The sequence below is a fragment of the Ischnura elegans genome, chromosome 6, assembly GCF_921293095.1.
Source record: "Ischnura elegans chromosome 6, ioIscEleg1.1, whole genome shotgun sequence".
In the NCBI taxonomy this organism is placed as follows: domain Eukaryota; kingdom Metazoa; phylum Arthropoda; class Insecta; order Odonata; family Coenagrionidae; genus Ischnura; species Ischnura elegans.
This window is the reverse complement of record NC_060251.1, coordinates 64855863-64927951: the sequence shown is the minus strand read 5'-3', so window position 1 is coordinate 64927951 and position 72089 is coordinate 64855863. Positions and strand designations below refer to the sequence as shown.

The following is a 72089-nucleotide window of genomic DNA, read 5'->3' as shown; positions in this document are numbered from 1 at the left end:
TCGTGGCAGGGGGGTGCCTCCTGTACAGGCTTGCCGAAGGGTTGAAACTAGATTCAGTTTTTTTGCAGTAATGTTAAAAGCGGTACTGAAGGAGGTGCAGTACTTCAAATATGAGGTAAGGAACCTGAAGGGGCAACTCCTGGCACAGTCATGGAGGAATAGTAGTAATGACAACGAAGAGCATTTAATCTGCCTGTTTCAAATGACTTCATAAAGAGCATTACGTTGTCAGTAACAGTTAAAGTGCGGGAATTTTTTTCTACGTCTTGCACGCTGGCTGCGGCATCGAGCCAAAACATTTATTGCCACCGGGATATCTTGTACTTGGGAAGGCTTGCCCAAGAGGTAAAACTTGATTCAATTTTTTTGCAGTAATGTTCAAAGAAATTGCTTCATAAAGAGCATTACGTTGTCAGTAACAGTTAAAGTGCGGGAATTTTTTTCTACGTCTTGCACGCTGGCTGCGGCATTTAGCCAAAACATTTATTGCCACCGGGATATCTTGTACTTGGGAAGGCTTGTCCAAGAGGTAAAACTTGATTCAATCTTTTTTTGCAGTGATGTTCAAAGAGGTATTGAAGGAAGTGCAAGCCCTCAAATATGAAGTAAAAAGCCTGAAGGGGCAACTCCTGGCGCAGCCACGAGGGAATGGCAGTAATGGAAATGATGAGGATTTAAAGTGCCTATCTACAATCCTGCCGGTGTTTAATGATGCGCAGATGATAGCATTGTGCAAGGGCTTGGAGAATGAAAACTTGAGGAAAAATTTGGTAATCCTACCATTAGATTTAGCTCCGGCAAATAACATGCATTCATTAGCTATTCATTGTTTCCTAAAATTAATTATGAAACCCTGATTCTTTTGAATTCATTTTAAAACTGTGTTGTTTCACAAGGGAAATTATAAAGTTTAATTATTAAGATATTTAATTTATTATGCTTTAAATCGGTAATCTGCAGCTTGAAAGAATTGTATCATTCATTCCTTCATAGTAGTTTCCGTGGTCCCAGAAATTTGTCCCCCTTTCCTGCATTACTTTAAGTCTCATCTGATTTTCTTGTCACCTATTTCACTTGTACTTATATTCTGATCTTAGCTTGCATGTATTGTTAATAAACGGTTGTCGTTAGTTCTAAATTATGAAAAGAAATTGTAGATTTCTAATAGGAATGCTTGGTTTGAATATTATGAAATGCTATTATGATTCTGATCTTGGTAAATAGTGTGCAATTCTGATCCAGCACCATTTTGGGGGGATTGTTTATAAAAGTTAAACGCAGGTAAGTTCAGTTAAAAAGTTATTACGGAAGGGGATTACATCCGCAATCCATATACTCATTCTCATTTCGTACCTAAACTCTCGCGAGAGTTTATTCATATTTATGTAACTAAACTGCGAGAGAGTTAATTCATAATAATATTTTCAATTACTGCATCCTCATCACAATTATTTACATTGAATGAGATATTCATCCAAATTAACCATTGAAGATTGCCATTGCATCCCTTGATATTTACGGTTGAACTTTCTTTAAAACATTCTATTAGTCTCCTGACCTAGATGTCTAAATTAGGAGGACCAATCAAGGTCACTTCTGACGGCGGACGGGGGAGGTGTAGTCGATTGTTGTGTCCTGCGGCGTAGGGGGATGTTTTAAACATGTGGAGTGGGGGAAGTGTAAGTGTGGGCCAAGTAAGCTCGAAACGTCGTTTACATATCAGTAATCGAGTGTAACGCATTCACTGTCACTCTCCTATGATTCCCTTGATAAAAGTGAGCTTACTTATGACGAGACATATCCAGTTCACTGATCAAGGGAAATGCAGCAGCATTGTCCGTGTGAGAAGGGGCAATTCTCGGGTGTACAATTCACCACACTGAACCTCAGGTGAACTGGTGGTGATATCTCATAATGGTCATTGTTATCAATGCCACCATATCCACCGTGCTCAAATATCATCTCATACAATATCTCGGGCAATTCCGTCATAGTTGCCTTCTGAGGTCTCCGTCACCTACTCATTCATATATGATTTACATGTATCTACGTTATTACAATTGTAATTACTTGAGTCATGCACATTTTTCTAAGTCTGCGTCGATATATTATTACGAAAGAAGGTCAACCTTACCGCCTAATTCATTTCACATTTGCATATACGAATGGGCGCTTACTTCGTGTGAACTTTACAGCATTTACGAGCAACATCCATTAACATATTTCATTTTCTCCACAGAATCAGACGGCGATTCCACGAAATACATGTTTACGACGAAGCATTCATGCTAAGTATAAAAATATTCACCTCACCATTTCCCCTCCTCTATCCTTTTTTGTCTTCCGCGAAGCATACCCGTTCTAGGCGGTTCTCCTGCGTTGCTGTGGCGTCTTTTCATCAGGGCAACTACGAACATTTCGGTTGGAGTGCAGGTGGACAATGCGTTGTGAACTCTTCCTACGCGGCAGGGTGGGGCTTAATCGGTGGAAATTTCAACACGGATGTAATAAATTCACTCCTTTTCTGCAGAAACAGGATCTATAGAAATTTGCGAGGCGATTCCTTCGGAGGCGTAGAACGTTACCTTTATCCGGAAGAATTACCCGGGATATTAAAAGTAATGGGAAACGTAGTCAATATCGACGTATCGGACGTGCACTACGGCATATATCCGCTTACTGTCTCTGATGTCGAGGGATATGTCAGGTCACTATCGGTTGTCCTTGAGAAACTACTATCACATTTTGAAAATGACATTCTTTTCATTTTCAACGGTCGTTGCCGTTCAGTTACCTTTCGGCGCCGATGTGAAATTTACTTATTCGACTCTCACGCGGTGGACCACGACTACCGAACCTGAGTCGAGGGTAGGGCCAGTTTGTATGTCACACGTAGGCATCACTGGCCTCTATGCTTCTTACATTTAACAATTGCAGCGTGTAGCCAAAGGACGATCAGCGTTACAGAAATTACAGGTATTCACGGACCACCATCACTCACGATCACAATCTGCTACACATGAAACCGGTTGACATATTAGGTAACTCCGTAATATAAACCACACGCTGCTCCTCCTGTGACTGGAAAATAAAAGGGTCGTCCCAAGGAGGCCAAACATGGAAGACCGAAGGTACTCGATACGACGAGAGGTGATCAGTAAGCAGCTGCCAAAAAGAAATATGCAACGAAGAAACCAGACGTGAACCTGGGGGCAGTTCGTCGCTACAGCCAAGAGCATCCAGGAATGCATTGAGAAGCTTTAAAGGGGTACGCGACAGAGCACCCGGAGGTGAGTAGGGAATCCGTTAAGAGGTACGCCACTGAGCACCCGGAGGTTAATAGGGAAGCCGTGTAAAAGTACGCCACTGAGCACCCAGAGGTTAACAAGAGTGCTGTTCGTCGTCAGCACGTGAGCAATCCGGAGGCATTGCGGCAGACGCCGCTGAGGTATAGGTTGCGTAATCCGGACCAGACCGTTACAGACCATGAGGCACATTCCCGCTGTTCTAGGAAAGAAGAGTTAGCTATGGCCCTATTGGGAAGGAACGGCACTGGACGACGTCGCGCCCTTCAAGCTGAAGAGGATATCACTTTGGGAAGAAGGCGTGCACCGATGTACCGACTGTGGCGCGAGGCTTTTCGACGAGATGGAACGTAGAAAGTGGTGCTGCGGGGAGGGACCGTTCAATGTGCAGCGGCTGCCTTCTCTAGACGCACCGTTTTATTCGAATAGAGCATTCTTGGATAGATAGCGAGCGCACAACGATCTGTTCGCCATCTATGCGCTAGAGGTCAGTGGTGGGTACAGGCACCCAAGGCCATAGATAGAAAGGTTCAGACATCATCGTTTCATCTATTCATCAAAAAGTTCTTTTAAGGACTTCCATCGATCACTCATCACAGCTCTTTTCAGAGCTCTCATTTTTCATTTTAACTCTTCTTAGAGTCCGATGTCTACGTGTTGAGGCTCTACGCCAACAGGCCACGCTATTTTGCTTTCTCTTTTGGAAGACGTAAGGCAATCATGCCTTGTTGTTGTGCGGTAGGTTGCAATAATCGAGCCGATAAAGGCTTCAGGCTCTTCCGATTCCCTGCTGATGCCTCAAGAAGGAAAATTTGGCCGGCTAAGCTTCGGCGAGACCATTGGGAACCGACAACGTCCAGCAGGCTATGTGAGGTGAGTATCAGTAAATTTAGTAGGCTAAAGCTCTAGTTTTTATGAAGATGGTTATAATTTACAGTTGTTGTTCATTCTATATTTCATATACGTCATTAATGCGAGAGTTAGATATGCACATAACATGATTCAAGTTCACTTCGTAAACACAAATTAGTAGGAATTACATTTGTAACTCGGCATCAATACCGCAGATAGATTCTGTGAACTTAAAAGTGAGGCTTATACTTCCACAAAATAATGAGTGTTCTTATTTCAGGTCCATTTTGATTCGTCACAATTCGAGAATAACAGAATGGACGGCCGAAGATTTCTGAAACCTTTTGCAGTTCCTGAGATATTTCCACATCGTCCAATGAAGACACCGAGAAAACCACCCACCAAGCGTGAAACTTTAAGTCAAAGGACAGAATTAAACACGAACGAGGGTAAGTAAACATATCACAAAATTTAAAAAAAAATCCGGGTATTAGATTATCACTTAATGGAAGACATAACTAAATTTGTTGTATTGCCAGTGTATTTTTTTAGGTAGAATTTTCATGTCTTTTGTAAGGTATGATTTAGGAGTTTGTAGAGAGGAAAATTTACAGGGTATTATGTTTAAAAACATTTACAAACAAAAGCAATTGCTTTGAACTAATATGAAGTTTGAATTGCATTATTGGTAGGTGGTGTTCTTACATCAAAAATAATATTCATGTTAGTTGTAGGTTTATGTTCAATGACTATAAGAAAAATTCAAAGGGCATTGTGTTTAGCTTTGAACTAATATGAACTTTGAATAGCATGTCTGGTAGTATCAAAAATAATTTTCATGTTAGTTGTAAGTGTATGTTCAATGACTATAAGGAAAATTCAAAGGGCATTGTGTTTAGCTTTGAACTAATATGAAGTTTGCATAGCATGTATGGTAGGTAGGGTTTTTGCATCAAAAATAATATTCTTGTTAGTGGTTAGTGTATGTTCCATGTTCCTAAGAAAAATTCAAAGGGTATTGTGTTTAGCTTTTAACTAACATGAAGTTTGCGTAGCATGTCTCGTAGCATCAAAAATAATTTTAATTTTAATAATGGGTGGGTGGGTGGGAAAATATTTTTTGTTTTACTTCATCATAATGATCATATTTTATAGCCATTATTATACTTCTTACTTGTCCTAGGAAAAATGAGTGAAATATGAAGTTTACTATTAGTTGTGGTATTTTAATTATTCTTTTCAGCAGTATTTGTTGCATTGATTAGGCAAATTTGGTGTTCTATGGAAACAATAAAGGGCAATTAGTGTGATAGGTACTCATTTTCCTTTTATTTATACAAACTAATGTTTCTCTGTCTGATATTATATATTTTTTTTTCGTTATGGTTCTAGCAGTTCTTAGCTGTCATGAAGATATCACCATGGTGCTTGAGGGAGAGGAGAATGTTCCCGAGGATCTGTTGGGAGATGTTAGCAATGAGAATGATGAGGCTGATAAAGATGAGATCATTAGAAGACTGAAATTGAAGATATCTCTATTGCAGAGGAAGGTGAAGAAATTGGAGTCTTCCTTGGAGGAAACCACACGAAACCTAAATGTCTTCCTCAATCATGACTAAATCCAGGCATTGGGGAAAAAGTCAACCAGGGGCCAGAAGTGGTGTAATTCCACTTGTAAAACAGCTCTTCAAATTCGATTTGCATGTGGTGTTAAAGGTTACAACAACCTTTTAAAATTGCAGTACCCGCTTCCAAGTGATCGAACCCTTACAAGGCGCTTGGAAAATGTTAAGTTTCATCCTAGAAAACAAAAGGAGGTATTAGAATTCCTCAAGTTGAAGGTGGCTCTTTTGAGCGATACAGAGAAGTTATGCGTTATTTTATTTGATGAGATGGCCATTGAGCCAAAGATAGAATTAGACATGAGTTCAAAGACAATGTATGGGTACTGCACATTACTGCCAATGGATTTATTGCTTCTCATGCTCTTGTTTTCATGTTGGCAGGGGTTTCCACCAGGTGGAAACAGACTGTTGCATATCATTTTACAGGTAATTCCTTCCCTAGTGTGGAAGCCAAAGAAGTGATTTTAAAATTGATTAAAATGTCATTTGAAATAGGGCTTACTGTTGTGTGTGTGACCTCGGATATGGGGAGCAGCAATATGGCCGTTTGGAGGGAATTCGGAATTACATGCGGGAAATACTCTCAAACTATTAATTCCATCCCCCATCCATGCAACCCCAGTGACAACATTTATTTCATGGCTGATATTTGCCATCTCCTAAAAAACATTCGAAACCATCTTCCGGATGGTGGGTGCATAGTTTTGTCAGATGATGTTGTGCAAGAAAATGGCTTAAGTGACGGGAGGGTGTTTTTGGAACCAGTGAAGAAACTTGCCCAGTTGCAAGGGGACAAGGATCTTAAATTAGTTCCCAAGCTGACTGAGAAGCACATTTTTGTGAAACACTTCCAGAAGATTAGGGTAAGAACTGTGTGTGAGCTAATGAGCAGGGATGTAGCAGCTGGAATTAGGTTTTGTGTCAAAAACTATAATTGGAATGACAGCTATTTGACTACTGATTGGTTTTTTGAGTGCATCGACAAGTGGTTCTCACTAATGTGCTCCAGGAATCCTGTTATGGCTCTGAGCAAGAATAGAATTGATGTCTATGAGAGTTTGATTCAAACTCTCAAAGACTTTGATACTTTTTTTGAAAAAGTTAAAATAGGAGATGGGAAGTGGAAGCCTGTTCAAACAGGTGTTAAATTGACGACAGCTTCAATTTTGAACCTTCAAAATGATCTTCTGAGCAAAAAGTGTTTCGGTTACGTTCTCACTTCCAGATTCTGCCAGGATTCTCTGGAAAATCTTTTCTCCACTGTGAGAGTGAAGAACCCCATCCCATCCACTGTTGCATTCAAGGTGGCAATGAAAAACATAAGCATAGGGCAGTCCACGATCATTCCCCCAAGGAGTAATTGCGAAGCAGATGAGGGCAATATGCTCGCTGATTTTTTTGATGTGGTGGGTCATGGGGTGGGAGGTGAAGATGACCACACACAAGTTGAAATCCCTGAATTGGAGCTGAGTGACGTGGAGATCAATTCCCTTTATTACCTTTGTGGGTTTATTGTGAGGCAGATATTGAAAAAAATAAGCTGCGATATTCGCAAGGGAGTTCTGTGTGGGGATGGGAGTGATATTCCCGAGTCAGTAAAAGACTTACTCATTGCAAAAGAACAGCACGAGGGGTCTTTGGTGCTGAGTAGTAAGTGGTGTTGGGACTTGGCAAATGAGGCTGAAAAGGTCTTCCAAGGGAAGAAGAGTATTCTTTTGCAACAGGGGGTAAATGTGGTGGAAGACATGTGTAATTCTGTGGTAAGTGACGTGCACAGAGTTACATATTGTCATGACTTGAAGTTGCTATTTCTTAGGAAATTTTTTATCCTAAGAATTCTTTTTCATTCTAAGTCAGTAACGGAGAAATTGACCAAATCTGACCGGTCAATGGGCCATGGCAGTAGGAGTGTACATATGAGGAAAATCGTTTAAATAAAATTATTTCATTTGACATTGTTATTTCATTTTTTATGGGTATTGTTTGACATTCCTTTCCAGATGGCTCTTCTTGATGACATTTTCATAATCAGTGCATCCACAAGGTTAGTGGGTAATTTTTTACTTTCAAATGGAAATTATCGTAAGAATGTTATCTTTAATATATTCTTTAGGACCAGGCTGCTGTCTCTCAACGTTTTGATGAAGTTGCTAGCTACTTATTGCTAGATTAACATTGCTATGAGTTCCCATAACAATCTGAAAATCATCATCTATATAAGCTTACTATATTCTAAATTGAACTTTGGTGGATTACGTTATTGGTCGGGTCATTAGGTAATATTTATTACAGTATATACAGTTATATGAAATACGATCAATTTATAGAGCTTCCCATTTATTTTTTAGAAAAAAATGTAATAATTTTCGTTATTGTTCATGAGGGTATGGAAATTTTCATCACATTGTGTAGTATATATCAGTCAGTCTGAAGTCAATCACTTCAATTCACCAGTGATACAACTTGTGAGAGCTTTATTTTTGAGTACATGGGATCAATTTTTCATGATTTGACTCCCGTGACATCGGTAATTACCTTTTTTATGATCATATTATTCGCTGGATATCAGAACTTCGTTCCTCACAGTTTTATTTGCAGCCAGCTAGTTATGTCTTCATTCTTATATATTTATTTTCCTAAATGTTTAAACGTACGTTTTCTAAAGCTAACGTCGCATTTTTTTAGGGAATCCTTTGTATAAGGACGTAACGTAGGTGTTTCTCATGTAGCAGGTGTAGCTTTATTACAGTAGAAGCTGTCTGCTCTAGGCCACAAAATGGCCGCCATCGCGAGTTGTCTGAACCTTTCTATCTATGGCCTTGCAGGCACCCAAGTGGACTGTCATGTTTTAAGTTAGAAGGTAGAATGTTTCACCATGTGCACGCCGTAGCTCGTGGACAAATGTTCACCACGAGAGGAGGTATTACTCAGTTGTGAACCGTTGCCTCCTTTACATCGACGACGGCGAAGAAAGAAGAAACAGCGCTTGGAAGAACGCTTAACATGTACGCCATTGAATAAATTGATAAGTATATCAGAAATGTGAATCCGTTAATAGAGGAATTACGTCGCCTAAGTGCGGAGCCTTCAATCGACGCTCACCTGACTATCAAAGTGAACAGTAGATCTACTCACGGTCCGACACTTGGGAATAAGCAAAGTGGTATCGAGGAGCACGCCGCCATGAGGAAGGAGAATATAGCACACGATGCCAGAAAATTGAGTTTGGAAGAGGGGTGACCAAAGACCGTCGTCCATAGACCTCCCGAGTACACTAATGGAGCATTTCCAATATCCCTTGCTCTACCACCACGGGAATTTGGGATGGCACGCGGGATTGAAGGACAATCGAGGAAGAAAATTCACCCAGTTCAACTACGCAAGATGCCTGCTGCTGCCCGATACCGGATTTTCCCACTTGGGACGTTTGTCGCAGGCGTGGCAAGTGGAAATGTTCGCCCGGTACGAAGAAGAGCGGCTCCGTTTCATCTGCTATTCCCAGATGCACTCTTCTTCCGCAACTACCATGCGGATCGCACCTATGGACGACCTCATTGACGTAGGAAGGCTGCAACAAGGACACGTTCGACGGCAGTTCAAGGAGGAGGCGGCGTGCGTCCGGGAAAGATTCACTTTCCGAGCACGTTCTCCGGATGTCCGCGATGCATTAAGGCCCACTACGAGAACGCCATGTCTCTAGTTTCGCGGTGTGGATCACCAACGTACTTCCTCAGGGTTACGTAAAACGCTCACTGGAAGGAAAATAGAAAGAAACCCACAGAAGCAAGCGCGAAGACCCTTCCACCACCTGCACGATATTCAGCATAAAGCTCGGGGAATTGATCAGGGATTTGCGTAGCGAAGCATTTTTCGGGCGCCCCTCGTACTTCGTTTACGTCATCGAATTGCAAATGCGGGGTTTGCCTCACGCGCACTTAGTTTTCAAGATGGAGGACTGGTACAAGCGGAATAAATCGACTAGGGGATTCGCGCAGACATACCCTCTGAAGACGAGGCGGGTGGACAACTTAGGAAGCTAGTGTTGCAACACATGATCCACGGCCCGTGTAGTAGAGACTACCGCACCGACTTTCCATTTTGGGATGAGGCGATAGGTTGTTACGGTAAATTCTATCCGAAGCTGTCTTGCGAAACAACTCACGTGGACGGAAGAGGTTTCGTTCAGTATAGGCGGAATTATTTGAATCGGGGGATTATCACCATGAGACGCATAGAAATCACAGTGCACGAAGATATTCGTCTGTTTCGGTGACTTCAGGCAAATCGCGCCCGTCATGGAAAAAGCGCGTATCTCCATAGATGTATCGTGTTTCCCTGCTGTCGTCATCGATGTGGCATTCAAGGTATTTTCCTCGACAACGCCGCAGCGAACGAGTACTTGCAAGGAATACTTGGACTTCCTCCTCCAGGTAGGCAACGGCACCATTGACTCCATTTCCTACGGCGAGGGACGGTTATAGGAGATGCTGATACCCCTTCGAGGACTTAGGGCTGAGACATCTCCGCGGCAACTTATCGACGACGTCTTTCCATCGAGCCAACACGAGCTCTGCGCAAAGGGAGCGATTCTCTCCACTTTAAATGTTAACATCAAGCAAATAAACAGTGCTCTACTCGTGCAAAGGATGCCTGCACGAGCTGATGAGCGCCGACAACGTCTACAAAGAAGTAGTCGACGACGGACATCCCACTGTTACACAAGGAGTAGTAGTAGTAGAGATGCGTTTTTAGGGGTGCGTCGACAGCAAAGTCATTTGCACCGCTCATAGTTCCTTTACCTTAAGGAAGCTAATTGAGTTCTATCAAGCTCTTTCAATAAAACGGGGTATCACATTGTATGAAGTCACAAGAGTTTAATTATGCCTGTGTTGATGATATATTGCATTACGTTATTAATATTATCCAGATTATTACCCAGAACGGTTCGTATATCTTGGTTTCCAACTAGTTCCCTACGTTCATGAGAGTATTTTGTACATTCCTCCAAAACGTGTCTCACAGTAAGGAGGCAATCACAGCTGGGAGGTTATTTCTCTTCGGTGAAGAGGTATGCATGTGTGAGCGCGGGATGACCAATTCTAAGCCTAGTGAGGGCGACCTCTTCCCTACGACTATTCCTGGCTGAGGTGGACCAAGCGGTCGTCTCCACTTTGATGTTTCTTAGTTTATTGCCAGCGATATTATTCCACACCTCTTGCCATTGCTCCATGCACATTCTCTTCAGTGCGGCTCTTAGATCGTCGGCTTCGTTACACAAGGCTTCCGGAAAACGCATCCCGGACGACGTTCTGCGTCTCGAGGTCGGATCGGTATGCCTTATAATTAGGAACTTGAACATTGCAGACGGCCGGGTTAATGGAACCAAAGTCATCGTGACCGCTATAACACGCAGCACCGCCTGGTAATAGTAAGAATTCCCGGGAACACGCACCCCGGCATTCTCCGGATCAGCAGTAGTAGTAGAATTGAGTGTTTGGGTGCGTCAACGGCTAGGTCATTCTGCATCACTGCTCAGTCATTTGATTCATATCGTTCATTCAAAGGGTCGTATATTCGTAATTTATTTACATGAAATAAGTAGGAACTATTATATTTTGCAAAACAGACCGATTTCCCGGATCAGTTTCCGATTCCCATTCATCGAAGGATGGCCGCTAGTTTCCCTTGGCGTTAAGCCGGTTTCACACGGTCAAATTTTGTTTAAAATTCTATTCAGTATTCATTGATCAACGTTTCTCAAATGGACATGACGTCATTGAAACGCCATGATAGCGGCCATGCTATCTTGAAACCTCTTTGATGGCTTCTTCGCCATCAAATACCTCTCGTCTTGAACGGTTCTAAAAATTATCGAATATTGAATCAGTTTGAAGCCTCTCGGCTAATAGCGAGCGACCTTTGGCCCTTCCAGAATGCCACTTGCTTCTCCTGCTTCCGCAAGGAATACAACCAGATAGAACGAGCAACATGGCCTCCTGGAGTAGACAAGCAGTGGAACTCTTAATTAATGCATATGAAGAAAATAGGTGCCTCTACGAAATCTTATCCCCAGAATACCAAAATAAGGAGAAGAGGAATGCTGCCCTGAAGGAAATGGCTGCTTCTTTAGCAGATGTAAGTAGTAGTAGTAGTAGTGTTTATTTTATAGGGTGCGTCGGCGGCTAAGGCCATTTTGCACCACTCACTGACTGGTATTGATAAAGGGGATTAGGCCCGTTCTGAAATTAACGTGTCAATAATTTACAAGAGGTATCATTTATATTTTATTGAAAAGTCGAGTTGAGTGTAGGAATGCTATCAGTCGGGAAATGTTTTCGGGAGTGTCTCCTAGTACCTCAGCTAGGTTGACTCCGAGGTTGTGATTCACCCGTGCAGTACGATATCTTGCACAGTCCGTCAGGATATGTCGCACTGTTAGTGGACAATCGCAATTTAAGCATTGGGGCTGTATTCTCTCTTCGGTGAAGAGGTATGAATGGGTTAATAAGCAGTGACCAATTCTTAAGCGTGTTAAAACCACTTCCTCCCTGCGGACATTTCTTATAGAGGTCTGCCACGCAGTTATTACGGGCTTAATTTCCCGAAGTTTGTTATTTTGGATTTCGAGCCATTGCGTCTTCCAAATTTGTCTAATCATACCCCTCATGGCATTCCCTAAATCTTCCGCTGGCATTAACTGAAAATCTGTATCCGGAGACCTGAGCGCATCTTTGGCTGCAGAATCTGCTTTCTCATTCCCTGGTATGCCCACATGTCCAGGGACCCAAGCGAAGCTTATAGTGGTCCCTTTTTTACTCAGGGATAACAGAGCGCTTTGTATGTCCTGAACAATGGGGTGATAAGGAGAATAAAGAGATATGGATTGGAGAGCACTGTATGAATCTGTGCAGATCATAAATGACGCAACACTGTTTTTAATGGATCGGAGAGCAATCCTAATGGCAGTGAGCTCAGCCGTAAAAATGGAACAGTACGGATGCAATTTTGCCTTGAGGACTCCATGATATGGGGATACCACAGCGCACCCACAGGCGGTATCCGATTTCGAACCGTCAGTGTATACGAACGTAGATTCGGAGTTTTCGGCGCGGAATTTCTTGAAAAGTTGTTGGTATTCTCCCGGCATAGTAGTAGATTTAGAGCAGCGAGTAAGATCAAGTCTCAAAGCTGGCCGGGGAATTAACCACGGCGGCACGTTGCTGTACCCAGTGGGGTACGTGGCGGGCAAGGTAAAATTGCGTTCTGCGATTAGGTTTCTGAAGCGAACACTTAGAGGTTTAGTGGATCTTGTCTTTCGGTTAAAAAGGTCTAAAAGCAGTGGGTGAGAAATAATGTTAAAACAGGGGTGGTTCGGCGCGGATAAAATTTTTGTGGCATAATTGCACATCAACGTCTCTCTGCGATTGACTAGGGGAGGCTCTCCTGTATCGGCGTAAATGCTCAAGACAGGGGAGGTCCTGAAGGCACCGGTTGCTAAACGCAGTCCCGTATTATGAACCGTCGAGAGCGGTTTCATGTAGGTCTCACGGGCGGATGAGTACACAATCGATCCGTAGTCTAGCCTTGAACGTACTAATGCTCGATACAGCATAAGCATTGAGGTACGATCCGCGCCCCATGTCGAATGTGACAGAAACCGTAATATGTTCAGAACTTTGAAGCATTTGTCTCTTAGAGCTCGGAAATGTTCGCGCCAATTCAGGCGCCGGTCCAATGTCATACCCAGAAATCGGGCGTTTTCAACGAAAGGAAGCTCATTACCATTGAGATATAGGGACGGTGGGGCTTGTGCACCCCGTCCTCGGTAAAAGTAAATGCATTTCGTTTTCTCAGTAGAGAAACGGAATCCATTCCTCTGAGACCAAACGGAGAGCTTATTCAGAGTCAGCTGGATCAGCCTAGAGGCATTCGTTAATTTTGATGACCTGCAGAAAATTGCGAGGTCATCAACAAACAAGGAGCCCATAACTGGGGAGCGGATACACTCGGTCACATCGTTTATCGCAATGACAAATAGGGTCACGCTCAGTACGGACCCCTGGGGTACTCCATTTTCTTGTGGATATAAGGTAGATAGATATTCACCTATTCTAACTTTAAAAACTCGGGCATACAGAAAATTTTTAATGAAAATAGGTAGATTTCCTTTAAACCCCCATTTATCAAGTGTCTTCAGAATTTTGTACCGCCAAACACGGTCATACGCTTTCTCTAAGTCGAAGAACACGCCAATTACATTTTGCCGCAAGAGAAATGCTTCCTGAATGAAACTGTCAGTCCTGACGAGATGGTCGGAGGTTGACCTATCCCGTCGAAAGCCGCACTGGATATCCGAAAGAAGGTTCCGCCGCTCCAACCACCAAACGAGACGACGGTTGACCATTCTTTCCATCACCTTGCATACGCAGCTGGTGAGAGATATCGGTCTATAGTTGTTTGGGTCCGATCCATCTTTTCCTTGTTTAAGGATGGGTACGACTATGGACTCCCTCCAAGGGTCTGGAAAACTACCCTCTGACCAAATTTGGTTAAGGGATCGCAGCATATGGGGGAGTGCTTCTTTGGGAAGATTTCTTAGAAAAGCGTTATGCACCTTATCTATTCCTGGTGAGCCGTCACGGGATTCGAGGATGGCGGAGGTCAACTCCCACAGAGAAAAGGGGTCGTTGTAAACCTCGCCAGAGTCTCTCGGGTTAAAGGTAAGAGGTATCGTCTCATTCTGCTCTTTCAGTGTTCTAAATGGTTCGTCGTAGCTGCCGTTACGACTCGTCTCCGCAAGTCGACGTCCAAAGCACTCGCTTATTTCGGGAGGTGTCGTCAGAACTCGGTCAGTCTCCTTCAGGGATGAAATTGCAGGGTTGTGGTTAGAGCCAGAGATGCTTTTAATCTTCCTCCAGATGTTGGATATGGGAGTCCTGTGGTTTATAGAACACACAAACTCCTCCCACGAAGCTTTCTTGGCCTCCTTAACCACTTGCCGAGCTTTCGCTCTGAGGCGCCGGAAGGCGGTGAGATTTGTCGCCGTAGGATATTTGCTAAAGATTCGGAGTGCCCTCTTTCGCACCTGTATAGCTTTTGCGCACTCCTCGTTCCACCAAGGAACTGTGGGCCTGTGAGATTTGCATTTAGAACGGGGTACGGTGGAATTTGCGGCTTCTAGAATGTTATCTGTGAGTACTTTTATGTTCCCCACACCATTCACATTGTCGTCGTGGTTAAAATAAAAATTTCTTTTAAAAAGAGACCAATTGGCCTTGCGGACAACCCAATTGCTTGGTTGAGTCGGACGGTGGATAAAACCGCCACCTTTAGTTATTAAAATAGGGTAGTGGTCGCTACCGCATAAATCTTTATGTACGGACCACTCAAGCCTAGGCATTAGGCCACCTGTCGAAATACTTAAGTCGATACACGAGAAGGTACCGTTGAAGCTGTTGAATCGAGTTTTTTCACCGGTGTTTAGTAAAAACAAGTTAAGGTCATTGATAAAATTTGTGACTATGTGTCCCCTTTGATTGCACTGAGTTCTTGAGCTACCCCATAGGGTGTCGTGTGCGTTGAAGTCACCCATTAAAACATAGGGCCGAGGTAACTGACGAACGAGGGATTCTAAATTAACTCGACTCACAGGTGCACCTTCCGGCAGATATACGTTGCAGAGAGTAATTGCCTCGGGTGCGTGTACTGTCACTGCAATTGCCTGCAGCGGAGTGTCCAATTGCACTCGTGAGGTGTATAGGGCCTCCCGAATAGCAATTGCCACTCCACCCTGGGCTCTCTGACCACTGGTGTCGTCAAGTCTAAAAAATTTAAAACCTTTTAAAACGGTCTTGTCTGTCAGCTTAAAATGCGTCTCTTGCAGGCATATGCAGACGGGGTTATAGTCTCTAATTAAAACAACCAGCTCCTCCTTGTGCCTATAAAAACCATTCATATTCCATTGTAGAATAAAATTCATGGTTTAAATTGTTAAAATAAATAAATAAATAGGTTAAAATCTGGAAATGTACGTATGTACACAGTGAGCGGAGGATCAACGTTTTAACCGCTGTTTCCTCTGCTTTATCCTGGCCTGGAACACTTCTGTGTCCGAGACACAGAGGTCTTCTTCCATGGCATCATATTGTGCATCTTTAGAGGATGTGGGTGTTTTATCCCGCTTATTCCCAGCATCCTCAGAAGTAGATTTTGGGTTTTTCTTAGGGGAAACCGCCTTAGAATGACTTTTCCTGTCTGTGACTTTATTAATTTGCTTTTCTGTTTTTTTTTTGTTCTCGTGTGGGCATCTTCGTGCTCTCAATGCGAAAATCATTATAAGTCTGAGTAGAGATGGTACATGTAGTTTTTTTAGTGGTGGTTGCGACTATTTGCGAATACGATTTTGAAAATGTTGGGGCCATCTGTGACCGGTATTTCATTCGTGCCTCGGAGTAGGGGATTCTTTCCAGGGTCTTTATTTCCATTATCCTCCTTTCATCTTTCATGACGGGACAATCTCGGGAGTACGATGGATGCGTGCCCTCGCAGTTGACGCAGTAAGGCTCCGATGAACATTTCTCACCGTCATGCTTGTCCTTGCCACAGCGCGGGCAGGTGTTCTTGCCCTCACATCGCGGTGCGATGTGGCCGAATTTTTGGCATTGAAAGCAACGCATCGGGTTGGGAAAGAAAGGTCTCACAGGTACCGATTCATAGCCTAGGTAGACTTTGCTCGGGATTTTATCCAAACCGAACGTGAGGATTACCTAGGTAGTATTAATCACTTCACCGTTACGCTTCGTTGTAAGTCGTCGACAATCAATGACACCCTGGGAAGCCATCTCCTTCTTAATTTCGTCTGGTTCGACATATAGTAGGTCGTAGTGGCTTATCACACCCCTAGATGTATTTAGAGTACGGTGGATCTCGACATTGATTGGTATATCGTGCAACTTTTCTACTTTTAACAATTTTTCGGCTTGTACGTTATTGGCTGTTTCGATTAATAGGGAACCATCTCTAAGTTTCTTTACTGAGTTTGGCTCTCCTGGAATGATGGCTTGAAGTGCTTTTTTAATGAAGAAGGGAGAAACCTTTTTCAAATTTTCGCCGTCCTTGGAGCATTTCAATGACAGAAACCGTTTTGCTCTTTCGAATAACTGTTCTCCTCCGCCCGTGTCCGGGCGGGATCTCTTTGGTGGAGGAAGAATTTCAGACTCCATGCTACGTTATATTTCATCCCCTGGGCTCCCCACCCACCACGGAGCCACACATTCGGGACGCCACACCGAGATTCGGTGTGGTCGCCAGGGCTACCCAAGGGACATAGGAACCTTCGAAAGGGGGTCTCTTTCGGGTTAGAACCTCCAGCGCGGGGGCCCTCCGAACCCACACGCCTTCAGCCGCCCTACGGAGACCCCCATATCTCCAGCACTAACCCGTCCTGGCGTACGCTCGGAAGGAGCCGCCAAGCTCCCCAGCCGCCAGGAGCCGATTGACCGAGCTGGGCTCTTCTCGGCCGCCCGTTTTGCGGGGAATCCAGGGCCGAAGTGGGGTGTTGAACTCCGGCCCATACCGGGTATCTGACGCCCAGCTGGGTGCCGGAGAGCTCACCCACCAGGATCCCCTTCTCCCCCACGTACGGGTCTCCACGCACGGCAAACACGTGGGTGATTCTGGACGCCAGATCTTACGGCTACTCAGAGCAGCAGAGTCACATGCTGTCTGGACACTATCCAAGCGAGCGACGGGGTTTTTTAACGAGCTTTTCTCCTCGGTGGGCTCGGGTCCGTGGGGGCGCGGCTCCCCAAAGGAAGAGATTAACTCTCCTCCCCCCGTGCGGGGAGATGTAAGTAAATTATTTCAGTGTTATATCATTCAATTCATTGAAGTTGGCGATTTTACGCCACGTGTAAACTATAAAAATTTTAATTTAGTCGTCCTCTCTGACAAAATTCGTAAATTGTGCAGTGGTGATGTGTTTAGCGTTATGGAGGGATAACGATTACTTAATTTTTTGGGGTCGATGGTGATGATTTTCCATACGGACCACGTGTATTTTTAAGCCTTGTTATGTTAATGGAATCAATATTCCTTGAGATTGAGGTTCATTTCGCAATTTCAGACGAATTTAGCATCATAGCTGATGCTCGGATGGATGTTAGTACATTAATTAAATATTTGGATTTAAAATTGTTGTAGTTCATCTGCAATGCTAAAATCAAAATGCTAACTGCAGTTATAAAACAGTGTCCTGGGTTTCCTTTAAATAGAAAACTCGGTTCTTGAAACATGCAAACACAGCTGTGGTGATAAGTTAGGTATTTCCGTGAATGTGCATAACACTTATAGCGAGATCCTGGGAACTATAACAGAATTCGGTTTTCTTTGTCTTTTTGTTTTTGGCGTTGACGGTTACATTTTCTTGGCACAGCAGGAGTTTAGCACTCGATTCAGGTGAAAAAATCAGATATTAATTTAAGAATCCTTCTCCGAAGCGTTCCCCCGTCGGGTGTTAATTGAGCGTTAAAGCTCAATTAAGTTTGAATTAAAAAGACATTAACTCCATGCCTAAGAGAACAAGTTTGAAGTAAGAATGTGATATTTAAAATTGTTATATAAATATATATTCACTTTTCATTAGCACTAAGGATACTACACTCTTGTCTTCATGTTTTTTCCCACAAACAGAAATCTTTTTCTTATACAAATTTTTCACATGTACTTAATCTATCTTTTGTGACATTTCACAAATAGTGTATATTGTACATGTTTTGTATTGTAAACGCTTATCTACCGTTTCTAAATACGTATGCATTCACGCTATCGAGGGGTTAGGTGGAAGAGGGGACTTAGTCTCAACCTCGCACAAATAAAGATACCTTATTATTTTTATTATCAGGTGTGGGTGACCATCGCCAATCGTCCCTGTCCGTGACTATTAGCTATTAGTATGTAGTAACTCTTGAGTCTCTTTATATTTAAATGGTTTAAATTTATTCATGAAACAATTTATTTTTCAATATCGCCTGAGTTTTGTTCAAATTATTAAGGGTGCCTGTTTTTACTCTCAGGTGCGACCCGGGACATCCCAAGAAGACATTAGGGCCAAAATTAATGCTCTCCGGGCCCAGTTTATGGCTGAAAGGAATAGGATGAGAAGGGGAGAGAAAGGTGGAGCCGGCCTGGATGACATCCCCAACTATTCTAGAGAATGTCCGACTTCCTGTGAATCTAGTGAATCAAAATCCGACGCAGAGGGAACAATCCTCCTTATCCTTCGAACACGCAGCACAAAGGTTAGGAATGGAAGAGATCAAAATATCCAGGGTTGAGCAGTCGGTCATCGCGGCAACCTGTTTCTCCCCGTATCCGCTACATGTTGAAGGATAGGGAAAGTTTCTATTTCCAAGCGTGTTCACATGAGCCACCAATTATAACGGAAGACATCGCTGTTTTTAAGCTGCAGGAAGGACGACAAAACCTTTCTTTCGATATTCGTTCCGTGATTATGATTTTAATACGTGATATGAGGCAATTAGTAACCAATAGTTGCTTTAACAAGGAAGATAACAAAATAGCCGCATAAGGCCAATGGTAATTTTTTTTCCTGTCTCGACATTGCCGGTATAAATTCCCAAGTAATTTCTATTGCGAATGACCTGGAACCACTAAAAAGAATCTTTCTCAAAACTGTACCTCATCAACTTGTTATTGGACAACTAGCCAGGCGAAGTCTGAATACAAGTGGGATGCCGACTCAGCTGCAGTGCCGCGTGTAAAGGTTTTTTTTACCCCAAAATGAACTTTAGAAGTGTCCCTTCCCACCTCCATTAAGAAAGTGTGGGACGTGCATGGCTGAAACAAGATTTAAGAGAATGATAAATTACGAATCACAATATTGCCATGAGCCAAAATGCATAAGCCACGTAACACTGCTTTGTTAGATCTGTTATTCAGCTGCTTCTTTGAAAGACTAAATGCCAGACTGCGACTAACGGCGTACAGGAAAGCTTCCACACCTAGATAACATGAATGTTACTTTTTCCCAGTTTTCTCACTTCTACTATACTTTGTTTGTTCAACTTTAAATTTCATGTTGTGTCAAATTAGCATTTTTGGATATTTCAGTTTAACCTTCATTTTTGTCAATTAACTCGTTTTTTTCGAAAAATTTGGTACATTTTCTCTTAGGCCCTAACCCAGGTGGTCTTACCAGTGTTTTCAAATTAAATTGAATAGGGGCGGGGGAAAGGTGAAGTATGTGAGCGGCCTCCCAGGCCGAGTGCACCTGATCTTATGTCATTGGGTTGCGCCTGACAGAGGATTAACTTACTATCAAAAAACTGCATAGTGTCCGTAGCTGTGCTCTTGGTGGCTCATGAGTGCGGACACACGAAGAGGCAAACACCACTCCCTGGTCTCCTTTCTCTAGATCATCCTTCGCCTACAGTGCACTACATATTTCCCTCTACCTTGGCCCATTGAAAAATTTTTTAGCTTGAATCCTCCCATTAACAGAATCCTAGATCAGTGATCAGGTTCCTACCCTTTCAGTCGCCTTTTACGACAAGCAGGGATACTGCGGGAATATTCTTAATCCCCTTACCCGCAGGGGTAATAATTGAGATTAGAAATAAGACATGTATCAGTGATGACAACTGAACCATTTAAAGTAAACAAAATATCAAGTCACAAAATACTTTTTCAATACTTTATATAAATTAGAGTTGGCTTTCAATGCAAAAATAAAAGACCAAAATTACACCAAAAAATAGGGTAACCAAGTAAAAAAAATTATGATCTCTATCGATAAATTACAGTTTAATATACTGCAGATGCTTCACATGATACAGCTACAATACCGGGCAAGGAAGTTGGGGATAAATAAATGCAAAATTTGTGTGCGTACAAATTTTATTGCGATAAAAAAATCATTCAAATAAAGGAAATTCAGAGGATGGAAGCTCGCAGGCTTAAATCCATCTTAAAAAAAGAAAAAATGTCATAAAAGCACACACCAGTAGACAAAAAATGTTTAACAAGATATGTGTTATGTAAGCATTTCCAAGGAGCACCACAGGATTAATAGGTTATACTGCTTCCATGATCATGGATACTGAATGTCTACTTACCAATTCATATAGTGAATGTCACCAAATAAGAGTGAAAGGGTAACTTCAGAGACAAAATCAAAAGAATTAATAAATATTATTTAATAAATATATCCTTCAGGAGCCGAATAGCATTTATGTGTGTTGTACTGCTCCTAGGGTTGCCAATGGAAATAGGATTACTGCAAAAACCATTGAAGTTCCCACTACACAAGCAAAACAGGCCCATATTCCATGCATTTCCTTAGATTTGGATTTCCTAACTGATCAGCCAGAAACTCAAGCAACTAAGGTTTGATTTGAACTTTGTAATATCATTTATATCAATACCTCACAAGTTGCAGTACTAAATACAGAATGTCCAACCAATCAAGGCAGAAAAATTCATTCATAGTTCCTGGTTTTCCAGGAAAATTTAACACAATTCCAGGATACTCTCACGTGATTACTGTGATAGATAAGAATTTTAAAACACCCTAAATTACTTCAATACTTTTAAATAATATTATATTTACCTACTTAAAAAGGACAAAGAATGGGTTAGTAAGCACACATTCTATTTCAAATTAAAACTTCTTCAATGTAAGCCAAGATGCTGCTTCAACTTCATAAGTAGATGTTGACTTCACCGGGCATTCTACGCTTCATGTTTTTTATTTGATCTTACTAGAGTAAAGAGTGCCAGACATTTCGATTTCGTTGATTTGAACATTATGTTTCAATGCAGCTGAAATAATTATATTAAGCTACTGCACTTAAAATTACAAGAAACAAATTTATGGGCCAGAAAATGGGTGTAGAATTGACCAAATTTAAAGTGAAATGAAATTGATATAAAAGATTTTGAAATTCCTGGTAAGAGCAAAAATTCATGAATAACTCATGCATAATTATAGGGACAAAAAATTCACACACAACCCCCAATTTTCCCAGTTGCTGGACACCCTTTCAATAACGAATTTTTTAAATAGAAATTAAAAATGAAATTGGAGAAACACATTATTCAAACTTGTAAATGCTTCTTGATGAAAACCGTTGTCCACTGCAATTTATTACCATCATAAAATAAAAGGTGCATCACAAGTCAAAGTAAGATGAGCTTGGCCTGCAAATTTGCCCATAGAAAATTGCTCCTTATAACCTTGGAGGAGGTATGGTATGAGATAATTGAACACCCAAAATTTTGGGAGATTGAAACTAGACAACTACACTGAAGAAGTTAAACACATTCCAAATATCACTTTAAGTTCCCATTTAACTCCAACTAAACTATGAAGACCCCATTAAAATAGTGTTTTTCAGCATAATCTGGACTAATTAAGACAATTAAATCAATCACAGCCTGACCAAACCTGGTCTGCATAAGCATGTGGGAAAAAATATCATTCAACTAATGAATGGGTAAGATTATGCCACCAATGGAGACGACAGTTTGTGATTAGCCTGTGTTGACAATACTGTAAGCTATAGCATATACATACACTCTCCCTCGGAAATAAAATACAATCGATTTAAAGATGTAAAAAAATTTATTCAACATGCTTAATCAGAAAAAGCTATAATATTTTTCAAACCTCAGAAGTAAGACAACTGTATCTTTATTATTCACTCTGAATACAATTTTTATCCACACAATAATCGAGTGCCAAATAATAACCTTATGAAGAATGCAATTTATTGATTCAAGTACGGGTGAAAGCTAGAACTGAATTAAATATTAACTGGGAGATAAAAAAAACATGCAAAATGATTTCTGTTAACAAAGGACATACACAGAAGGATCTTAAAAGTTAAGGGTACAGACATTAAAAATAAGGATAATATCATAAATAATGAAAATAAAATAAAATTATAGAACGGGCAAAAGTACTCACCATTCTTCACCCACAGAAAAGAAAGCGGGCAGAGTCAGAGGAATAAGAAAAACAGGATTGGAAAATAACAAACCCCACTTTCAAGGGTTAATGAACGTATTTCCCTCCAGTCTAACAGTAAAACTCCAAGTCATTTGGGGGAGAAATTAATATAATGTTGAACAGCAAAACCATAGTGGTAGCTCTAGTGGACTATGAGTAGAGAGGTGATGGGTTATTTGCAAGGTAGGATTACTCCACAATACATAAATATGATAAGGATATAATACCTGTACATGAAAAAGTAAAGTGTGAAAACATAAGAGCATAATGAAAAAATAATATATTTAATGGTATAAAAAATAAACAGAGCATCCGAAGAATTATGATAATGTTGGAGGAGATAAAACATGTAAATGACTTCATATATGTTGTAAGAAAATCACATTTCCTGCAATACAATCCACCAAGGATGGTGCACAGCGTAAAGCATGGTTATCAAAACAATGCACGTGCATGGAATCATGATTTCCTAAAATTATGATACTGTAACTGTACAACTCCCAAAACATATTTTCCTATATACATAACCTTTCATTTGCAAGGCCAGTGGCAACTTGCAGATGCAAGATTTGAGGTTTAGCTGCTCACCATGCATACACGGCCACGGCCAGAAAATTTTGGAGAGGATTTGCAATTTCAGGTTTGTAAGGAGGAAATACACTTAAGAATGTATCTCACTAAACTTTAGGGAGGTTAATCCCTTGATCCTCCCTGCAGATAGGTAAAAATGGCCTTGACTGCATCATAAAAAAACGACTACTTTGGTTCACCCTTCCTTTACTGATTACCCTGAGAAAGCTGTTTGCTCATGGATACCGTCTAAGATAAGGCAATGCATTTCCCATGAGTAGGACCATGGGCATACCCAGCGAGGGGCAGGAAGGGGGAGCTGCTCCCCCAGAAGAAAAAATAGCAATGTCTTTAAGGAAAATAATATTTTTTCAAGCAAATAATTTTTAAAACTAATAAAGAGCTGTGACAGTTTCCTTAAAATGTTGGTTTCATTCATCTTCTCCAAGCTTAAATTCACCTATAACTTGAACAACCAAGGCTTGCCCCCCACCCCCTCCTTAGTTTTGATCCTGGGTACGCCCATGAGTAGAGCAGGGCTCACCTACAATGAGTTGTGGACAACTTAATACCAATGAGTCATGGTTTTCCCCCTTTAAAATTAGGTGAACTGCTTTCATGAAGATGAATAATATTGTTATTTTATTTGTTGTATGATCTCTGGCTATTCTACAAGAATACAACCCATTGTTGCAATTTTGATGGTTAAAATGGTGAACACCACTGAATTTTTCCCACTACCACGCAACTCAAGCAATAAAAAATCCACTGTAGTAGCAAAAACCTGTATTAATTTCTCTGCATGAAGTCTACTCATTTAACATATAAAACGAGATAATACATTTATTGCACAAGAAATATTTATAAAAGGATAATTATTTAAATAACTGCATGGTAATCAATGCAGTTGTTTGAATCACATCACAGAACAATGGCAAGAAACACCAGGGATGGTACGGAACTTAATACTGAAGACTATTTTTTGAGTATTCCCAAGATAAATAAATTCAAGAAAGGAAAAGAAGATTCAATGACCATGGGTTATTTGCATTGCATACATGTAACCTGAATAGGGTCCTTAACCTAACCACCTGTGTAGCTAAAAGACTAGAGCATTGGATTCATTACAATATATTAAGTAGCACCTACAACATTTAGCTGAAAAATTGGCATTTCATTGCAGCAAACATCCAAAAAAGCCAATGAATTCATCATTAATATTACACGCCAACACTAACCAGACCTCCCTGAATTAAGTGATATACAGAGACAGAGAGCAACTCCCTTTGGTACTAGAATCATTTAACATTATCATCAAACAGATTCCATAAACAGAAATACCATAACCAACACACTTTAAAATATCCTGGAGAGAATACTATGGTTAAGCTCTTTCATTACCAATCAAAAATAACATACCTCGAAAAGTAACTTAGCATTCCATGCAAGCAATATACAAAATACCATCATGCAAATATAATGGTAAAGTATTTCATCAATAATAAAACAGAACCCTGAAGCACATGGTTTAGAGTTGAAGCAAAATGTTTGGTAAAATTATTCAAACTACAAACATTAACTTGTACATAGTATAACAACCACTGCAAAAACAGTTCCACTCAATATTTTCAACATGATATAAATATGCAAAAGAAGAGCTATAATTTTAATTATTCACATTAATCTTTTAAAAATCCAACAAAAATAAATAGCATGGCCATCAGCTTTAAGCCTTGGTTGGTTGATGAAATTAACTATCACGACGTAAGTAGTTGGGTAAATTTTAGATTAGCACCCATTAAAAAAGTGAGTTTAAAACCCAATTCTCACACCATGTATGCTTTTGAAGCCATACTGATTCAAGAACTCTTTCATCAAATAAATTAAAAGGCACTTCAACACACATTTGCTTAGTAGCATGACATTAATGTTAAGTACATGACTCCAGGAGTCAAAAACTAAATACTTCAGCCCACTCTAAGGGAGACATACAATAAAGTGTATGGACAGATGATTTACAAATTTACTTATCTTATGAGGTTGTATGGAATGAGGATTGGAAGCACCACAGCCAAAGGATAAATAGGAAAGGAAGAGGGGATTAACCGAGACATGCTTCCAAAGCAGGAGTATGATCATGAGTTGATTTTCGTTCAATCCTTCTTCAATCCCATGACATGTTGAAATCGTCTCCTGCCATCCAGGTACATCATGCACTCTACAAGAAAAGAATAAAATGTTTACAATAAGGATCATGAAAATATAGGCAGAAGACATAGACAACTAATTCACATCATTTCAGCACAATGCTGTTTTCAGATAGGAATAGAATTCAAAATTTGTTTCTCAAATTCAATTTTCCAACAGAAATATACCAACACCTCCACTGCATAAATGCTCAATAATCGTCTACCAATTCAAATCCGCTAATCTAGATAGCCCTTATAGTACTAGATGAGCGGATTTGATTCAGTGGGCGATTGTTGAGCATTTATGCATTGGTGGTATCGATAAAAGTCAATAAAGTTTTTTAAGGCTGATATCACAGATTACCCTTTACTCTACTCTTCAATTAGCAGCTAAGACATCAAGTACCCATAATATCACCACACTCATCCACGGCTAATATGATTAAGAGATTATCGTCATGCTAACTAAGCTGCTTGCAAGTACCTACCTTGATAAGACTTGGGAATTATTGCTGGCAACTCTTCAGGGATGGAGAATGTGTAGTGAAAATCATTGGTAGTGACATTTGTTCCTGAACGTGGATCAAACACTTCAGCATACACTGATATTTGCATGTAGTTTTGCTCAGTGTAACAAACATAAGCACTGAGTCCAAGGAGAGAGCCCACATCTACTGGTGCGTGGAAGCCTATGTTGCTTATGTGGCAGAGCTTCGGGCGGTACTTGCTGCAGAATAAAATACATGGCATAAGAGAGAATAGAAAAAGAAAAATTGATTTCATACAAAAATTTCATCACTATACCATACGATTTAAATAATTACTACTCGTTCAAATTGAGTATTTGGGAAATATTAACCAAAATGACAACCTAACACTTGATTCATTTTAGTCTTCTAACTAGCCCTATTAAAATAAAACGTTACCACTTTTCAGCAGTCATGTAGGGTCAAAATAAATTTTGTAGACCTAAACTGAATTAATATTCTGAATTTATCATTTGACCACCAGAGACAAAACTGAACAGGACTGATGGACTTTTATAAACACCCGTACAAAAGTGGACACTCGTTAATATGAACAACGTTATTATGAAGTTCTCGTTTTTACCAAGTAAATTATTGGTCCCGACAAAAATCAAATCTAAAGTAAATGAAACTTCACAACAAAAGTTCTGTTATTACGAAACTACGAACCTCAGTCCCAGACCAGCCAGTTATAAAATGAACTTTATTATTATGTTCCACGTGTTAGCAATGGCATTTAAGGGGATATATACTGCACTACATCATAATCATTGCGCTACGTTTAAGTTCTCCTCGTGCACTGTGCTCAAGAGCCTCAATTTTGGTTCTTTCTTCAGTAGGAGATACTTCAGTATCCACGGGACATCATACAATAAGCTTCATTCCTGTGGGATCATGGCGACCCACTCATTTCTGATTGTAATATGGCCATATGACAAGTCCTCTTCTGACGAACATTTGAATTTCTGAGATACCAACATTTGAAAAATTCAAGCGTGCCCAAAATTTCTAATTTGGCACTTATGGAGTTGGCAGATGCGATGTGCAGTGTGGCGTACAGTGTTGCACATTGGACACAGAGTGAACAAAGTATCAATTAATCCGTTGTGAAGTCAGGAACTTTCCAGCGTTTTGCCTGTTCTTTCTTACCGCAGACAGCAACATTTTTCCAGCTACAGCTGCGTTACACGTACAGCTAAATCAGTTCATCACAATCGTGAGTTAATGCAAAATTGTAATGCAGTTTTTGTATTCTGCAGGATAACCACACTTATCGATGCCTTGCATAGGTTTATCAACTTTGGAACAAGGTGTAGGAATGCATCTTGTTCGCATACTGAGGTATTATATACAGTGTAACCCCGATTTATCGTTCCCGCATTCATCGTTTTCCCGCATTCATCGTTCGCCGCTCCTGGTCCCAAATTAAGTTCCATAAAGACAATGTAATTTTTTCCCGCATATATCGTTCCCCGAAGTATCGTTTTCCCGCATTTATCGTTTGAAGATCGCGGTCCCGTCGTATAATTTTCCCGCATTTATCGTTTGACGAAAATGAGACGAAGTGTTTACAACGTGTTATTTATGGCTAATAACGACAGACACATAGTTTGAATCTTCCCCTGGAGATTGAAATACGATAGGGAGAAGCTGAGTGCCGTGGGGAAGCTGAGTCACATTATCGCATTTCCCAAGATCCGGTATCCCCCTCCATTCAGCACTCGCCTCTCCCAGGCTGAAGCTTTCCTCTTCTCCGAAATAAAAAAAAAGGTCCCAGCTCGAGCAGGGATCGTATTACGAAGACCTTAGCTTCGAAAGAAAGTATCAAGTTACTCGAGAACAAAAGAAACCTTTTTCACGCTTCCCCCTTTCTCGACGGCTGACTTTTTTTTAGCTGACTCGCTTCAAGGATCCCCACCTCTGGATGTCAACTGCTGCATGAATCACCTATTAGGCGAAAAGGTGTGTAAAAATGAATTTCGGCAATTGGTATTTTACTTCTATTATATTGAGATATTAGTGATGTGCACGTAATTAAAAAAAGAATGATACCAAACACGACGTATTTCTAACGTTATTTAACCATTTTAAGCAAGGAAATAGTTGGTATAATAAGATGGTGATTTCTGTCGAATATCGATATCCTCGCAGCTGATAGTGAGCTTCATGGCAGTTGATGCGGATTTTTTTCGAAAACAGGGCGTCTGGTTACAATAAACGAGTTATGCTACAAGTCTCACTTGTCTGAGGTGCTAACGAAGCGATGTCTTCTCAGGATATTTTGTTTCTCCCTACTAGCAATCTGAATTCATTTGCTCATCCAGAGCTACGCTACTTATTGTTAGAAATGAGTGGGTAAGTTGCCTTCTCCATAGAATAAAAAAATTTGCGCAGCCTTACGGTCATGCTTCACCATCTGCAGTAAGCTCTGCTTACGCCGTACGCGATAGCATTAGTGCCGAACTTCACCTCGAACGAGTGGTTCCGTACTTTCCAGGATGGGTTGGCTTAAAACCGGCGAGTATTTTCCGTGTGGGTTCAATAGAGTCCGGTTTCATTTTTATTAGTTTTATTCTTATTCGTCTGCGGACCATGGCCCTTCCGAAGACACAAGTGAGAACTTTAAAAGATGGACTCAAAATAATTGATGATGAAGAAAAGAATCCGGGCTAGAATGCGTGAATATTGCAGAACGCCTCGGTATGTCCGGTAGCACATCACGGCAGGGGTGGGGGTAGAGCGAGATCCCTGGTGAAAACAAGAAGTGGGATGAAGCCGAGGATCAGGTGGGCGTGCCGCTGACGATTAACGCCACATTGCCTCAATCATATTAAACATTTAATTGCAAGAAAGGAACATTTCAAATAATAAACTATTTTTGGCCTTCTTGATACATCCTATAGCCAATCACTGCGACGGCAAAATCAGTTGTTTGAGGCATAACACGCACATTTCTCTCGTAAATACGTGTACTTGAAATGGCATTTGATGGATAAGAATTTTTACGTCGAACAGAAATGCATAATAGCAGTGAAACGAGTGGAGTGAAACATTTTTTTAGCAAGGCGGCGTGTTCCTTCAGGATTTTTGAAAGAGATATAATCCGAATCAACAATATGACCTAAGCGTTTCGATAAAGGAATAATATTCCGATAATCAGCTAAAATCTTTTTTGAATCCATTAATGAATGTCATAATTCGCAAAAATCCAGCGTTTCCTGGGGCATAGGCAACCCGGACAACCATTCCCGCATTGATCGTTTTCCCGCATTCATCGTTTTTTTCATCCATCCCCCTGAAAAACGATAAATCGAGGTTCCACTGTACTATATTTGTTCATAATTTGATCTTGTATACCATGCACATGAATCTGAAGCTATTCCGCAGCTTGACTATAAGTACGGGAGGTAGAAGAAACAAATATTTTTGGCAAAGTATGTTTTTTCCTTTCCTTTTTGATTCCTAAAAGAAACTCTTAATGAAGATCGTCGTGACGAACTTCCTGTTTTTCGGACCCGTGAACTTCGTAATAACGAGAGTTTACTGTTTCACTCTCCAGCAGTCATGTGGAGTCAAATACAGTTTGTTGAACTAAATTGAATTAGTTTTCTGAATTCATCATTATTCATAAGACTTTTATAAATACCAGAAGATAATAGCCATAATATCATTACAAGTCCACTGTGTGCATACTTACCTATACATATAACCTGCAGTCCATCCCAGTTCAAGAGCTTGCCTCATTAGAAAGCCACCAAAGACCTTGTTGTGCATGTTACGATCCTAAAAAGTCAGAGATGACAATCAACTAAATTAACTTGAATAAACAAGAACATGAGTTCATTAAAACGAACTATCAGTGTTTCAGTCAAATAAATATTTCCTATAATTCCAAGATGAAATTGAGGCTTCAAGAAATAGCAAATAAAAAATAATCCACTCCTTCTTGTTAATCACCCGAATATATTTAATTTCAAGCCTCTGAAAACTCATTGAGAGATGAAAAGTACAAAATCTCAAAAAAAGCCAATCTATTTACTTACTACTCCACCTGACTCCATTATCTCTTGGCACAGCTCTGGCCAATTAATTTTACTTTATGTTTCCCTTGCATCATATGCTCTCATCAACATCATATAATAAAATTATGAAAATTAATGCCCGCCAATACCAATGATGACCAAAATGTCAATAAACTTGATTCCAAAAACTTCATGGCAAAATGTGAACTTTTCAAAAAAGGGAACACATGACTCTCTATTGTATTCTAAAACATATTTAGAAAATATTGCACAAGGCACAATTGTTAACCCATTTTCTAGGTAGTTACAAAAAAGAAGCCAACCCATGATAGGTCCAGGGATGAAATGAATTATTACCTCTGGGTGACAAAAAACAATGCTTGACATTGTAGCACTGCTCATTGTCACAGAGTTGGGGATTTCAGAAGAGCTTTTGAACGTAGGTATGCCAGACCTGCCTCCTCCCGGTGTTTCAAGAGTTTTCAGGAAAATATCATGAATGGCACGCTGCTCCGACACACTGGGCAAAGTACGGTACAAAGAAGTACTTTGAAGCTTCAGACGGCGTTGTTTCTTTTCTGCATGAAAAAATAATGAACATTCAGAAATTTGTAGGAATCTCAATTGGTAATAAAAAAATTCATTTCACTTCATGGCAGTGATGTACCTAGGTTTTTGCACAGTTGTGATTAATGCCCAAAGGCCACCCACTCACAAAGCATATTTCTCTGAATATATGTACCCCCAAATTTTTTTGCCAAAATCTCCAGGAAAAAAGTCAGTGGGTGACTATAGCTGAGTGTAAGTGACTAATTAGGCAACCTGAACATCAGCATTTAGGTTTAATTAATAGCATGGCAGACATAATTATTTGATATTAGATGGTTCAAAAAGGTACTCATTGTTAATTGCTTAGATGTAATTTTGTTGAAACTTGGAAACCGGAGTCAAGTACAGTGGAACCTCGTTAAAGCGAGTACGGGCTATAGCGACACCCCCGCTATTACGAGAGATAGACGATGCGCCGTCGATTGACCCTATAATAAGCGTGTTAAAAAAATTCGTTTTTACGAGACCCTTTCGGTGTTGGCTCTCGCCATAGCGAGGGTTTCACCGCCGGAAGACTTTCATGAAGACTCCTTAACCTCTGTAATTGCTAGCGATCTGTTAGAAATGAAGTTAATGGAGTGCTCAGTCTCAAATTTATGTGGTAAACTGTCGTTTGATAAATATAATGATGACAAAACAATGCTTTGTATGATTTTTATTCAGTGCGGCGCTTATAAATTGTTTGAATAGTTGGTCGTTATTTGAGTAAGGAAATTTAGTGATGCAAAAAAACATCGCCTTTCTTCTGGATTTATGCTTACGTTTATCGGATAGATGTTTATCTGTCGCCGCACCACTCCTGTTCCTGTATATCTGTTCGCAACAGGTATATTGGCTATTATTTGCTCCACCTCCGGTAAAGCGACAATTCGCTATAGCGAGTGTGTATTAGTGCACCGTGGGGTGTCGTTATGTCGAGGTTTCACTGTATATCTGTAACTTTCAGTTAGCAATCCACCAATTTTGAAGGAATTATTGCAAGAACTCAGTAAGTATGTTCAAGTATGCTCAAAGCTATCATAATGATTATTCTGTTTCTGTAATTCTTCAGAAATCCTTTTGAAACAACCATGACACAAAGCGAATTGTTAAAGTAATTCTGCCAGTCTACTTTAACTCCCCTTTCACTTTTTAAAATTAATCTGAATACCGAGGTCTGTTGTATTTCCCAGAATATGACACAGTAGCAGACGACATAAATTTAAGCAATTAAAGCTTTTGGTTACCTTTGCTGTTTTTCCGAAACTTTAGGGACTTTCTTCTTAACCAAGATTATTCATGCAGAAAGAAGACTATTTCCTGGCTTAGGCATGATGGTTTAATGGATGAAGTACCATTTAACTTCATAGTTCTTAATTCAATAAGGGATGTCATCTTTTTCATACGCCCCAATTTGGTTAACAGCAGAATAATTAAGCGTAGGCATATTCTCACAGTAAAACTAATGCTAATATAAAACAAGTGTAACAATCTTATCATTTTTTTACAAGCTTCAATCATACCGAATGCCACCAGAAGACGATGACTAGTACTTTACTGAAATCTTCTGTCGGCAAGAAAAGTACATGGCTGGCCAATTTCTATTCCATAATCAATTGAAGCTAAGACATTTAAGGGTCAAACGTATATTCAAGAAATCCCCATCCAGCTATAATTACCTTATTGCATAATTAGGGATTCATATTGATTTTCCACTCTTCAACTCATTTAATGGGGAGACAGAAAAAACAGGAGCTTTCTCTTCATACATCATAATTAAACCTTTGATAATAGTGCACTGAATTGTAGAGGCCTTTACTTTGTAGAATTCCATTATATGGTTGGAAGGAAATTACTTTGCTTTTCTACAAAGCACACACTTTATTGCCGACTAGTTTCGGTTACACTGTACCAATTTTCAAGACTAAAGATACACATAAGAATTTGCCGGGATATATACTGTGAGTATACGGTTGGTATATATATGGTTGGAAGGAAATTATTTTGCTTTTCTACAAAACACACACTTTATTGCCGACTAGTTTCGGTTACACTGTACCAATTTTCAAGACTAGTGACACATATAAGAATTTGCCGGGATATATACTCTGTGTATACAGGGTATATATATGTATTTCCTTCCAACCATACCTTTGATAACAGGAGGGCAAAAAGACTTCATGGTTTTCAAGACTCAGTTAAGTGATGACCTGTAATCAGCCAAAACAAAAGTAATTTTCTCCTCCCGTTTAAAAACATACACCAAGGAAAGGACTATTTAATTATTCACTGCACAAATTTTACCTCACATAAAATTCTGAGAATATATTCGAAATGATTATTAAGAAATAAAATTCATATTAAAGTATCAATTAATTCATTGCCGAACTTGGTCACAACAGGTTAAACAAGTTACCTCTAGAACAACGAAAAGATCCCAACCTGAAAATATCAAAGCTGTAGATTTGAGAAAGGGATATCGGAAAAATAAAATGATGAATGAATGGCATAAACAGATCTCGGATTGATAAAAAAAAGGTATCATGTAATGAGATTGAGAGAAAAATCTAACTCACTTTCCCCCTGTTCCAATATTGCCTTTTCCTCATCTGTTTCTGCCACCAATGGGTTCACCAATGCTGGACCTTCATTGTTGGAATCTCTGGCAGCCATTAGGAATGTGGCAGTAGTCATGCGATTCCATGTGTCAGTTGATGGAGAATGCTGATCCATCCATACAATTGTTTCCAGAGAAGAAGATCCCACCCATGAAACATGACCGGATAGCCTTATATCTTGATCTGCCTGCAAAGGAGTACACATAAAATACAAGCTAAAATAATAATTGGGTCACTCCCTCATAATTCAACCAGACTGATCACTTCCGATCGTGATAATAAATGTGGACTGTATACTGTTTAAATCAAAGTCGAGCCAGGCCGATGGCATACCACTCACCGCTGCTGTTGTTCCCGTCGGGGGCGCGACATGGCTCCTTCTCCTGGGGTTGCTCATTGCTCATACGCTTGCGAAGTTCACTGGACGACTGCCTATTCACTCCCATTCTCGGAGTGACAAACCAAAAACAAAACCAAAACGAAAACCCGACAATTCGTGGTATCGCCAACAGGTGGCGAGGCTCGACTTTTTCTGGGAAATTCACAACCAAACACAGACTATTGGTAAAATTGGCTTGAGGAAAGTGCTTTTAACCAAATTTTGCAAATCATCTTCATTTCATTACATACTGAAAACCCTTAAGTCTTTCTGTGTTACATGGTATGGTTTACAAAATATTGCAATTTTGTAAAACTGAATCAGAGATACAGGAATTGTGGAAAAAACAGTAAATATAATAAACTAGGGAACACAGTTTAAAGGCCGTTTTACACGGGGAATGTACTTACACAATCTGACGTGGGTACGAAGGCGATAAAAATTGCATCGCGTAAAGCGGTAAATTGCTAGAACATATGCAAGAATGTATGGACCTGAGATGGCAAAATAGCCCCTGTTCTAATTTCGTTCATGCATTTGTGCCGTTCCACATCATTTTAGAAATGAATGCAGTTTTAACCTGCGCAATTCTGTGCCCTGTGTAAAAGGGCCTTGACACACCTAAAGAATGCAATTTTGAAATAAAACATGAAAAATTATTAAGCATATTCTAATCAAATATGAAGCATAAGAGGAAATGGAAAAAATGAAGCAATAATGCTTTAATCGCCTATTTTGTATTTTAATAACAAAACTGAATCAGTTTTTTGGATTGCACAAGAGCATTATGAAGAAAAACTACCCAACCAACCTTGCCACAACTGCTATCATAGCACCAAAAAAAAAAACATCCCCTGGGATGCCTTGGGAGAAATCTAGCTGGATGCTTTATGTTTAACCCTAATCCAGCTCCTTTATCACACAGCAAAAGTAAGGCTAATGATATAAAAATTTGTAAAAACAATTGGCTTTCGTTAAAAATTAGCTTAGTTTGGGGGGCAACATAATGAAACTCAATCTAATGTTACAAAAAAGAACTGGTACAAGAAGGGTGAACTTGGTGAAGGCCCTGAACTTACTCTGTACAGCTCAAGTTGAAAATGTGTGACCTTTTTAATTAGCGATGTTTTTTGTATCACTACCAAATCAATCATCTTGTAACATTAAGGAGCATCTTATATATTTCTTGGCTGAAGTTGTTGCAGGTCATTGTAGCTGTTGGTTATGTTTTTTCAGTTGTGCCCCTCGTACTAATTCAGTTTGTTGCTCAACATTTCATGGTTGTTGCTGGTTAGTCACTTTTCCCCAAGAAAATGTGATCAGTAATGGCCAAAATGTGGGTGACAAACCGAATGAGTATGTGGGGCACACCAAAAAAAAAAACATCTCCAACAGAGCATCTTTTGATTTACCCTCTACAGTAAAATTAAGGTCACAGGGAATACGCTTATCAGACATAGCAATGCTGCTGCATAGACAGTAAGATAGGGACTGTTATAGTGCTAATTTAAAAGCTTAAATTCCACTTCTAGTGATGTTTGCCTTCACTAACGAGGAGAGATGACTTATCAGATGGCAATGCAAAAGCAACATGACTAATTGAAAAATTAATAAATTTGTAATTTTAACTGCATATTGTTCAGAGCTTTCCTTCCTGCCATCGAGGCCCACCCTCGTCCTACTTGAATGGTGCGGATGATGACAAAAGCAAGCAAGAACCACTCTAATGAGCTAATGAGAGCCAGTCAACAATATCCCAAAAACAATAAACTTTCCAAGTTTTCTTGGATATTAGCCATTACTTATACCACATCTTTTTTAAATAGCGCAATTTAAAAAAGAAATGGTACATATAAGTAATAGTTACCTAATATCCCAGAAAACTTAAAGTTAGTAACGAGTTAGTTAATTTTAAAAAACTTTCCTTTTAGAATATCAACTACAGTGGAACCTCGATCTGTCGTTTTTCAGGGGGATGGATGAAAAGAACGATGAATGCGGGAAACCGATAAATGCGGGAATGGTTGTCCGGGTTGCCTATGTCCCAGGATCCGCTGGATTTTTGCGAATTATGACATTCATTAATGGATTCAAACGAGATTTCAGCTGATTACAGGAATATTATTACTTTATCGAAACACTTAGGTCATATTGTTGATTCGACTTATCTCTCTTTCTAATATCCTAAGGGAACAAGCCGCCTTGCTAAAAAATTTTTGAACTCCACTCGGAATTTTCACTGCTATTTCACTGTAAAAATTCTTATCCATCAAATGCCATTTCAAGTACACGTATTTACGCGAGAAATGTGCGTGTTATGCCTCAAACAACTGATTTCGCCGTCGCAGTGATTGGTTATGAGATGGATCAAGAAGGCCAAAAATAGTTTATTATTGGAAATGTTCCTTTCTAGCAATGAAATTTTTAATATGATTGAGGCTATGTGGCGTTAATCGTCAGCGGCACGCCCACCTGATTCTCGGCTTCATCCCACTTCTTGTTTTCACCTGGGATCTCGCTCTACCCCCACCCCTGCCGTGATGTGCTACCGGACATACCGAGGCGTTCTGCAATATTCACGCATTCTAGCCCGGATTCTTTTCTTCATCATCAATTATTTTGAGTCCATCTTTTAAAGTTCTCACTTGTGTCTTCGGAAGGGCCATGGTCCGAAGACGAATAAGAATAAAACTAATAAAAATGAAACCGGACTCCATTGAACCCACATGGAAAACACTCGCTAGTTTTAAGTCAACCCACCCCGGAAAGTACGGAACCACTCGTACGAGGTGAAGTTCGGCACTAATGCTATCGCGTACGGCGTAGGCAGAGCTTACTGCAGAGGGTGAAGCATGACCATATGACTGCGCAATGAAATTTTTTATCCTATAGAGAAGGCAACTTACCCACTCATTTCTAACAATAAGTAGCGTAGCTCTAGATGAGTAGATGAATTCAGATTGCTAGTCGAGAGAAACAAAATATCCTGAGAAGACATCGCTTCGTTAGCAACTCAGACAAGTGAAACTTGTAGCATAACTCGTAAATTGTAACCAGACTCGTAATTGTTTTAGAAAAAAATCGCATCAACTTCCGTGAAGCTCACTATCAGCTGCGAGGATATCGGTATTCGCCAGAAATCACCATCGTATTATTCCAACTATTTCCTTGCTTAAAATGCTTAAATAACGTTAGAAATACGTCGTGTTTGGTATCAATCTTTACTGAATTACGTGCACATCACTAATATCTCAATATAATAAAAGTATAATACCAATTGCCGAAATTCATTTTTAGATACCTTTTGGGCTAATAGGTGATTCATGCAGCAGTTGACCTCCACCTTTAAAGCGAGTCGGCTAAAAAAAAAATAGCGGTCGAGAGAGGGGGAGGCGTGAAAAAGGTTTCTTTTGTTCTCGAGTAACTTGATATTTTCTTTCGAAGCTAAGGTTGTCGTAATACGATCCCTGCTCGAGCTGGGACCTTTTTTTTTTCGGAGAAGAAGAAAGCTTCAACCGGGGGGGGGGGGGGGGGGGGGGGGGGGGGGGGGATACCGGATCTTGGGAAATGCGCTTATGTAACTATCCCACGGCACTCGGCTTCTCCCTATCGCATTTCAATCTCCTGGGGAAGATTCAAACTGTGTCTGTTGTGATTAGCCATAAATAACACGCGATCTTCAAACGATAAATGCGGGAAAACGATACTTCGGGGAACGATAGATGCGGGAAAAAATTACATTGTCTTTATGGAACTTAATTTGGGACCAGGAGCGGCGAACGATGAATGCGGGAAAACGATGAATGCGGGAACGATAAATCGGGGTTCCACTGTACTAAAAAATTTGGCTACTCAACTATAGTAAATAAGTAAATCAATTTTACAATGTAAATTAGAAATATGACATAAGAATAAAACTTAAAACACAGTTAAGGATACTTACAGTGGGAGTCAAATCCGTGAAGTCAATTTGATCCACAAGGACAGTCACAATGACATACGGAGTTGGCTGATCTGCGGCAAGCTCTTTTGGAAGTTTTAAATGCTTATGAGTTAACCAAACTGCAAATATGTCAAGGTCTTCCATTAGCCTTCCTGTGCGAACATGGCCCAGGAAAGATACATATCGTTCTTGAAGAGCTAAATCCTTGCCCAATGGTATGATAGCTGAATCAAAGCTATCCTGAAAAGCAAAGAAGGTAATAGATTTAATATCTAAATAGAATCCCAAAATTTTGGCACCTTTATTCCCAAGTAATTTAAATGAATAAAATGAACACTATGAAATCAACCAATCGATAATAGTTGCTATGAACAGTCGAAGCATAGTTTTCCTGTCTATACTATAATTACCAACGATAAGGAATGCTATCTATTTTCATGACAAGTAATATTATTTCATCTTGAAATTCCCATATTGATCATTCCATCTTAATTCAACAAACTTTGACCCTAAGTCCTCTGATTTTGAACAAAAATATCAGTATGGGTCTATATTCACCTCAAACACAGTACCCCAAGTATGTTTTCCAAATTAATTTTTTGTGGCTTGCGTGCATTTTAAACTTGCCAAAATTTTGCCAAAAACACACCTCAAAACATGACAACTCCCATTTTTCTTCAAATAATAGTTGTTAAGCCATGAAAACTAAAATTTTCCCTTAACATATACCATGCAGCGCAATGAGAGCAAAATCTTGAATGTGATTAAAAAGCAAGATCATAAAGAAAATTCTGATTGATCACCGCATGGTAAATAAGACACCACTTTGGTCAACAAGGTATGCACCAAAAAGGATTGACTAATTTTCATGTCGATTTTGTGCTAAAATATAAATGAAAAATTAGGTAACATTCTGCCTCAACATGCCACTTCACATCCTCTCAAAAACAATTCTACATTATTTTGGTGCCCATATTTTGTCAATTATTGTTGTAATAATAATTATATTATTCATATTTTATCATAAAGTAAGAGGCATTTTTTTCTATTCATCATACAAAAGAGAGAATAAGACTCTTACCTGCATTGTCCTGGGAGGTAATTCTTTCTTTGACTTCGGTAAAAGTTCCAAAAGATGATCTCTAGAGTACTTAAACCGCTGATACCCTTGATGCTCAAGACCCATGTGTTTCAGAAGCTTTAAACGCACTGAAAAGAAGTAAATAGGTTAAAAGATAAGTTAGTAAATTTGCTACCAATCAATGATGATAAAATAGGCATTGGCTAATATGTTGAGATATGTTAAAAATACACAAATTCAAAATTGAAAGAGTCACATCATGTGTGTCAGCTGACTAGGCTTTTTAAGTGATGCTATGTGCAGCAAAAATATCGTAAAACAATACTGAAATACAATGACAGTTTCCAACTATATTTAATGTATTCAGCCACTAAAAAATGGATACTCCACACTTAATAATATAACAATCATTCCAGATAAGGAATGGGTCAAGAAAGAACAGAAATACATACACATAATATGATATAGGAGCTATGAATCCCATGATAGAAGGGTGCTCCAGCTCAGTGGACATAGAAATCCCTGAGCATCATTTAGGGTATCATGCTGGAATTGTAACTCCCAAAGGGGCATCTAAAATGATTCCATAACTAACCTTCTTGAACAGTACAGCACTTTTCTTGACTCTGCACCCCAAGGCTCCTCGATAATATGTTTCCTCGATTCCATTGCCACCCATATGCTCTCCTGCAAAGTATGCTTCGTTTAGATAGATGGTCCTGGTAAGAGTCAATACCTATCTCAAAAGAGCATTAAAATATTCTGACACATTAAAATGTTTCAATTCAATAGTTAAATTTCCATTTTTTACACACAGCTATGTGGGGATGACAGTATCAAAAACAAAGCTTCTTCCATTCAACTCATTAATGATGTGCTTTTTTTGTGTGCTGACCTTAACTGGCAACCAATAAACTTTAATTTATACCCTTCTGACTCTTAGCTGGAGTTTTTGTTCGATTTAATCCTGGAGTTAAAAACTACAGAGCAACAAAGTAATTTAAATCAAATATTTTGTCCAGCAAGATGATGTCGGGTCTTACAAGATGAAACCACAATAAGTTCCAACTTCTGGCTGAGTTATACCAAATAAGTGTTGATATCACAAGTCCAAGCTGTAGCACATGTGGTGAGGGTCGTGCTTACTAAGCCACTGTTGAAGTGAAAAACCCTTATTTTGTCGCTGGTCTGCGACGACGAATTTCAAAGCGCTGCAGGAACAAGTGACTTTGTACGCAGTCACGCGCAAGAGTGCAAGTTAAATACACCAACGGATGAAGTTCTCCATGAAAAAATCCCGGCTAAGTCAAATATTTTTTCATAGTGAAGTTCCAGTTCTGAACTAAAATAATAATTTCCATACATAAATTTTTCCATAATTAAATATTTGATGAGCAGAATAATTTTCTTCTTCGATAATTTTGGAAAAAATTGATAATTTCTATTGCAGCTACTTTATTAATACTAGCAGATTCACCTATGAGTTTTTCATATTGCAAACACGCCCTTTTCCTGAAGCGGTCGAACCAGCCTTTGCTAGCCTGAAATTCGGGTGTATCGGCATCTTCTTCTCTCAATTGTTGCTCCCAATCTCTAGACAGACTGTGAGCCTTTGCTTGAATAACTTCAAGACTAGGAGGAATATTTTTTTGATGCTGATCTTCAATCCAAACTGTCAGCAATTTTTCCACCATCACTACACCTCGCCATTTACTGACAATGGTCGACAAAATTTACCCTGCATTTCTTACATGGTCTCTAATTTTGTCTTTCTTCTTCACAATCGAGCACACTGTTGAACGGCTTACTTGCAAAGAACATCTGATAGCAGCAAATGATTCCCAACTTTCGGTACGTGTAATTATTTTCAACTTTTGCTTGATAGTGTTAAGTTAATGTGACCTTTGCTTATTTACACTGCCTTCTCAGTCTTACATTTTTCACTCATTTTTATCATTACAAATGAAAAAAATTGAGCAGATAGAGAAAAATCGCCTTGATTAAAATCAACACTCCCCTCATTAGGGTGGTTTCCATTTGTTTATATAGTCTAAATCGATAGATTTTTACTCCTGGGGTATGTATTTCATGCTTTTAGATTTTTAAATAATGAAATCTATTTTTTGCGATTAAATGAAAAGTGAAAATTTTCAAGCATGCGAAAATGTGACGGCTAAGTATGAATATTGGGAAAAGCCCATGTGACGTCTGGCTGCTGCTGTGTGAGGCTACCTGGGTGCGAGGCTATGAACACCGCTACGATGCAGACTGCTTGCTGCCGAGCATACTCCTCCACAGATTAAATGCAGCTGCGGTGAGTCCTACATCGGCCAAACATCACGAGCACTGAAATGCCGAGTCCAAGAGCACAGAAGGGCAGTAAAAAATAGACATTTCACCCAATCAGCGGTGGCGGAACACCAATAGAGTGGACCGACACATAATATTGACTTTGACAACGCCTCTCTTCTGAACAAAGAAGGCCACTACTACCCGAGAATAATCAGGGAGGCAATTGAAATCGCCAAAACGACAAAGAACTTCAACCGTGAAGACGGCTACAATCTCACCAGCGCGTGGAAAAGGGTCTTCAAAGATCCTGACCAATCAGGGCACACCTCCACAAAAAAGGCGGCAAACAAAAGGGGTGTATATAAGATGAACAACTTTCTGCATCAACACTTCAGTGGACCTGAGGAAGCCAACTGGAACGTTGGCGAAATATTGTCCTACAAAATGGATAAACGCTGAAGAATACCCGGAAAAATCACCAGATATCAATCGCAATAAATGTCTTTCGTTTCCTTTGTCTACCCTACTTAGAGGTCATTGGCTTCTAGTGCAATATGATGGTGATTTGTTTTGAGGAGAAATCACAGAAATTGTCTAGGAGAAGCAATTGGAAGTTACAGTCATGATACTCACATTTCCTCGTGGGCCAAAAATGGACAATTCCACCTGATTGTTTTGCGTAACATAAAGAGACAGAGGTGATTCAAGTTATTTCTCTTCCTACAATGGTGAACAACAATAGACTATATAAATTTAACCTTAAAGATGTTACAATATGAACTCTGAAAAATTTCTCATTGTTCTTTTTATTAATAGCATGGTGAAAACATCTTAGTTATTGTATAATATTTTGATACCTATATTTTGAATACTAATTAAGCTAAGCTAAGTTGTAAATGATCGAGAGAATAATGCGATAAGCACACTCTTTTCTTCAACTGTAATTAGCTTAACAACCTTTATTGATAAATGCTTTTGTGTTCATTTTATGTTTTTTGACCATATTAATTCTGCTTATTTTAAATAATTTTTAACCTGAAGTGTACGGTGTCATTCACTGATGTAGTTAACACCATTGTTCTATATGTAACAAAAGGTAAAAAAATTGTAACTCAGTTAAAAATATTTTGTTGGTAATGTTAAACATGTGTACTTGAAGCATGCTTTTTAAGGTATATGAAAAAATAGCACGGAATTATGAGAATTCTAACTGAGCTAAAATACCATTTTTCACACCATGAGCCAAACAAGTGGTTGACCCGGCTTGTCCTCTATGTAACAGGCACTTTTCTTTTCTTGCAACAGTTACAACAAAGGCTTAAAGCCACGACTATAGCTTGAAAAATAGTTCAGGCCAACACCTAACAATTAATAACTGATTCCGTGAAAAACAAAATATATTAGTTTGAAAACAAAAAATATTGGCCTGGAGTGGCGACCAACACTCGCTACCTGCGGGATGGTGGAGGTCCGAAAAAATATTTTGAAAAATGACATGCCTGGATATAAATTTTACGTCATTTTGGCACCAAAAATTTAACTTTAAGCAAATGCAATTAAATTTCAAAACTAAACAATAGATCTTTTTTATTTCTCTGAGGCTTTGGGGGGGATCTACGCCCATAGTTATGCCACTGTTTTTATTACAAGGTGATGACACAATGTTTACTTCATATTTTATACACAGTAAACTAATGTATCTAAATGTCAATATAATGCACTGAGCAAACCATGTAAATTAGTAAACTAGGGCCTAATTCGGCAGATAATGCCTTTCCGTGAAAATTTCAAGGCCGATGGATTGATGAGCTTTGCTTTGAAGAGGGTTAAATCACTAACTACAGAGGAAATCATGAGAAGTAACCAATTTGAGGACAGCCAAAGCTAGGGATGGCAATGATTCATCGTTTGGTGGAAATAATCAATTTTTCTCTTTCAATTAATGATATGATAATATGCAACCAATTAATTGAATGATTAATCAAATTTGATACAATTAATCGAAATAATCAAGAATCGGGATGAATGAACACACAAGGATCTCGTTCACAAAAAGAAATACATAGTTGGACAGCAATACCTCAGTTATAGGACTGAAGCAATATAAAGGTGAAGCATGGGAAGAAATGAAGTTCATTTATTCCAGGCTTTATGACCTTACTGCCTCCTTATAGGCACTTCCATACCAGCTGAACAATTGTTCTGAAAGGCTAGAGCGACGGCCAATGAAAAAAGAAAAAGACTGACCACAAAAACGCAGTCAAAAATATTGTTTCTGAACTCTTGGGTTGGGGGTGGAGTTTTAAATGTGGAGTTTCAAATGAGCCAAAATAAAGAACGCATATATTTTTCATACCTAGCAGTAATATAAATAATTTCATGTAACTTACATTGTTATTGCTTGTAACAATATCTAAGTTTTTTATTGTTTTTAAATTAAAAAACATGCTAACTTAATTATATCATCTACAAATAACCATTAATTGATTATCAAATAACTTGGAGCACTTTTATGATTAATCACATGATTAATGATTAATCGATTAATATAATTTTTAGCCATCTCTATCCAAAGCATCAGTGAATAAATTTGCAGGAAGTTTCAAAACCTCTAACTTTAGTAGCAACAGCACTGATAGGTGATGATGATGAGATACAGTCAATCAAGCAGTCAACTATGAAAAAAATGGAAGAGAATAATAGTGCAGAGGAATCCAATGATCGGGTAAAGTTAGAGATGAAAGGAAGAGCATTAATCCATAGAGCCTGTCATGTATAAAAAACCATGACATTGTGAGTTTTTCGAGGTCATTTCCTCTCACACCGAATCACTTAAACTACAATAAATGGACGGTGCAATTATTTCAATGAAAAGGAACAAGTAACCTCGATATCGTGCACCTCTGCATACAAGGAATTTGAATTTCCTAATCAATCCTTTATAAGAGTAGAAATGACGACTGAACAATATTTGATCAAGATGATCACATGTGCAGTGTTAGGTGAGCAACAAAAGCATGACGACTCATACAGTTACTATAGAAATAACACCTAAAAATGCAGAATGCAAACTAAATAAAAATTATTTGTTCACTGTGCTAAAAATAGTGCAAAACCAGTTCGATTTTCAACTTACAATTATACCCTACATGTACAGACTGTCCCACAGGCCATGTGTAATTTTTGACCTCTGAGGTTAGTAACTTCCCATCGAGCAATACTCATTAGAATTGGCATACTTATGGGGAAAGGTCCTAAAGAAAAAAGTCTGAATTTCATTGACCAAGATGTCAATTCTTAGGTTTTCGGACATGAGAAAACCGAACATAATACTTTTATTTACAAATATTCAACCGTTGACCCAATTAGGTCACAGTCAAGGTCATAAGGGTGGCAAAAAGCATAGCATACCAAAAAAGGTGTCAATTTGCCACCCTTATGACCTTGACTGTCACCTAACTGGGTCAACGGTTGAATTTTTGTAAATAATAGTGTTATTTTCGGTTTTCTCGTGTCCGAGAACCTAAGAATGGGCATCTAGGTCAATGATATTCAGACTTTTTCCATCTCGAATTTTTTTACATTGAAACCCCATTACGCAAATTCAAATTTTTGGCTTGGACCCAAATTGTGACGTCAAAGGGTCAAAATTGTAAACTTTTGCCAACACTTAGCAAAAAGGTCCTTTCCACAAAGTAGGCCAATTTTCATGTATATTGCTCGATGGGAAGTTACTAAAATTAGAGGTCAAAAATGACACACTACCTGTGGGACAGTCTGTATTGCAAGTATCAGTAAATACTGACACAATCAATTATTAAATCAGAATAAAATCAAGAAAGTAGCTATCGCATGATGAGAATTATTTGTCATGCCAATTACACCACTTATATACCTTTTCCCTGCTCTCCAAACTGGCGCAATTGAGATTAGACCATTAAAAAATTTACCGATAAAGGGATAAAAATTTTCCGTGGAATCGGTGGGGGTTGTTTTCTGGACATTTACCGGTGTTTAAAATACCCACCGATAATTAGGTAGTATTATTGAGACGTTAAGTGCACTTTCTATCTCACTGAATAAGTACAACTGACTACATATAAAGTGATAGTAAGTATTTATTCAAAGTAAAAACTTTTTCGCCCACTAAGGGTTTCGTCTATGACTACAACTGATCATTTCATCAATGGGTAAAACCGGTTGAAGTCAATATAACGTCAGCGAGATTTACTATGCCAGTAGAACCACGGAATGTCCAACGATTTACGCCCATAAATACAGTAAATAATTTTTTCACGAACAAATCCTTGAGTAAAACAGAAACACATGGATTGACCTTTTCTTACCCCACATGCAAGCGAAACCAAGCAGCAGGCACTAAATAATTTGCCATGTGTTTTGAAAGCATACAAAAATGTGATACTAACCTCAGTAAATGATTATTCTGTCCACAAAGGCGTACTGAAAATTTCGCGATACAGGCAGACATGTTTCACGGCAACTCACAAACACTCGACTGCGAATTTCATCAGAATTATGTCATCGACATAATGACTCTGAAAGTCAATCCCAAATTCATTGCAGTGAATTCTCCATAAAAATGCCAAAAGAATTATAATTTCATACAATTCCTAAATTGAGGTGTATCCAAAATACGCCAGTTGTAAAACAACATTAACAAGATTTCAAAAAACCAGCACTATATAAAAATAACAACGGCCTTCGGAACTTTAAAAAAGGCATGGATTCCAGCCAATCGTGATCACAGAAATGACAGAAATAAATAAAACAAAAAACGTAGAAACAACACAACAACGCAACTCGTTCCGACGGCGTGCGATTTGGAATTAGTGCCAGGTTCCCAGTAGGCATATTGATATTGGGTGTTTTTGAGTTCTGGAAGTTACGCCTGAATTATATACATGATAAACGCTGATCAGTGTGTGGCCAAATTGTATCAAATCCCTAGTTTATAGCAGCAGGGGATAGTTTCTCTTTTCAGCGAAGACTTTCAAATTTGTTCTTGCGGCATTACTCAGAAATTATATCGACCGGTATTACGAATGCCCCCAAAAAAAGGTGGAGGGTCCAAGCCCTCTGCCAAGGGGAAAAATGAGAAAGACGAGGCTGGAAGTGGGTCCAAAGAAAAAAAGGGAGGGAACGCCGTCAAAGTAAGTATTTACTGAGGTGATCGAGGGATATTGGGGAATAACTAGCCCATCTACACCGCTCCATTCACTAACTCTTCATCGCTTTTCTGTCATTACCAACCATGGTATGTGCTTTCTAGCTCTTTCTCCTCTCAACCTACCGTACCTTCCCTATTCTCCTTCAAAACCAAATCTCGCTTGCCTAATCTATTCTAATCACAATTCCACTAAATCCCTGTGTCTATACTTTACTACCTGGCCAAGACTCCTCCACTCTCTACAGAGTGCAGTTTATTAGGTTTCACGGGATCTGCTGCGTTTTTTCTTCCCAAGACTGCTTCCATTTTTAGTCTGTTGTTCTTTACTATTTTGAAGTGGATTATCTCTTGTCTCATGAGCCTCGCAGTGTACAATCAAAGCAATATTATGGGTTAAGATTGGTGCGCTGTTCTTTAAGAACTCAAACCTGACTCTTTGGTTAGATTTTCCTTTACCTTGGTGTACTCATACTGAATGTTAAGACCAAGAAAAATGCCAAATTTTATGCCATCTGTTTCTGAAATATGGCTTGGTAAAATGTACAAAAGATGATTGAAAATGTGTAAACAGAACGTTTTTTAATCACTTATGGAGCTATCTTTGTAGTGTTACAGAGCTGGTAAGATATCACTTTGCAGCATTAGGAATGCTCTTTGGATTGATATGCTACACAAAAAATAATGTCCAAGTAAGAACATTAAAAGAATATCTGCGTTTAACCTTTAATAATATATTTTTCTAAAAGGTACATAATTTTCAAGTTTCAATATATTTCCCTAAATATTGAGTACTTGTGGAAATTGATGGCAAAATAAAAATATGGTATATATAAGGGTTCATTGTTAAAAAAATATACCTCATTCTTGTTTTTCATCACTACCTACCATCAGCAAACTGGAAATTAATGAAAATATGGACACAGATGCCTTATAAATACCAGAAATGTCATCTCCTTAAGACAAGTACCTACACATTGAGCATCTTGACCAGAACTATTATTTGCAAGAAATTGCATACTGTTGCATCAATATATTTTAAAATAAAACACTAAAAATACTATTCATCAATGTTAAATACTATGTATGTATTTATACATGACAAATAGCACTTTTGTCATATTACTTAGACTTTATATATATTATAATGGAAAGCAAAACATGTACTTGCTACCATTCAAGTAATTGCTCAATTTGCTGCTTCTTAAAGTACATATTTATTTTGGAATGTGATGTAATTTATTTTATTTTTTTTTGTGATAAATTTTGAACTCTAGTACTGTTTAGGCCAACATATTAAGTGTTCTTACCTTGCCTTTTAGCTTGATCGGTGTTCCCATTCTGTTTCACCACCAACATTGTCAACATCCTCTTCAAAATCACTAGGTACTGCATACAAAACACCTAGAAAGGATAACCATAGATAGCGATATTATCATTGAATATCATTTCTTATGCACTAGACATGCAATAAATTAAGTAATCTAACAAAAGTGCTATTTATCATGTATAAATACATACATAGTTATTTCAAATTGATGAATAGCATTTTTGGTGTTTTATTTTAAAATATATTGATGCAAAATATTTAAAAAAACAAACATTATGTATGCAATTTCTTGCAAATAATAGTTCTGGTCCAAGATGCTCAATGTGTACTTGTCTTAAGGAGATGACATTTCTGGTATTTATAAGGCATCTGTGTTCATATTTTCATCAAACTCCAGTTTGTTGATGGTAGGTAGTGGTGAAAAACAAGGATGAGGTACGTATATTTTTTAACAATGAACCCCTATATATACCATATTTTTATTTTGCCATTAGAAATTGTAATAAGTACTCAATATTTAGGGAAATATTTTGAAACTTAAGAACCACGAACATTTTAGAAAAATATATTATTAAAGGTTAAACCTAGATATTCTTTTAATGTTCTTACTAGAACATTATTTGTTGTGTAGCGACACCTCAGTTGAAATATTGCTTGGCAGAGAATGGACAAAATATTTGAACCAGATTTTTAGACTAACCTTTCAGACAAAAAGACCACCCACTTTGCTGGGCCTATTAACATTGCAGTCATTGTGATTTGTTCCCTCTTGGGTTGTTGAAGGAAATTATTGTAGTAGAAGGAATTCAAAGAAGTGGGAAGAGAAAGAGGTGGGATATTAGTCTCAGGCGATGGTAGTCATTATCTGATGCCTTTTACCTTTACGGATGGTTTTAGGGGAGAAGGGTAATGCCAAGACAATGTAATTAGGGTAAATTATCTCTCACTTGTATTCTGTGTATGGCAAAAGAGGATAGTTTGAGATGTAATTTATTAAAACAATCCTTCAACTGCATTACACAGTATGGTGTGGATAAAAGTTTCTCTTTGGTTATTGCCAACACCTTCATTAAAAATATTTTTCATTCAGTCATTTGAGTCGTAATTGGGTTCATCACACACATACTTGTGACTCAAAATGGTTTTCACCAGGCTGCATGCTATATTTTTACTGCACTGCACTGATTCAGAGCATGAATTTTGCATAAGTTTCCAAGGATATTTAAGTGTCAAAGATTGTCATCATGTTGTGGAAGATACTAAAAAAGGCAGCCTGCACGTTAACCAATGCTTCATATGGGAGTAAATGCATACCTAAGTGGAGTTAAATTATTCCCAAAGTTCTGGCTAACATACTTTCCATATTGGCCTTCACATTCGTTCACAATGCAGTGTGTGTGCTTAGTGCATTTATGAGTGAATGAATCAGTCATTCAATCAGGTTATCTCCTTTTATTGTAGGTGCGGCATATTCTCTGTGAAAAGCAATCCAAATCTTTGGAGGCCATGGAGAAATTAAAAGGTGGCATGAAATTTCCTGATGTCGCTGCGCAGTACAGCGAAGACAAAGCAAGGCAGGGTGTAAGTAAATTCAGTGACGGTGGAATTACTCAAAACCTGCACTAGGTTCCAAATATCTTTGTGGAGTAAGGAGCGAGGCTAAAACTATTGGGAATGACAAGAGGAAAAGTTTCTTGCTGCATGTCTTCCCACAAAACCAATGAAATAATAATAGGCATGACTTGGGCCTCAGAAATTTAGTAATTCTTATATGTCCATTGCGTAATCTAGAGTCAAATAGCTGTGTTGTCAAACCCATCAATGCTCTTACCTTTAATTTTTTCTATCTAAACACATATTCTTCTTCCTTGGCACTACAGCCCGGTATTGGCCTCCCTCAAGACGCCTGTCCATTCTCTTCTGTTCTGCACTTATCTAAACACATATTATTACCTAGTTAATAATATAATTTTTGCTCTGATATATGTTTCACCATCTCAACAATCAGCGACAGCTTAGTGGTCATCCTTTTCCTGGGCCACTGAATGAGGATTATCTTCACTCTTTTCCAAGCGAGGACCCTTGTACATGGTACCTATGGCTCACTTATTTCCTTAAACAATTCCATACTAATATGATTGTAGCCAGAAAAATGTTTTGGCAGAGTATTTCAAGGGTTGAGGTTCGCTGGAGGGAACACGTAAAACTGTATCTATCAAACACTAACACTTTGGGTGGGATTTTAAATAGCCGTAGCCTCCCTATCCCCCCATACTTGCTATGGCCGTGGATGCCAGCATGCGCAACTTTGCTCCATGTCTTTGTTTTGGTACACCCCTTCCTTATCAGAAGAGCCCTCTCTGACAACTTCACAGGTTTCAGGAAGGGTACTCTCCCCCTGTTGTTTTAGCCCAGTCCCCTCGATCTCAAAGATTTTTGGAACCAAGTATAATTAGTCAAGACACCATTTTTTAATTATAATACTTACCACTCATTTTTCGCAGGGTGATTTGGGTTGGATGACTCGTGGATCAATGGTTGGTCCATTCCAAGATGCAGCCTTTGCCCTGCCTATTTCTACTGTTGCAAATCCAGTTTACACTGATCCTCCTGTAAAAACGAAATTTGGATATCATATAATCATGGTAGAAGGAAAAAAATGAATTTGTAAACATGAATGAGTTTCTTTTCCACACTTGCACTATTGGTATGATCTAATATGTCCTCTCCGACTACTTTTTCCGATTAAAATTCTCCCTTTGGAGTGATGGCTCCAATGTATCCTTATCCATCACGTTTATGTCCTTGGATATTTATGCAAAAACTGTCAATCTGTGCAGATCAGCAAAAATACAGTGTGCAGCCGTATGAAAACATATGGTTACCACTTTGAATCACAAGTCTGAAAATGATGAACCCAATTACGATTCAAATGACTGAGAGAAAAATATGGTTTCTGAAGGTGATGGCGATAACCTAGGCAATGCTATTCAATTCACACCATTTAATTCTGTATAATGCAACTAAATGATTATTGTAGTAATTCCTCCTTCATTACCATTGAGATAATGGACAGAATGTAAAGGAATGGAAACTAATGATGGTGGGTATTTTGGTAAATTAAAATTCCCAGATATCAAATAAGAAATGCGATAAAAAAGATCAACCAGCATTTACACGTGATAGTTGAAGGACTGGTGTTGCAATAAGTAAACAGATTGAGTGAATGGTAGGTTGGTCGAGATCTTCCACAGGAGCTTCTGTGCTCAGACCTTGTTTTTCAGGATTTCCCCTCTATAAAGCTGTTTTCACTAACATTTTTCTGGAGTTTTAACTGTAAAGTAAAGGGGCAGGTTTTTTCTCCCTTTCATACAAGTCAGGTCATTAGCTGATGCAGTGTGCTATGTCCTGATTGGTCAATTTTTCATCCTGCCGGGGAAACCATTGATTAAAAAAGCTGACCAATCAGGATTAATGTCACCAGCTGATAATCTGATCAACATAGGACAGACAAAAAACCTGTACCAGCACTTGACTTCTAAAGACATTAGCTTCAATGCAGATAAAACTGTAATTTACAACAAATCAACTGAGAGAACCCAGCAAAACAATTTTTGCCCATGGTACCTACAGCATCCACCTCGCAGTGGATAACTGTAAGGGTAGAAAAAAATAAACAATGCTGAGATTATTTGTGCTCAGGAAAGGAAGAGGTGCACAGGAAGTTATTCTGGCTTTTCAGGTAATAGGGTGGTTTCCCATCTTTTTACTTCCTAAATCGAAAGATTATTACTCCTGGAGTACATATTTCATGCTTTTAGATTTTTAAATGATGGTATCTATTGTTTGCTATTAAAGGGAAAATTTCAAGCATGCGAAAATGCTTCGGTTAAAAATGAATGCTGGAAAAAGCCCATGTGACGTCACTCTGGTTCTGGCTGCTTCCGTGTGAGGCCACCTTGGTGCGAGGTTATGAGCGCTGCTACGATACAGGCTGTTAGCAGGTAGCCCTTAGCTTAAATAAGGATTACTAATACCCTATCAAACAAAGGCAACTTTCTGACCATAGGCAATTTTAATAGGTGATTATTAACCCCTCAACGCCGTCATGCGTACCCAGTACGCGCCCTTTAAATTTCGTATGCCGCCGTCATGCGTACCCAGTACGCTTCCTGACCTACTGTATATAATATTTTTTCTCCGCCAGATATTGTATGCTAAATTAAAACTAATTACTCTATCTTTTGAAGAAATGTTTTTCCTCTCCAATAAAATATTCATAGCGGCTTTATGCCTTCAAGATGTTTTTAAAATGCTTCGATAAAATTTCGTTTCAAACCAGCGTGTTGACGACTTCGGTCCAAAAACTCAATGCCTTCCTTCAACTGTTCTATCATGAAAACTTCCGCCTATTCTGCTTGAGAGACGTCAACAAGGGTCAGCTACTTGAGATACGGTATCTTCTAAGCTCAATGCCATCTCTCCGTCTTCTCCTTGTTTGTCGTCACCTCGAGCCCCAAGTGTGTTTGGTCCGCCTCGTTAGTCCTTAGCGTCCTAAGCGAAGGGGCCATGTGCTTCGCTCTGCATTAATTTTTTTTTCTGGACAGTAATCAACGAAGATAAGATTCCATCTAAACAGTCAGCGTATACCAGGGCCCCTTCCAGATATTTCCTCGTCTCTTGAGGGAGCTTCTAAACCACGAGCTTCAGTCCACTAGAGTCATTCATGCTGCGTGGTGTGCTTTCAGGCAGTGTGTTGAAATTCTCATCGGGTGTACTTCCTGTGTGTGGTATTTTTTTATAATTGGGAATCCTACAAAATGGAAATAGTATTGAAAGGCAAAAAAGAGATTCGGAAGTCTGATTGTGTGTTAGGTTATAGTAAATTCATTGCTGGGGTGAATTTCAAGGACTTGTTATTGCATTCGTACCTAATGGAAAGAAAACGCCATTACAAGTGGTGTGTGAAGTTATTTAGGAGACTATTGAATGCGGAAGTCCTAAATTCATATGTTGTTCATAGGAAAACACGTCTTTGACTTATCATTTCGTGAGCCATTGGTCGAGGTAATATTTTGGAAATATCCAACGTCATACGAAATGTTTGGACATGGCCGTCACTCAATACACAATTTAGTACCAAGACTCACAGAAATACATTTCCTAAAGACAATTCCTGCAGCTGGGAAGAAATCGAAGTCTCAAAGGATGTGTGCAGTTTGTGCGTAATATGGGAAATGAAGAGACAGCGTGTACTGGTGTGAAAAATGTTCAGCGGGATTATGTTTGGATTGCTTCAAATCATGTCACACAAAGCAGATTTTTTAAGGTAAATCATTTGAATATTTGCATATTGACGTTTGAAACATTATCATGTGATTACCTTTATGAAATGATACAGTAACAATGGAACAAAGTCAGAGAAGTGGGCGGAGTGGTAAATTTTCAAGTAGGCGGAACGGGTAATCCTATCGAAAGTTTCCTGTCTGTTATGAAATTTTCAACCCAAAATAACTAAATTACACCATGTAGTTGTATTTTTTAAATGCATAGAATGTTAGAGATCTCGTAGCTTATTCGAAACCAAATAAAAATCTTTCAAAATTGAAAATTTATTCATTAGTTCATAAAAGGATATACATAAAACAATTAACCCTTAAGTAGGCACGTGGGGTCTTTAAAGACCCCATGGGTGTAGCAAACGCAATATTTTATAGCAAAAATTGCTTTCGAAGTTGACCTTTTCAGTACCTTCCTAGGACACCTACATACAGCTGATAAATAAAAAACCTCTATTTTTTAATGGATCAATTTCACGTAAAATAATATTTTTAAGCATTCGGGTCTTTTTAGACCCCACGCGCCTACCAACGTTACAAATGTAGTGTACCAGGGACGCCAGGTGGTGCGTTCGTCTTCCTTGTACGCTACCCTCCTCTCATTTCTAACTTAAGTGCTGGTCATGAGATCCTTACTTAACCTAATAGTGGGTTCAAATTTAATTAAAATGTAAGCAATGTGACGCTACGAAGGCCTGCAACATTGAAGATGGAATGGTTAAGTTATATCCAGATCAAGTAGAATCTTGCGGAGTCAGAGGAACACCGCGCGCTCTTTCTCGTGTATTACAATTTATTCATGGAAGATTCAAAAGCGAGGAGGGATAAAATCAAACCGACACATTGTAGAAAATAGGTTCTTTACTTTGAAAGAATCCCCTCACCCCATCATTCCCTCCTAACCAACCGTAGGCTTTTAGATGACCCCCTCCTCCTCTGATTTAGTAAGGTAGTTTATGCTCGTACCCATAACTACTTCCTCTCTTACCGTGAAGAGAACGGTGCTTTGCAGGGGAAACACTTCTTGAGTGAACAAGAAAACTGTGACTGTAGTTGAAGCTTCCTCGGAGTAACTCGGGAACCCGCTGATTTTTCTTCTTCTATCCAGGGTATGTATATGAAGCGCTTGTTCATTTATGGTACTCTTGATTAGATTAAATAATATTGGCAATTTCCACAAAGAAATCTTTACTACGACCGATTTCGAAGTGATACTTCATCATCAGGAAAGATTTATTTGTGGCAAATTGCCAGTATTATTTAATTATTTTATTTCACCACATCACGCCTGAAACGACTCTTTTTTACTCTTGATTAGACTCATTTCTTATTTGTGCTGTTTATTTGTTATCAGTTTCATGCCGGCATCGAATTCGACACATATCCTAAAAATATTTGAGTTTGCCCTTCGCGGACATGTTGAATGAGCAAGAGGAAGGAGAAAGAAACCGCATCCTTGACCTTCTTCGGGATATCCCCTCCGAGGATGAAAGAGATTCTACTGCTTCGGAGGAAGAGGATCATCTTAGTGAGTCGGAACATGATACGGGGACAGAAGAAAGTGGTGCATCTGATGATGAGGTGTGTAGTGCCAACGACTCTCCCAATAGGTCATCCTCATTAGATTTTGTTGGAAAAGATAGGTAACGCGTTGGAAAAAGCTTCCACCTTCACGCAGAGTTAGGACCCCACAAGTGAACATTGTGTCTAGTTCGTCGGGACCATTACTGCAGGCAATAAATGCAAAAACCCCTATTGAATGCTACAGACTATTTTTAGATGATGCTACTGTAAGTATAGTGACCATATGCACAAATATTTACATCTCCCAGATTGCTTTGCTATTCAGTAGAGATCGAGATGCAAAATTGGCTGACGAAGAGGAGATGAAGGCTTTCATAGGTCTTCTTATTTTGTCAGATTCCATTCGTTCTGGACATCAAATTATCCGTGATTTATGGGATAGAGACAGGTTTGGAATCGAAATATTTTATACTACAATGAGTATGAAAAGATTTTTGTTCCTATTGCGTTGCGTCCGCTTTGATGACGTAAAAGACAGACCACAAAGACGTGAGCATGACAAATTCACTGCTTTCCGTAATGTTTTTGAAACTTTTACCTCTAACTGTGAAAAATATTACAATTTAGGAGAGCTAACTACAATTGATGAGCAATTGGTTCCATTTTGAGGTAAATGTCCCTTTCGTCAGTTCATCCCAAGCAAGCCGGCAAAATATGGGATTAAAGTTTTTACTTTGACGGATGCCAGATCGATGTACACAAAGACTATGGAAGTTTATCTTGGAACAAAACCAGAAGGACCTTTCCGCCTGTCAAATTGGCCATGCGATGTTGTGAAGCGTTTAGCGAAAACAATGGCAGGCACTGGACGAAATATTACAGCTGATAATTGGTTCAGCAGTATTCCCTTGGTACAAGACTTGTTAGAGAAAAGGATAACATACTTAGGTACCATGAGGAAAAACAAGGTTGAAATTCCGCCAGAATTATCTAACGCTAAGCAAAGAGCTGTAGGAACTAGCATTTTTGCCTTTCAGAAACACTTGACACTCTTATCTTACATTCCGAAGAAAAACCGGAACGTTATAATGATTTCTTCTATGCATCATGATGCTTCAATTGACGACAGACAGGAGAAATGCGTAAGCCTGAAATCATTACTGACTATAATTATACCAAGTCAGGAGTGGACACTGTAGACGAAATGTGTGCGACGTACAGCACTGCGAGACGTTGCAAACGTTGGCCATTAGTTATGTTTTTTAGGATTCTAAATATCGCAGGCATCAACGCGCAAGTAATTTATATGTCCAATAATGCCGATCGTAAGTTGGTTCTGCGGTTATTTCTGAGAGAGGTTGGTCGAGAACTTGTTCATGCACAGATTAGGAAAAGAGCAGCATGCAATTCTGTACCTAGATCTCTTCGTGAGAAAGTTTTGAAACTTTCAGGGTCAACATCTTCGGGGCACAGTGAGTTTGATGTGAAAATAAGAGCTAGGTGCACCATTTGCCCTAGAAATATGGACAAAAAAAACAAACCAATTTTGCAGCCGCTGTTCAAAAACTATGTGTTTAAAACATATGAAAACTGTATGCCCTCATTGTTTTGATCATTTAAATGAAAATAATAAATGACTTACTTAAAAATTTTCATTGTTTTTGAAATTATTGCTGTAACCCTCCATATTAGTACAGAGTATAAAGTTTTATGTGCAGTATATAATTATATAAAGCCCTTCAAATTGCGATTTGAAAAAATATGTTCTAATAATTAAATAAATAAGAAAAAAATTGTTTACATAAAACATAATTCTGAACAATTGATATTTTGATTTGAATGCATCTTTAGTCGATAAAGAAATTCTCCCTAGATGTTAAAGTATGATATTCAGAGATAAAAAAGGGAACATAATTCGACATAAACATTTGCTATATAATAACAATATAAATTATTTCTTTCAGCAAAAATTATTAAAATAATGTCTTTAGAGAAAAATATGTTGCATTAAAATGTTATGTACCGTTTAAAACGTTTGTAAATGATAAAATACATGAGTTATGTACCCGCACATAGTGAAATAAGCAAATAGAAGAAAAGAGATCATATTAATTAGCTCAACTAATGGGAAATAATTAAAGGTACTTAAGTCGAATTATCCAACATTCAGCATCTATCGTAAAATATAGCAGTGTAAAATAAACAAATTTGGCGAAGTTATAAACAATTCCGCATGGGGTATTAAAAGACCCCACGCGCCCACTTACGTCACAAAGTGAGGTGCGCCTACTTAAGGGTTAATATTTTTCCAAATCGCTCGAAAAATTATTATATAGTAGCGCATTATATTACGCAAGTTTACAAAAATTTTCAAGGATACTGATCATATATTATGAAAGATATAAATTATTGAATGATAGTATGCCAAAAAGGCAAAGTCATTTAAATCTCATCCGGCCGCTGAGATGGGATTTAATTAAATGCCCGCCGCGCTTGAGGGGTTAATATAGTAGACTCTCGTTATTACGAAGTTCACGGGACTGAAAAATCAGAGGTTCGTAATAACGAAGTTTGTAAGAACGTTTCTTTTAGGAATCATCGCAATAAAAACAAACCTTGCCAAAATTTCTCGTATTCTTCAATCCCCCGTCCTAACAGTCGCGCAGCGAAATAGTCTCTTGAGTCTTGCATATGATATACGCGTTGAATTACGCGCGAATAAAAAAACGCACATTTGTTTGATTTTATCAACCGAAGAATTCGGATGATGCCAACGTGTAATTGTCATTTCCAATTGATGAATATGGTGTAGCACATAAGTAGAAGTGTCGGTGAACGACGGACACGTAAGTAAATAGCATCAGAATGGAAGTTAACGCGAGGTAATCAAATGGCGAATGATACAAACATCCGAGAAAAACTGATATGCAGCTCGATCGATCAAAGTATTTGGTGAGATTGAACGGTAAATTTACCATCGGAAATTATAGATGGGATAAATGTAATATAAATAAGATATTCAACATCTGAATAAATAATTATTTATTATAAAAGTTAGGCAAATTTTTTTAGAAAAAATCTATTTTGGCGCAGTTATAAAATACCTTGTTATTTGGCCCTGAACTTTGTTCTTCTCCGTCGCTTCTTTAACCATACCTTCGATTTTCGTGAAGTGAAAATCGAAATCAATATTAACATTATTGCACATTTGGAATGATTTAAGCGTGTTTAGCGCAAATATAACGTCCTCCGTTTTTGGCGGAATAACAGGCACGTCATTTTCGTCCTCGCTGCTTCCTTGGCTAGTCCCTGCCACAGCGTCATCTCCATCGTCGATCTCTTCTTCGTCATCGTCACACACTTCAACATCATGATCAGTTGAAAGGTATCCCTAGTAGAAAAAATTGTGTTCTTTTGGTGTTCTTTATATGTTCATTCAGTGTTCAAGTGTTCTTTTGATGTTCTTTTGGTGTTCTTTTATGTTCACCAATTTCTTGGAGTGTTCTTTTGATGTTCAATTTATGTTCTTTTTATGTTCATCTCAGTGAACACAAAATGAACATTTTTCTTTATGTTCATTTTATGTTCACCATGGTGAACACAATATGAACATTTTTTTATGCGTTCATTTTATGTTCACTTTGTGTTCATTTTATGTTCACTTTGTGTTCATTTTATGTTCACCATGGTGAACACAAATTGAACATTTTTTTATATGTTCATTTTAATGTTCACTATGTTGAACACATAATGAACATTTTTCTTTATGTTCATTTTGTGTTCCCTTTGAGTTCATTTTATGTTCACCATGGTGAACACAATATGAACCTTTTTTTATGCGTTCATTTTATGTTCACTTTGTGTTCATTTTATGTTCACCATGGTGAACACAAATTGAACATTTTTTTATATGTTCATTTTATGTTCACTATGTTGAACACAAAATGAACATTTTTCTTTGTTGTTCTTTAAAATAAACCAGTATAAAAATTATCATTCCTTGGAGGTGATTGTGGATAACTGCAGTTCATGTGTCATGACAAGTAGCTTTACATAAAACAAGTAATACAGATGATTTTGGAGACTTTGTCTACCAAAAATGAGTTTGAATTTCGCCATCTTGAAATCCACAAAACTGTATTTTTTAGCGGTTTTCCATAATATTTCTAGAAATTTAAAATAATGAATTTCCGGGAAAATTATCCCAAAATGAAGGCATATCATCAAAAAATGGACATTGAACGATCCGAGAATGCAATCAAGGAACACCTGATAACACTCTCAACATGTACTTTATTGCATACTAAACAGGGATAAGGCCTGAGCATTTGGCTTCTACAAATAAGTTCGTTTCTAATAAAAAAAGCTGGAAATAAAATGATTTGAAACTTGTCCAAACACTGACATCTGATTCACAATGATGTGAAACTGTTCATGGTAATGATGGGATTTCCGTGAAAGCTTTTTCTTTGTTGTTCAACAAAATGTTCTTTTAATGTTCATTTTGTGTTCTTTTGATGTTCAAAAAAGTGTTCATTTTGTGTTCAAATTATGTTCTTTTTATGTTCACAGACGAGTGTTCATTTTGTGTTCTTTTTATGTTCTTTCTGTCACAAAACACATAAAAAGAACATAAAGTGAACATTCGGTGAACATAGAAGGAATAAAATTTGAACATTAAATGAACATAAAAAGAACACTGAATGAACACACTTTTTTCTACTAGGGTAGTCTGTGGTTGACGAACTCCGAAGTGAATAATGTAGTCGTCAATTTCACTTCCTTCACTCTTTTCCTGAGCGATCGAGTCTTCCAAACCCTAAAAATTTTAAAACACATAAAAATTTGCATTCACGGACGTTAACTGGAAATAACTCGGTTGTGAGCTTTATTACATACTGACCTCGGGAATGTCGGAAGTAGCTACCGCCAAAGGAAAACCTGTCGCTCTCCAGCAATTAATAATTGTTTGGGTAGAAACATCCTTCCAAGACTCGCCTACTGCGTGAATGGCATGCAGGATAGTCCATTTTGGAATGTCCTGTCTTGTCTTCCCCATTTCTTTACGCATAGAATTTGAATATAGAATGATGTTAATTTAGACAAAAAGTGAACTTACATTTTTAGAGATATGTAACTAGAAAGGGTAAAAAGGGGTACATACCGATCCAGTGCATGTAGTATTGCACAAGTCTCATCTTGTAAATTACTACAAAGTTTTGAATTATCCCCATATCTAATGGTTGGGCTTTACTTGTGGCATTAGGTGGAAGGAAGATAATCCGTACTTTTGGTAGGTCTAGTTGATCCAGATTCGTGTGGGAGCTAGCATTGTCCAGCAAGAGGAGAATACTTCTGTTCTTTCCAGCCATTCTTCCTTGGAGTGGAATTGCCGTTTTTTTAATTTCCCGTCATCCAACTACTTTTATTAAACTCGTAGAAAATAGGAAGGCTTTCTTGTCTAATATTTTTAAGACATCGAGGCTTCTCGTGCTTTCCGATAAAAACTGGCTTGATCTTTTCTGTCCCAGTCTGATTCACGCATAGACCTACCGTCACTCGCATTTTACTTTTTCTCCCACCATGGCATCGCTCTCCTTTCAACGCCAGAGTTGTCTCTGGGAGAGCGAAGTAGAAGAGCCCTTTCTCATAAAAATTGAACCGATTATCGGGACTGTATTCATTGATGATGGTACAAATTTATTGTGCCAATCCCTGATAGTATCCTGCTCCTTCTTCGCCACATATCTTCAGAGAAGTTATGTTGAATCGAGATTTAAATTTCGTCAACCAACCCGCAGAGGCTCTGAAACCCTCGATATTTTTTTTTCGAGGAAACTGTTTCTGCCTTCTCCATCAAAAACGGACCACTGACGGGAAGATTTTCTTGCCGACATAAAAAAAAGCATATAATTCATTTTCAACTTCACTAAATTTAGCACCACGCAGTCTTCCTCTTCAGCGCCATTTCCTCCGCCACTTTCGTTTGAATTCTTTCCCTACTCGAGAGAATGGTGGAGATCATAGATAGAGAAACTCCAAACTTTTTAGTGACTACTATTTTGCTTATATTTTTCTCTTCGACCTCTTTAACCATCTTAAGCTTTTCTTCTAACCAAATGCTCCTCCTCGATCTATTCATCTTCGGTGCAATAGACCTCTGGACACCTATCAAGGTAAAGACCTTTCTGAAAAGTACGTGTAAATATTAACCTAAGTGGTATAACACTTTGGCCGTATAATCTTGCATTTTTTTATTTCGAGCATTTAAAATAGCTGTCACTTGCCATGCAAGAAGAACGTAATTCGCACCACTGCCATCTTGAATGACGTCAGCTCATGCAATAGTGTTGTTCGCGTTCGTGCGCATTACTGTAGAGGAGGTAAATAATTAGTGATATTGTGGATATTACGCCGTTTTTGTTGTCGTACGTATTTCGTCGATTTGTCGAAGCGCAGCTATAAGTACTGCATTGTGCCTATGTGCAGTAATACTAGTGGAAATGCCTCAAATAAGTATTTTCACACGGTCCCCCAAGACGGTGAACGACGAACTGTTCGGATGTAAAAGTGCCGACGAATTTCAGTTTCTTGATTTATTGGTACTTACTAAGAAAACTCTAATATCATTAACTGAAGTAATTCTCTCTTGAAACTAGGGAAAGACTGGAGTTAACAATGTCAGAGTAACTCGAATATATGATTTCAAAACCAAATTAATAAGTGCCGTAGAACCCTATAGCTCTTTGATAGGTAACAAATGTAATAATAATAAGCGGATAGTTTTATCTCCTATATTTTTGCTGCAGGTAAAGAATGTAAGGAACAGCAACAGAAAAAGGGGATATTGTTTATCCGATTATGAAATTTTGAGCAAGTGGGCTACTTCGAAGAAGTTCCATATTTTATTTTCCACACTTCAGGAAATACTAATTGTTAGGTCTATTAAATCGGAGATTTCACCGCTTAAAAATTTCATCAGGTTGTTCTACACAAATAAATAACGGGAAAATTTGTTTACCTTAAAATGCCAAATAAAAAAGATACAATACCACTTAAGAGTAAAGTCTTCCGTACCCAAACTGGCTATGCAATCCTTACACGAAAGAGTCACAACTTCGCTTTCGCCGCTCTCCTCCAAAAGACGGGCTTCAACAACATAGGCCTTCAATCGAACCTACGAATACGAGCACGGACGTTGCATTAATTTTTATCACGCTTAACTTGCACGTAACCTATAGCATCATCGCCGTATTCTTCTCGTCCGACTCTATGTGAAAAAAGGATTTAGAAACGTTAACATCAACTAATACCCTAAGAAAATCAATTTCCAATCGTGGCGATATACTCACCTAGCCATCTTCACTCCCCGGGTCTCAGAATTTATGTAGTTACTATTTCTACTTATGAATGTAAACATTGAGGCAATTGAAATTTTAGGCAAGTTTCTCGCGTCTCCCTTATCGAAACCAGGATCCATGATGCCCACAGAAGCAAAATAATATCCCTAGTAACTTTTTCACTCTTCGGAAAAGCACGTCACGGCGATAATATGTACACTTCGCAAAGAGAAACGCTAACGAAGTGCCGATCCGTGCTGAAGACCTTGCAAATACGCCGAACCCCCATGAATTTCATGGGACCGCCGCATGGTTGCATGAGCTGACGTCATATTTCCGTCAGCCAATGGAAATACGTATTGAGGTGGGAGTGTCTGCTGATGAAAAAAGCTTCCTTTTCTTGCGATTAAAAAACATTCCATGGAAAATTATTACATATAATAAACGTTTTACGTATATATTTATCCTTATTGATTTTTTAGAACATATTTGAAGGCAAATTAAAATTTTGTCCAGAGGTCTATTCACGTAAGTCGTCACAATTGCAAATAACGTTTTCTCACCACTGTCTCGAGGTCTCAGTTTACCGACGATGTCACCTTCGCCCTCGTGAAGTTAAGATTTCCTAGATTATCATCAGACCCCTAACTTTCCAGAGCGGCGCCGACTTTCTTGTGGCTGCAGTTGCTTTGTAGCTCACTCTCGCAGTGTCAACGTAACACAATATAGCGAGGGAAGTAAAGAGTGGGGTGAGTAGAGGATAAAAAGCATAGCTTTAGTCAAGGAAGATTTCCTTACTTACATAGTTTTTTTTAAAGGGGGAAGGTAGCGGCGGTGGCCTCTGTTGTGAATGTATTATGAACTTCACGTACTTTCGTTATTCTTTTGTATAGTGGTGTGGGCGTGTTACCGCCAAACATGTGCTGTCAGTCTGTCTCGTGATCTTGAATAAAACCCATCATGGAACAAGAAAAGTTTTCTCTGCTGCCCATTATTTAACAGGTTATGGGCCCAGTCTATTCAAGATAACGCTAAAATTTGTGTTTATAAAATATGGCGACATCAGGAATTTTGCAGTTTCCGCAATTGTCAGACGACAATTTTTCCATTTGGAAATTTAGAGTGGAAGTGCTGCTCGAAGAAAAAGGGGTCCAGGACGTATTAATTGATAGTGGTAAAAGCTATGAAGACCTATCGGAGACAGAGAAGAAAAGTTTTCAGACTAAAGACGCGAAGGCTAGGTCGACAATAATTCAGTGCTTGACAGATCGTCATCTAGAATACGTGAAAGATTCGAAGTCGGCCAGAGAAATGACGACGTCTTTAAAAGGTATCTTTGAGAGGAAAAGTATATTTTCTAGACTATATGTTAGAAGGAAATTGTTATCGTTAAAGTGCGGCAATGAAAACTTGCAAGAACATTTTATGAAGTTTGATAGTTTGATACGTGAACTAGAGTCAACAGGAACTATCATGGAAGACAGCGACAAAGTGTGTCATTTGTTACTTACAATGCCCGGGAAATATGAGGCTGTTATAACAGCATTAGAGACAATTTCATCGGCAATTTCACTTGAGTTCGTCAAAGGAAGACTATTGGACGCAGAATTAAAATTTAAAAACTGTCAGTTGGAACCGGAAAACAAAAGTGACTGCTCTTTTGGTGCATTCTCGTATCAAAACAGAGGATGTTTCGAGTGTGGAGATCCGCATCATCACAAATCCCGGTGTCCCAATTTGAGAATCCAACAATCCAACTTCCGAAGAAGAAGACGCGGAGGTAGGCGGTACGTCGGCAGAAACTCAGGAGGCTACTACCGCGGAGCTCATGGTTATAATCATCCTGCGAGTGCTAATGTGACCACACAAGATGACGAAACTACATTCGTCGCCCATACTGTGGGTCTGTTAGCTGGTGAACATGACAATGATCTTAAGTTTGTTTTGGATTCAGGAGCGACAGAGCACCTTGTACGAGAGACATTGCTCCCACTTGTGGCAAATATTGAAAATTTATCACGTCCCGTGCGAATTCAAATTGCAAACGGTGACAAACTTACAGCAGAAAAGCGAGGTAAACTACGTGTAAGGACCAGTGAGGGTTTTACAGTAAATTTAACAGCCTTAATAGTTAAAAACCTTTCTCTAAATATTCTATCAGTGAGAAAAATCAGTAACACAGGAAAGGATGTTGTTTTTAAAAAGGACAGAGCAGTGATACATGATAAAACAGGGTTCAATATGGAATGTAATCTAATAGAAAATTTGTATCTGGCCAATTTCATCCAGTGCTAAGAGGAAAACTGTGAAATGTCAATTAAAGTGAAAGACTTATGGCACAAAAGACTAGGCCATATTAATAGAAGAGGCCTTAAAATGATGAATCTACCATACAGTGAGGAAGTATGCAGTCCGTGTATGAGAGGAAAAGCAACTAGACTACCATTTAAGCCAGTACAGCATCCAAGATCTAGCAGAATTGGTGAACTGCTTCACAGCGATGTAGGAGGACCTGTGAATCCACCAACAGCCAATGGTGAGAGATTCTACCAGACTGTTATGGATGACTTTTCTCATTTTTGTGTAGTGTTTCTACTAAAATCCAAGTCAGAAGCTTCTCAAAATTTAATGAACTTTATACGGCAGCTGGAGACTGTACGAGGTAAATACGTGAACAAAATAAGATGTGATAATGGAGGCGAGTATACTTCAAATGAACTGAAAGATTTTTGCACGAAAAAAGGAATCAGGTTAGAGTACACTCTACATTACTCTCCTCAAATGAATGGCAAAGCTGAAAGGTTGAACCGTACCCTCCAAGACAAAGTAAGGACCCTTCTAGCAGAAACAAACCTTCCGAAAACACTATGGGGAGAAGCAATTAGGTGTGCTGCATATCAACTTAACCGATCACCAACTAATGCACTTAATGGACAAATTCCAGCTAAAATATATCTTGGCAGACTAGATATTGAAAAATTGAGAATATTTGGGTCCAAGGCATGGGCATACAAGCTACCCAAATGTGACAAATTAGAAACTCGAGCAAGAGAAGTCAGAATGGTTGGGTATCATCCATGTGGCTATAGATTGTGGGATCCTGTGACAAATGAAATAGTCGTTTCTAGGGATGTGCGCTTTAATGAAAGCAATATATTTTTCAAAGGTCAAGAAAAGGAAAATGAGAGCACAATATGTGAAGACAAAAGTCATGAAGAGGAGCAATCTGTGGAATCTGAAATTGAAGATAAGGAAGAGGAAAATTTGTATCGAGAAAAGGAAAGAAGACAAATTCGTAAACCCAAGAGATTTGAAGATTATGAACTTTATACTACTTACTGCCTTTGTGCACATGATCCCAAGACTTATGACGAAGCAGTTGAAATGGGACAAGAATGGCGAGATGCCATTCACAACGAGTTGGACGCACATGAGAAATACAACACTTGGACACCAGCTGTATTACCAAAAGGGAAGACAATAATAGATACCAGATGGGTATTTAAAACTAAAGCTGATGGAGTAAAGAAAGCCAGACTAGTAGCCAGAGGTTTTCAGGAGGAAGAGTCATATAATGTGTATTCACCAGTTGCTAGGATGCCCACCATTAGAATGATGTTAGCAAAAGCTGTTCAAGAGAAGTGGAGCATCAAACAGCTTGATGTACCCACAGCATTTTTGAATGGGGAACTAAATGTAGAAGTTTACATAAAACCTCCACAGGGTGTGTCAACAAATGTAGAGGTTTTCAAATTAAACAAAGCTTTGTATGGTCTTCGTGAAGCTCCTAGGGTGCGATTCATAGACGACACTGAAATTGCTCACTTAACAAAGTCTCTCTTTACGGTAAAGTGAGACTTTAGCTAAAGTTCGATGCAGAGTCGTTTCAAGGATCTCACTTTATAAAGTGGCACTTTAGCTCCTAAAGTCTCGATCATGCATTGAAATTTTGAGTGTTGGCAATGAACGCTGCGAAAAAGTGAAGAAAAAGATGACACACGATTTTAAATGCGTACTTATTTACAATTGTTTCTAGCGACTGGGTTTTCGTGTTGTATTTTGCTAAGATTTTATTAAGCTGCATTTTCTCGTTTTCTCATATTATGTGCGAATGTAAATGAATAATGCATCATTGAAAGCTTTTCCCCACTACCCTTTTTGCACGTTAATGACTGAGTTAGCTGAATAAAAGCTCACTTTTAATTAGCTTCGTGCATTGCCCTTCGATGTTTCCAGCGATGTAAATATTAAAATGATGATATTTTCACGACATTTTCTATGATTAACTGCAAACGGTTGTTAGGACTACATGCTAGGCGAAGTTTGATGGTGTACTTTCATTGAAGGTGGGTGAAATAGTGAAATTCTCTCGCGTTCACTTGAAACTGTACCAATTATTTGAAGATATACCGATCAGTGGCTGTCTCAGTTGGACGCATATTTTGAATGTGGTATGGGTGTTTGCTGAATTCTTTTCTGCTTACCAATATTTTAATTCTTAGAATGTTGAGCTAAGGCGTTATATACTATACTAGAGAAATGGACATTCAAGAATACCCACATCATCAAAACCAATGAATGAATGGCCACACAATGAAACATTTTGAATGTGAGAATGGATTTATATCAATAAATATCTCTTTGTCTCCTTCAAATGATGCCTCGACATATGTGAATACCTAACCCGAGTATCCATTCACGAATTTTGTAGTAAAAAATGTCTGTGATGCTGTGTAAATGAAATTTCATAACAATCCTACATCCTCGAGAAAACATTGCTTTGTTGCAGATAATATGATTATGAAGGAAAGTATGTTTTAATTTTTTTGCTGCCTTTCATGACGAGATCTTATATCATCATTATAAACATTCAAATGCATAGTCGAAAAAGGAAACAGAAACTCGACTCAATATATAGTTTCAAAATCACAGAAACATGTTAAACGTGATATGGAGGCATACGGCAAGAGTACATTAAGCTAAATTTGAATAAAAACGCTTAAAATGCAATGCAAGGTATAGAAGCTAGCATTTGGCTGACCAAACGACATGAAAATCAAGTCTTCGCGTACGAAGGCTATTGACGCCAATGTAAACAGAATTTTGCTATCATATTCAAGTATCTTAGGAAAATCATGGAACATAAACGCATAAATAACAGAAGTACTTAACAATTAGCTTGTGTACAAATGCAACATAAATTATGCCAACCTGTTCAACCAATTACTGTGTTGTAATTATCACACGACCGATAGAGTTAAACTTCAAAATATAAGAATTGGGTCATCTCCATCAATACCGACTCGATATATATTCAGGGAAAAGACATATATTACTTGTATGGTTATTTCTTGAAACGCGCCAGTTTGCTGCTGTGTTCTCACCAAAAAATTAGTTCATATTCATTTTCGTAACCCAAATATCTTCATATTTCAACTTCAATAACAGCCGGTGCCGCCATATTTATTTATCCGTAAAGGACACTTTAGCTCTAAAGTGAGCTCCGGTTGGGCACTTTACGGTAAAGTGACGATTCGGCCATTTTTCTTCTAAAGTGGCGTTTATGAAACGGAAAAAGCAGACTTTAGCCCGGCTAAAGTATACTTTAGCCTAAAGTGCCGTCTATGAATCGCACCCTAAGTGTTGGAACCAACGTTTTGATGACTTTGCTGTGTCTAATGGTTTAGATCGTTCCAGGAATGATTTCTGTCTGTACACAGGAAAAGACATTTGGCTTTTAATATTTGTAGATGATATTTTAGTAGCAGGAAAATATGAGAAAGTTGTTGAGAGACTGAAGAAAGAGTTTAATGCAAAAGACTTAGGGGTGCCCAGACATTTTTTGGGGACCGTGCTAGTATGTGAAGGTGACACTATTTCCATTTCTCAGGAGAGCTTTATAGAAAAGATACTGGGAAGATTTAGGATGGAGGATTGCAAAGGGGCCAATACTCCAATGGAACCTCATTTCCAAATAGATTCATCAGAAGAAATTGTAGATGTTCCCTATAGAGAGTTCATAGGTAGTCTTATGTATATCTCTATGATTAGTAGACCAGATATAACATATGCAACTTCATACTTGAGCAGATTTCTAGATAGACCTACTAACCAACTGTGGAAAGCAGGCAAGAGAGTTTTACGCTATCTTAAGATGACTAAGGAGCTAGCTTTAACATATACAAGAAACAGTGCTTTGGAAGAGATAAATGCCTACGCAGATGCAGATTGGGCAGCTGATAAGAGTGATCGCAAAAGTGTCAGTGGATCAGCTATATTCTACGGCGGTAAACTGATCCAGTGGACATCCAAAAAGCAGCAGACAGTCGCCCTCTCTACAGCTGAGGCAGAGTACATCGCAGCAGCCAGCACAGCCTCGGAGATGATATATGTACGAGGAGTAGCTTCAGATCTCAGTCGAGGAAGGGAAGTACCAGCCCACTTGCTTGTAGACAATCAGAGTGCTATTTCATTAATTGAAAGTTACGAGAACAGCAAACGTTCTAAACATATAGACATTAAAGCACATTTTATTAAAGATCTTGTTTCAAAAAAGGTGATAAATATAAAATATATACCAACTGATGACAATGTTGCAGACATTTTTTACTAAACCATTGTCATTAGGAAAATTCAGTATTCTAAGAAATTGTTTGTTTATATTGAAAGGACTTAATCATTTTTGAGTGCATGTGTGGCGATTGCACGGCAATATAACGGAGATGTTCCGACTCGCAACGGCGCACCGCGCGCCCTCTGCGGACGTCTATGGAACTCCCCGGAAAACAACAGCGAAGCGATGCGCGCAAGTTCCCGAGGGAGTTGCTCGTGAAGGAGTTGTGCAGGCAGTCAGTCTGGCCCAGTCATCGAAGTCGCTTGTTACGCCCGTCGGTGCTACATCGAAACGCTGGTCTTATTTGTACAGTTTAACCGACCAAATAAAATATAGTAAATCGTGCCTGTGTGTTACTATCACCTCCGCGAGCGTACGAAAGTACCATATCCTACACATGTATGTCATTTTGAAGGATTAATGAGTGTATAATTATTTTTGAAAGAGACAATTGATTATAATTTTGTTTTATGAAAGTGAACTTTAGTTAAATGACCAGTTACAATTTCAAGTCAAAGTGTTTAGAGTATTTTTCAATGTTTTATTTTTTGGTGACTTGAAATTGAGTGGGGGTGTTGTGAATGTATTATGAACTTCACGTACTTTCGTTATTCTTTGTATAGTGGTGTGGGCGCGTTACCGCCAAACATGTGCTGTCAGTCTGTCTCGTGATCTTGAATAAAACCCATCATGGAACAAGAAAAGTTTTCTCTGCTGCCCATTATTTAACAGCATCTTGGTCAGGTGGAATGGAAGAGGGGAAATTCAGTGCGTCCGTGAAAACATTGCAACCTAGAGTAGTAAGGGAGGTAAAGAAGGGGGAGTGGAAAAGGTATAAAAGGCCTGATCTTAATAGAAGGAGGGATGGTAAGGTAGGCAGGGGAGGGTGTACCAGGGTTGGTAGGTGGGGTAAGATATGAGGGGGAAAATATGGGCGGTGGTACGTAAGAGGGACAAGAGGGGGGGTAGGCTTCAAGGAAAATGCGGGTGGCGACAAGGGTAGGTGCAAGCAGAGAGTACCATAAACTTTCACCTCGATAAAATGAAATTATTGCACTTAAATAATGTCAGAATTAGTTCGTGTTTGGACTCGTTCTTTCATAAATTTTCAGCAGATTACTATACTTATACGATCAAGGTGGTAAAACTTTCTCCCCACCCCCTTCATCATGCCTCACGCTCCAAAAATCGGTCCGTGATTTTTTCTCGGCAGAAATTCAAATGGGCCTCGGATCCATCCAAACACTCTATTAGAGTGTTTGCATGGGTGAGGAATAAGCATGAAACCCTTTCCATTTAGTGCATACATGTTTGAAGTTCTCATATGTTTAATGAAAATTCCATGTGTTTTGTTATTAATTTATTATTTAAGTTTTAATAACCTTTGTTTTAGCATCGAAATTCTGGAGGGTAAAACGACCTGTAATTGGCTATTCGTTAAGTGACGTCATCTCCCATATTATAGTTGCAAGCAGACGGGAGCATTGACGAATAACTTATATTTCACGTATTTTACGCGATATTTCTTCATTTTTCTGCAAGTAAATTTGCAAAATGGAACCTGGTTTCGTTAAGGCTTCTTCAAATAACCTCACAGACGTTGACTCCTTCGTGATCGGTGTATACCTAGGGCCTATCTTCGTTTTTGTAAGGTCTGTAACTTCATTTTCTCCCGAGTTGGGAGAAAATAGACTCGTGAAGCGTTTCATCCAACAATTAAGTCTCTAACTCGATTGCATATAGACGATGAAGTAAAGAGTGAAGTGAGTTGTGAATGTAACATCTTCGAGGAATTTATTTCTTCCATGCTGGTTCAACCAACCGTATGCATTTCGATCAAAGGTATCTGACTATTGCGAAGGGGATGTTTCATATTTGGACTAGTTGTGCTTTAGGGATACATCGAACGCGTATTAATTTGCATTCGTTTGTTCGCTTCTAAGTTCTGTTTGATTTTATTACGTATTAAACCTATTGCCAATTCATTTTGAGATTCAGTCAGTGTTTACATTTCACGCATATTCGTTTCGCTTTTGTTCGTTATTGTTTTGGTCATATTTTGGTTACGGTAGGAGTGATAGTGAAATTCTAAGTTTTTTGATGTTACAATAACTGGTTTAGTAGGTAATTTGTTTCAGACTATTCATTTAATTGTCTTCGCAATGTTAACGTGAAATAACGTAAACTGATTCTAAGTTGTTAGTGATGTGTGGGAAGTGAGATGTGAAGAATCCTTACGAATTTCAAGGAGTGCAAATTCTTTTAGTGTGGTGTGCAGAGTGATTGGAAAACCGATAATTATGCTTTATTAGTGTTACATAATAGTGTTTTATATTTATTGTGAGCCAAGTTCTTCATTGAAACAGTTGATTCGGCATATACTGATTATAAGTATTAAAAAGACAGCTCGTGAAATGTGTGCGTGGTAGTGCTATTTGTGATATGATGAGCAATAAATAAGTACAAGTAAGGGTAATTTTGCATAGTTTTTTATTCATTAACACCTCTAGTAAACTATTTTTCCCTATGTTTCCGCACTTTTATGCTGTCAATATTTGAAAATTTAAATGTAGGGAGGCAGGTTGTTGTGTTTCCTCAACTATAACATTTTAGGAGTAAACATATGTTACTAATTGCTCGCATGTAGGTATTTGCAATGCATCAAATTTGTACCATTTATACATTTACCGTAACGTTATTTTCTTTACTGCATTGTAAATTCTTTAAATTTTCCTTTTCCACCCCAACATTGTTTATATCTGCTTTTCGAGTATAAATGCTTAAAATACTGACGTTACCAATTATGTTTTTCCATAGTCATCAAGCATACATAATGAAAGTAAGCATCCGAAGTGAAAAAATATGCAATGTATATCATCAATGAATACACGGCCGTTTGTATACAAGAATAACTGCATCTCAAACATACATATGCTTCAGTATTACGCATTAGTCTCTCCTTTCTGAATGGAATAATAAACTCTTTTGTGTGTAATAATGGCATCGACTTAAGATCCCTGCGGGCTGCCTAACCATTTCCGTCGTAGTTCAGGCTTATCGGGAACATCCACAAAAATCTTGTTCGGTGTAGAAACACGGGTGCTCCCACGTATCGGAACAAAACAATATTCATTCCGGAATTTTGTCCCACAAGCCATTAATCTATCTTCGCTCATGGCTACGAACTTAAAGAATTATTGTACGAAATATACCACTAATTTATTGTAGGACAGATGGTTTATTCCGTCAGATTCACCTCAGTGTTCGTAAACAACAATAAACAAGGTTTCCATCAATCGCAGATGATCGGAGGAACTGCAGTCGGTTGAGTATGGGGATTGACGTCACATGCCGTCTGGCATGGCGGCGTAGTGTTTTAAGCGCAACATTGATTTTGGAATGTTTATTTGTTAATAACAAATTCGCCCATGGTCGTACGACTGTAGGAGTTGGAATTTTGCTTAATTAAACCAAACTGATATTTTTAACAGGCCTCACCAAAAACGTGCAAATACTCTAATAGAGCCTCTAGTGCTACCTGCAACACAGTTCCAAAACGCATACGCTCTGGGCAATCGGGGCTTGCCCTCTTCATACTCTCTGGTCCATAGCAAGGGTGCAAGGGGACTGCGAATTGGGGATGGTGGGGGTCTGCAAGTGATGGAAAGTGGGATAGGTATTAGGGTATGGGACAACAAGCGGGAAGGTTGCAAGGGGAGGGTCTAAAGTGACAAGAGG

The 72089-nt window shown here is 38.7% G+C and overlaps 2 protein-coding genes and 1 long non-coding RNA gene across 4 annotated transcripts; 2 read left to right on the top strand and 1 right to left on the bottom strand.

Annotated features, from left to right (window-relative positions):
* Positions 1-24152: 24152 nt before the first annotated feature.
* LOC124160893 (acyl-coenzyme A thioesterase 9, mitochondrial-like) lies at positions 24153-45790 on the bottom strand. 2 transcript variants are annotated; one of them, XM_046537011.1, is made up of 10 exons: positions 45647-45790; positions 45448-45576; positions 39324-39415; positions 38729-38856; positions 37648-37887; positions 33284-33512; positions 30477-30697; positions 29795-29880; positions 26059-26297; positions 24153-25599 (listed from the first exon to the last, which is right to left on the bottom strand). In XM_046537011.1, exons 2-10 carry the CDS (start codon positions 45507-45509, stop codon positions 25535-25537), a joined length of 1362 nt encoding a protein of 453 aa, XP_046392967.1. In that variant the 5' UTR covers positions 45510-45576; positions 45647-45790; the 3' UTR covers positions 24153-25534. The 2 variants fall into 2 exon arrangements, with proteins under 2 accessions (XP_046392967.1, XP_046392966.1); XM_046537010.1 differs by having other exon boundaries at positions 45448-45790.
* A 76-nt stretch (positions 45791-45866) lies between these two features.
* LOC124160894 (peptidyl-prolyl cis-trans isomerase NIMA-interacting 4) lies at positions 45867-50209 on the top strand. The gene is made up of 3 exons (XM_046537012.1): positions 45867-46191; positions 48997-49116; positions 50040-50209. The coding sequence occupies exons 1-3, from the start codon at positions 46084-46086 to the stop codon at positions 50196-50198; spliced, it is 387 nt and encodes a 128-aa protein (XP_046392968.1). The 5' UTR covers positions 45867-46083; the 3' UTR covers positions 50199-50209.
* A 2892-nt stretch (positions 50210-53101) lies between these two features.
* LOC124160905 lies at positions 53102-56049 on the top strand. Its single transcript, XR_006865266.1, has 2 exons — positions 53102-53983; positions 54229-56049. It is a non-coding gene; the product is annotated as an uncharacterized LOC124160905 (long non-coding RNA).
* The last annotated feature ends 16040 nt before the right edge of the window (positions 56050-72089 follow it).

Coding starts and splice junctions, on each gene's coding strand:
- LOC124160893 (XM_046537010.1), bottom strand. CDS start 45,509: ATGTCTGCCTGTATCGCGAAATTTTCAGTACGCCTTTGTGGACAGAAT. Junction 37,888..38,728: donor TACCTCCCAGGACAATGCAG/GTAAGAGTCTTA, acceptor TTTGCTTTTCAG/GATAGCTTTGATTCAGCTAT. Junction 26,298..29,794: donor ACTGCAGGTTATATGTATAG/GTAAGTATGCAC, acceptor TTTATTCTGCAG/CAAGTACCGCCCGAAGCTCT.
- LOC124160894 (XM_046537012.1), top strand. CDS start 46,084: ATGCCCCCAAAAAAAGGTGGAGGGTCCAAGCCCTCTGCCAAGGGGAAA. Junction 46,192..48,996: donor AGGGAGGGAACGCCGTCAAA/GTAAGTATTTAC, acceptor CTTTTATTGTAG/GTGCGGCATATTCTCTGTGA. Junction 49,117..50,039: donor AAGACAAAGCAAGGCAGGGT/GTAAGTAAATTC, acceptor CATTTTTCGCAG/GGTGATTTGGGTTGGATGAC.